This window comes from Pleurodeles waltl, chromosome 7 (genome assembly GCF_031143425.1).
Source record: "Pleurodeles waltl isolate 20211129_DDA chromosome 7, aPleWal1.hap1.20221129, whole genome shotgun sequence".
Lineage (NCBI taxonomy): Eukaryota > Metazoa > Chordata > Amphibia > Caudata > Salamandridae > Pleurodeles > Pleurodeles waltl.
In genome coordinates, this window is record NC_090446.1 from 1157135264 (window position 1) to 1157207352 (window position 72089).

The following is a 72089-nucleotide window of genomic DNA, read 5'->3' on the forward strand; positions in this document are numbered from 1 at the left end:
GTTGTCAAATCGATAGCCAGGCTACATTAGCTATAATTTGCACATTTACGATGCACTACTTGTACCCTTTCATTTTACATCACTTATAACATGTGAATTATTAGCATTCCAAAAAATACTAATGACATAAAATGACATAGTTTATGAGAACACTGTGCATGGTAGAATGGCTGGGTATAGTTAGTGTAGTGTGGCTAGGGAGGTGACAGCACTGTGCACAAGTTATAGTAATTTGTGAGTGGTGAGAAAATTATAAATGTAAGCTATAACTATACATTTAGATTTTCTAATATTTTATAGTTTAATATTGGTTTGTATAGAAAGAATAAATAAAGTTTTCCTAAGTAGAACTAACTATTAACTGTTTGTTTTTTACAAAGAATTGTAATGGCCTTTGTTTTTTAATAAAAAGTGTTTCAAATAGAGTGTACTACCGTTGAGTGGAGTGTTGTTAAGTGGAGTGTTTTAGAGTACAGTGAAGGACGGTGTCGTACAAGGTAGTGTCATACAGTGGAGTGCCATAGAGTGGAGGATTAGAATGGAGTGGAGTACAGTATAGTAGCATACAGTGAAATGGTGTAGAGTGAAGTGGTGTAGAGTGGCATAGAGTAGAATAGCAAACTATGGAGTGGGGTAGAGTAGAGTGGCATATAGTGGAGTGCAATAAAGCAGAGTGGTGTAGAGTGGATCCACAGTATGCTATTCTTCTGTACACTATTCAACTCTACGCCACTCCACTGTACACAACTCCAGTGAATGCCACATTATATGCTCTTCCACTCTACCTCACTGCAATCTATGCCACTCCACTCTTCACTATTCCACTGTATGATAATAGGCTGTATACCACTATACGCCATACACTCAATGCCACTTCACACTATACGCTGTCCTGCTCTCCTCCACTTAATGCCACTCAACTGTATGGTAGTCCACTCTACACTACTCCCCTCTGTGCCATATATATATATAGTGTATATCTATCTATCTATCTATCTAAGAAGAGCCCTACATACATATGTATGTGTGTGTATATATATATACATATATAAATATATATATATATATATATATATATATATATATATATATATCCTACTGGTAGTCACCAGTAGGTAGTTTTATCTAGGACCTAGTTTCTATAGGAAGAGCAATTTTTGTTTGGCCAGTAACTTTGGCACCACTTGACGAATCTTCATGAAATTTTCAAAACTTATACTTCATTGGATTCAGCTGCTATTTTGAAGGTTTTTGGGTGATCTGTCAAGCGGGGGCTGAGAAAAAGGGGGATCCCAAAACACATTTTCCCCATGGATTTTACCAAGCGTGCTTTTTGTAATTTAGTGTAAATCCGTTCAGCAGTTTTGGAGTTATTAGACATTAAAAAATATAGATATCTAGGGACGCGGCTGCTCCACAGATCCAACTGTCCTCATGCTGATATACGATGGGCTGCCAGCACTTCAACAAGGAAATGTTGGCAGCCATGTTGGGACTCGGCTTCAGCCGAGTCCCAGAAAACAAGTGGACAAAAAAAAAGAAAAGGGGCCAGGGTAGGGTCACCATCATCCTACACCCTTGGTCTAGGAGTCTCCTATGGACCCCGCCAGGGCTAAAAAGCATTTTACTTTTTTAAATCTCAGAAAAATCTGCAAATCCGGATCTGCAGATATTTCTGAGATTCTTTTTTTTTTTTAAAAGCCAGTCTCCTGCCCTTTTCTTTTATTTGACCCGTGGGTGGGCCAGGTCCTGGGGGCATTGAGAAAGGAGTGGGATGCACGGGCCCCCCTCCTTGGGCTTATATTAGCCCCGGGGACCACCAACTCCCGGGGCAAAATCTTTATTTTATGTGGGGGAGGCAAGTACGGCCTTCCTCAAAGCCCCACTGACAACCCCTTCCTGGGGCTAAGTAATGAGTTTGTGCGGGGGGCCCACACAGCCCCCTAGCATTGGGGACCACCACCTCCCCAGGGCTGAAATAAGATAATGAAGAAGGTCCATTGCGCCACCTCCCCAGGGCTTGCTGGGAGCAGAGGTTTTCACTGTTTCCCAGTCCGCAGACATGTGGGCAGCGAAACAGAGGACTATTGCTCTCACAGACAGGAAGCTGCATGTTTAGCAGCTCCCTGTCTGTGACAGCAGTGGTGGCTCCTCCAGGAGGCGGGGAGCCGGCTGAGACCACAGGGGCCTTGAGATGCCCCTGCAGTCCCATTGCACATGAGTGCACTGGAGGGCACCCAGGAGAGATGGCTGAGCCCCAGGGGATGGGGTCTCCAGGGCTAAAATCAGCCTGGGGAGTGTGTCCAAGTTGACCTCGTCACCAAAACAACAAAATATATGAGGCTGGGACACATGGGATGGTGTCTCCGGGGCCAGAATCGGCCTGGGAAGGGCGTCACATAGCCCCCTTCCTCCATTAAATAGAGGTAGACTGCAGGGGATTCGGGTTTCCAGGGCCAAAATAGGCCAGGGGAGGGGCCCATGCCACCCCCATCTCCCTTAGTACAGGACAAGAAAGAACCCACTTGTCACAGTCACATACCGATCGCACTCCAGTGGATCAAAGATGTATTCATCGCCTCAAAGAATTTCAGATCGTTTTTCAATATGGAGTCCCCTAGTAAACACACTTGCTTTGGTTATGCCAAGCACAGGAGTTGGGATCATTTGTTCTTTATAGAAGTAGAGCTTCAACTGGGGCACCTGCCACATACATATTTGTAAGTGCTTCCTGTTGAGGTTTGAATTTCTGTGAAATTAGCATAATGACTACAACGGAAGGTCACCTGCTCGTTTATTCAAAAAGAGTCCACAGTTTTGCACAAAATGTCTACTCAACTGTTAGCAAGTGGTACCTCGTTCGGTAAATGCCCAGTATGTATTCTACACTACAGCTGCCTAATGGACCATGAGGAAATGTCTCCAGCAACCTTGTGTGCATTTGGCAATTTGATTGTTCCTCGTGCGTGTTTCTTCAGAATTCTGTGATAACATGAATCCTCCTATAGAGAGGAAAAACAAGAATACAAAGATGCCCCAGTGGGAACCCAGGGCATTTCCCTCTGGTTTTAATTGCGTACTCTTGATGATGAGGAATGGGAACTTCTCAGCAAAACTAAGAAGCACTTACTTCATATAGATGAGAGGAAGGACTCTGGTCTGGTGGAGATTTACGTCTTTGTAGATGAGGTGAGGGTGTGAGTCATAATTACCTTAGGGCACAAGTTATAGCGGCCTCCCTCCTTATATTGTCTTTGCACCAGGGACGGGTGGTCTCCCAGACGCGGAAGGGCCATGCAGGCCCCCTGCATATATTAAAGTGCATTTGGCCCAGGGAGTTGGTGGTCCTGGGGTGCTATGAGGGCCCACCGCATACAATAAAGTGCATTTGCTCCAGGGAGGGGGTGGTTTCTGGGACACAGGCTACATGGGCCCCCCACATACAATAAAGAGCATTATCCCAGGGAGGTGGCAGGCCCCGGGGCGCAGAGCGGCCACAAAATCCCCCTGCACACATCAAAGAGCATTTACCCTGGGGAGGTGTCAGTCCCAAGGGCCTCCAAAAGCCTTAGGAGGGGACCCCATGCACTCACTCCTATTTTTTACCACAATGCTCCCGGTATCTGGTTCACCCGGGGAGCGAAAGCATTTTTAAATGCAGGAGACCACTTTTTTTTAAAATCACGATGAGGTCCATGAATCCAGACACAGATTTCTCTGTGGTTTAAAAACAAATACTTTTAAACCTGGGAGGGAGTGTACCAGAGGGTCCCCTGGACAAAGGCTAGTTGCTTAGGGTATACATACCCTGCCCCTTTTTCTTTTACCTTTTTTTTGGGACTCAACCGAACCCAAGTCCTAAAATGTCTGCCAACACTTCTTGTTTGAAGTGTTGGCAGCCAATGAGATCTCGGCGGGCGATCTCTATGGAACTGGGGACCTAGATATACAAATTTGTTTTCCCTTTAACATCTCAAAAACTACTGAACAGAATTACACCAGATTAAAAAAAGGCTGATTTGTGGACCAAAAGCTACCTTTTGCCAAATTTGGTGTAATACCTTCTAGCAGTTCAGGCTGCAGGCATGTCTAAAGAGTCTATGGGAAATAACATAGTAAACACACTTTTTTTAACCCCCTCCTTTCCTCAGCCCCACTTGACTGATCACACTGAAACTTTCCATGGACAACAAGACCCTTGGGTACACTTTTGTTTTGAAAAATTTCGTGAAGATTTGTCAAAAGGCGTCAAAGATATAGGCAGGTCAAAAAGCGCTTTTTCAGTGGAAACTAAGTCCCCGTGCTCTAAAGTAAATATAACTTGTGCCCTCGCCATGCACTGCAAATTAACCCACAAATTACAGCACTCATGATATCTTTGATAGCATCATTGATATTATCAATGTAATATTTGCAGTGACATTTTTGATGAAAAAACTCTGCATAACAGGGCGAAAGTTATAGTTACCTTAGGGTACGAGTTATAGTTACTTGAGGTAACTCTAACTATAACTGGTGAATTTCTATGGTTTTGTATGTTTAAAATGTGAGCCTAACTATAGCGCCCCTGTAACATTTATATACAATGACAATACCAAAAGTTAACACTTTGATTTGAGATGTCACCAGTCGTGTCATAAATGATGTCTAGAACATGTCATGAGTGATGTAATATGTGAGGTCATAATCAGTGCCTGGTGGGGGCGCAAGTTATAGTCAGCTCTGATAACTATAACCGGTGTATTTCTTTATTCTTTTAGGTCAAAACAATATTGTTGTCACAGACATATTCACCTATCTATAACATCACTTTAACATTAGTTTTCTTTGGTGTATGTTTAAGTTTTAATGTGATGCAATAGTTAGGTGAAAATGTCAGTTAAAAGGTAATATTATAAACTAAAAAAAAAAAACGAAAAAAAAAAACACCAGTTATTTTTAGCTGAAGTAACTATAACTCACGTCCCCACCATGCACAGTGTTGTTATCCACAATCTCTTTTAATTTGTCATCAGTGATGTTATCGATAATGTCATATGATGTCATGGAAAATGTCATGAGTGTTTTTATATGTGGGTTCATAAGCAGTGCTTGATGATGCGTGAGTTATTGTTATTTCACTTAACTATAACTGGTGAATGTCAGTGTTTTTGTATTGAAAAAGTTAAGTTTTAACTGAAATTTTCACCTAACTCTACGGTTTCTTTAACCTCTGTTTCTTTTTAATTGAATTTTAGAGGTTTTCTTTATGCAAACTGAGATATTATTGCTAGACCTAACTATAACTGCACTTTAATCTTTGTGTTTTTTAGTGAGCTTCTGAGTTTAAAAAAAAGTAAAGTAACAATATGAAGAGATGTCATTTTTAGTAAGGCAGACCTGCAGGGCGTGGTCTGGCTAGACAGTGGACAGCAGATAGACTGCTTTAGCACCAATGTCTCTCACCATAATTCTTAGATATCCTGAATTTGACTGGGCTACTACTAAGAGAACCTATTACCTTTACTCCCTTTCCAGTGTGCTGTTACCACCTCTGCCTTTTTTTCCTCTCTATCAGCCAAATTGAAGGTAGCAGCCCTGAGCAGTCTCCAGATGGGAACCCGTTGGGAGGTGTGGCCTGGTAGCGCCAATGTGGTGGCTTTGTGGAGGAGAGCTGCAGGACTCTGCAAGGCTTGGAAAACACTACCTGCTCCCCCCTCCGACTTTCTGACTTGAGCGCCGCTTGGGGTCTGGAGCTGAGAGATGCTGATGGAGATGAACTGGGGCCCGAGTCCCTGTGATGGCTGAAAAGACCATGTGCATGCGGGAGAGGGGCTATGTTGGGTGCTGACATCCTGTAGCGGCCCTACTGCTGAGAAGGTGCACATAGAGCATTGGTTCCTGCGCCTCCGCCAGTGGCCCCTCCGTCAGCTCTAATAGCCAAAATTGTGGATTACAAGAAAAGGGACGTCATCCTACAGCAAGCTCACAAACTGGAGGACCTGAAATTTGAAAAATATATGAGGCATATTTTTCCTAACCATATGCAGAAAGTAAAAAAATACATAAATCATTAGTGTGGTGAAACAAAAACTGAGAGCTATGGGGGGGGTGCAGTACATGCTGTGTTCCTAGCCAAACCCCAAGTGATACATGATGGTTGCTTGCACTACTTCATGGAGTCAGATGTGGTGTGTGAATGGCTTGAATTGGGTGGTGGAGACTCCACTGAATCATGCTCTGGAGGAGACATGACTGGAGCAGCAGCTACATGCGGGGCACACAGCAATCTGTCAGAGGAGTGCCCATGACACAGAGGTTCCTGGTACAAGATGACAGCACACTGGGGGTTGCGCCGCCAGGGATGGCAGGGGGTGGGACCACCCCTAGGGAGGGAACTCAGGTCAGGATGGGCAAAACACTACACTGACAGCAGAGCTGCAAGATGATTTTAATGCACCCACTTTGTCGGATGCCAGGAGTTATACCAATGACTAAATATATCTGCATACCGTGTGACACGTTGTATGCTCAACTAGGAAGATCTAGGTCTGCAGTTGACACTTAGGGCCTGATTTAGATCTTGGCAGTAACAGTCCTGCTGTCGATTTTCTGTTGATTTCCCATCTGCCTACTAAGCGGCCTTCCCGCTCTATTTAGATGTTGGTGGGTACATAGACAAAGGACCACTGATTAACCGCCGCCACAGCCGTGAATTACCACTGCGCTATCAGAGCCTTAGGCAAAAGCAGCTGGCAGATGGACTCCAGACAGTTTTACCATTGAGCCAATCATGATGTGCCTTCCCACTGATGCAACTGTGGTGGCTAAACCTTCACATCTGAGTTGGGGGATTGGGAGGGATAAAAGGATGAACCTCATCTTTTTCTAAGTTTTCCCATTGCCTGCCACCATGTACCCGGTCAGACAAGCCCTTCTGTTGCTGCTGCTCCTGGACCAAGTTGAAAATCAGTCCTGTCATCACCAGAATAGACAGTAAGTCACTATATTACCTGTCTTCTGCGGAATTGTCAGTGAACTCGAGCATGTTTAACAAATACATGCAAGCAACAGTTCAATGATGTGCAATGCAAATGTCTGTAATGTCGTAGTTATAATACTGTTTAAAAACACACCTCGATGTAGCAGAAAAAACACCAATCTGGTAATAACTGCCTTCATGTCAATGAACACCTAAACAAAATGTCACATCAGTCCTAAATCGTAATGTGTTCATGCAGGTGTATGCACATTTGTCCCTACACTATAATATCACATACATTAACAGTATGCTCAATAGGAACTACATAAATCCATGATAATGGAGCAATTGCACTACAAAATACTACAAGCGGGTGTACACAGAATGTACAACCAATGTTACCTCTAAACTGCAAACATGTCAGAGATGTATGAAGGTCACATGTCCCCTTGGTTTGTGCAACTTGTGATAAACATTAGATGTCATTTAACTTTAAAGTGTCAGGTTCCCTGGGTAATGCACATATGCATATTATAGACATGTCATGTTAAAATAATCACGCATGCATTCTCCAGTCATAAAAACAGAAATAGATATAATGTTGGTGTAAGTGTCCAGTAACAGGATGAATGCTTGCACTAAAATTAACATGTCCATCACAATCACAAATGCACCACACTAATATCTGCATTCCAAAACTATCTAAAAAATAAAGCATGTGCTTGTCACTGTCACAAATGAGAGAAAGTGCATGGCACACACATTAGCAGAAGTAGTATCATCAACAAACAATTAGTAACAATCAAAAATAAGGCCAGGACAGAGGTATTTAAAATTTAAGAAATGTTAATATTACATGAGATACTTCTCTCAGTATATTATATTTTTCTAATCAACAACCAATGTCCAGATTGTTCAAAATTGGACACCTGGGCTTCAGGCCCTGAACTTGCCTCCTAATTTCACTGGCAGGTACAGCCTCCTCAGGAAGGGGAATCTATTTGACAGAGAGAAGGTCCCGCAATGATCTTACTTGGGGGGGGGGCTTGGGTATGGGAGGGGCGGGTTTGAGTTTGGGAGGGATGGGTTTGGTTTGGGGAAGGGCGGGTTTAGATTTGGATGAGGTGGGCTTGGGAGGCATGGGTTGGGATGCGGAAGGGGTGGTTTGGGGTGTGGAAGTGGTAGAAAGTCATTTAGCAGGGGTAGATTTACATTTGGGAGAGGTGGTTTGGGATGTGGAAGGGGTGGGTTGAGGTGTCGAAGGGGTCAAGTCCAGGGTAAAAAGAAGGTCTTCCATGGGAAAACGGGCAGGGTGGCTGGCAGGGAGCTTTGTTTGGGAGATATAGAGAGAGTTAGTGTTTGATGTGCATGTGTCTGCTGATGTTGCCGGTGCCTGTGGGTCTGGTGTATGCGGCATACATGTTGGTGTGTGTCTTTTACTAGCTGTCTCTTGTATGGGTGAGTGTAGGCATTTGCAATGTATGTGTGTGTGAGTGTGTGTGTGTGTGTGAATGGTTGTGCTGTGGAAGTACTATGTGTGGTTGTGGTACCTGTGAATGTGCTGGTGGATGTGTGTGTTGTGGTGGGTGTGTATGTGCTGTGGTAGGTGCCATGTCTGCAGGTGTGTTGGTGGGTGTGGATGTTTTTGTCATGGTGGGTGTTGTGTCTGCGGTTATGGTCGTGGTGTGTGTAGATGTTTATGTTGTGGTGGATGTGGTGTCTGTGGGTATGTTTGTGGTGGTGGTGGGGGTGATGTCTGTTTGTGTGTGTGTGTCCGTGTTTCTTAATCTGTGTGTGTATGTGCTGCTTGTGTGTCTTTGAGTGGGTGCATACAAATGTGTGAGTGTGCTTTTGATGGGGCTGGGAGGAGGGAATTGGGATGTATAAGGGGTGGGAGTTGGGACAGGAGGTTGGGATGGGTAGGAGGTTGCAGTCAATAAGGAGTCCAGAACCTGGAATGACCGTGGTAAACCAGATATGACAATGTGAATGTCATCCAGGATAAGCTAGCATCTGTGCCATCTGCCCACCGACTAAGCCCCGAGATGGCATTCAGTAGTGCAGTTTGACCTATGGAGATAATCTGTAATAGATCACTAGCCTTCTCATTGAGCGCAGCCTGGGAGACAGGTCAGTCGGGGAGGCGCCTGCAGTAAAGGTGACACCACCCCTTTTAGGGGGGCCGCTATGGCCAACTGGGGGGAACAAGAAGGAGGGTGGAGATGGAAAAGTGGGTGGTGGGAAATGATGTAGGTGGAATCGTCAAAATAGGGTTTGCCACCATTAGGGACTGGTCTTCTGTGGAGACCTCCGAAGATGATGTTGGGTCACTGGTGGCCTCTGTGCCAGTCCCCTTACCCTCCGTGGCACTGGGTCCCTTGGTGTTGGTGGTATTTGCACCAGTAACACAGTACCCAGCTTCTTCCCCGCAGATGTGGCTGCTGTCATTTTTGCCTTGCCCAAATGATGCTAAAAACACAGATATGACAGTTTAAGTGGATCTACGTAAATAGACTGGATCATGAACTTTGCTCTCAAAACATTTTCCAAGTCTACATCTTAAACCATCTTCAAGTCCCTCAAACTTGGCTTCTTTATTATCAGTATCTCATGGATATAGAGAAGAATTCCACAAACCATTTTTTCACAGTCTGGAAATTCCACTTGCTAGCTCCCATATCATGTATGCCTTTTTGTCCCTCATCCACTCTTTTTCTCTGCATGACAAGTGGCGTCAACAGCTTGAGTAAATACATAGACCTGTATATATTCCTAACCCACTTCAGTACAGAGCAAAAACATATCCACATTACCAAAAGAGTCATGTTTTGGGTCTGATATTGATTTATAAAGATGGGATACTCCAACATCTATGTGATGTAAGCTTCCATCCCCAAATGTCCTTTTAAGTATCACTTTCCTCACCATCATTGATTTCTCATCTGGACATAACTAACAACACTTAAATGTCTTTTGGGGCACATGTAACTCTGTCATTAATGTGGACACATTCCTGTCTGTTTCAATTAATACAGTTTGGCATAAGAATTCATATTGGCTGACACAGACTGGTTTACATGCACATTTGTGAAGGACTAAGGCTTCATGACAATCTGCTACTGTCTACATGACCTGACTTGAATCTTGCTGTTGAAACATATTTCTAACGTATTTCAGATAAGAATTGATGCCATTGTACACGTTTCAAGCCCTGGAGCAAATGCTCATGATTATATTGTCATTGTACCAACTTACCAATGTAAAGCCTGAAATGTCAACTGTATAGAAAGTCCCTTAGTCCACCAGCCAGTCAGTATGGACATTAGAGGGAAGAGGAAATGGGTAGAAAAATCTACCATGGCGAGGCGCCCTGGCATCACTACAGACATTTAAGATATCCGTCAACAATTTATAAAAGGGGGCAATAAGGTCTATTCTGAAGGTACACTCCTCTCATTTATCGAGAAGTTCTCACAGGAACTTGAGAAGAGACTGACCGGTTATCTGTTATTGACAAGGCATCGGGGAACCTTGCTAAACCATTGAACCATGAACCTGTGTTAAAGTCTCCTCCTCACCGATTGCCTTCTTCCCCGTCTATGGACCTATTTCAACCACCTCACTAAGGGCCTCATTATGACCCTGGCGGGCGGCGGAGGCCGCCCGCCAGGATCCCGCCCTCCAAATTACCGCGCCGCGGTCAAAAGACCGCGGCAGGTATTACGAGTTTTCCCCTGGGCTGGCGGGCGGTTCCAGTAAAACCGCCCGCCAGCCCAGGGGAAAACGACCTTCCCACGAGGATGCCGGCTCGTGATCGAGCCGGCGGAGTGGGAAGGTGCGACGGGTGCAGTGGCACCCGTCGCGTATTTCAGTGTCTGCAAGGCAGACACTGAAATACTTTTCGGGGCCCTCTTATGGGGGCCCCTGCCGTGCCCATGCCATTGGCATGGGCACGGCAGGGGCCCCCAGGGGCCCCGCGACCCCCCCTACCGCCGTCCTGTTCATGGCGGCTTTCCAGCCATGAACTGGATGGCGGTAGGGGGGGTCAGAATCCTCATGGCTGCGGAGCGCGCTCCGCAGCCATGGAGGATTCCAAAGAGCAGCGGAAAGTCAGCGGGAGACCGCTGACTTTCCGCTTCTGACCGCGGCTGAACCGCCGCGGTCAGAATGCTCATTGGAGCACCGCCAGCCTGTTGGCGGTGCTCCCGTGGTCGGTGGCCCTGGCGGCCACCGGCCGCCAGGGTCAGAATGACCCTCTAAATGTCTTCTCTGCCATGTCTAGTCCTGGCTTCAGCGACGGCTAGTAACAAAATAGAATCTCATACTCAGGTCACAGTAGCCAATGCCGCTGTAACTCCAGCTGCTTCAGACCTCCAGGTGGCCAGTTTGATTCAATCCAAATCCAGCCATGAGGGAAGGAATTTGGGTGCTACGAACCACCAGTGTAGTGCTAATTTTAGGAGTAACAGGGACAGTGGTAGGAGTGAAGTAGGACAAAGCATATTTAATCTTCGTCCTGGAGCAAGTCCTTTGGTGGCAGTGCTAGTTAAAATTCCCAGCTTACATTTATGGAGCTGAAAAACATGGTACTTCATTGGTGGCATGTTAATGCAGACTTTCCCTACCATTTAGCATCTGTCATACTTATGGTGAGGAGGGCTGAATGGGTGAGCATGTTGCCGAAGCAATGTGAGGGAGATTGCATCATTATTAAATTCAATTTACCTCTGCTGGTCAAGCAGATTTTTACTAACTGCCACAAGGGGGCTCATTCCTGCAACCTCTGGCAGCATTTTGTCCTTGTCCAGCTTTTGCTCAGCCACTAGAGAATCGACAAGGACCCTGGCAGTCCACTGTACGCAGAGGCAATGCAATCATTTCAGTACACCAAGGAACCAGTCGAAATAGGGGCTCCCATTCTCTGCCAGAGGTGATTTGATGCTGAGGGGTGAACAGCCGAGTATTTGGTCTTGTTCGCCCTACTCCCTTTCCCTGTGAAGCCGCCATGAAAAGGTTGGCAGAGAGCGAGGTCATAATCCGCAGGGCAGCAGTGCCCTGGCGTATCATGATCTCTGCCACTGCCAGGCCATTGGGATCATGGATCCCGGCGGTGCTGCCGGAACCCTGGCGGTCTGACGGCCAGGGTTTTATGTGGCGTTCCGACCACCACAGCAACAGCTGTCCTGACTGCCACCGCGGGGCTGGTGGTCTGAAGACCTCCAGCCTCATAATGAGGCTCATAGTCTTTAGCCAGACATTGTGCTGTCCTCATGTTGTACACTGATGTTATGCTCAGATACAGTCATAAACTACGCTAATTGTCAACAGATATGCCTGAGTTGACATCAACTCAGAGTTGTACACGTTGACACACACACAACATTCAGGTACCTTACATGAAAATCAATTACATTGGAATCACTCCATAACTGAGAGGAAGTGTAGCACTATTTTTTCATAAAAATGCCATCAATGATAAACCAACTTTTTTAACATTTTTATTGGAGAACGGCGGTATACAGTGCACCGTGCTAATCAAGCCTAAATGAACACAGATGCACCAGATAGATGAACATTTAAATGAAAATAATTCACAATCGTTATTCACATGTTACCAGATGTAATCCCTCATTTGAAGTGGTGGTGATGCAGTTAACAGTCACCAATACAGCATTTCCAGCCGCAAAAATGGCGGCTGCCTGACCTTGCATATTGGACATTGAGCATCTGACACTGTCGGCAGTAGTCAACCGTGCAGACTATCATAGTGCCATATGTACTATTTTTTTATTTTTTATAACATATTTTATTGTTTTCATAAACATAAGAAACAGGGGGGAACACATAAGGCATATATGGTTTTACATGTGCATTTTTCACCGATTTATATGCTGTTACATAATTTGTGTCTTTACATATCAACCATTTTGTCCTTAAACTGTCTCGCTCTGTAAGTCATATATAGTGGACATTGTGCATTATCGTGGTGATGCTTTCAAATTAGTATGTCAACTTGTGTTCCTTACATCGAACGTTATTTTTAACTACAAACTATTGACCACTAATCAGACATCTTGGTGTTGAGGATGGATGTTCTATCGCTGCATTCTTGACTGTTATCAATCATCATACACTACTGATATATGTAAAAGTGTTCGGGGGATTGGGAGTGATTCGACGATTTTATTATGTAGTTGGTGATTATTATCTTATGGATGTTCTGCGTTGCTTTTCTCAGATCATTGAGATATGTCCTTGTAAGAATGACCAGCGGGAGTCAACGCTTGCAGAGGTTAAATGAAAAGCAGGTTTATTCGGAAATAGGTTGTATAACAAGTCCTACACCAAGCACGTCCTTATCTCTTCATGCCATCTCTCTCTCTCTCTCTCAACGGCCTCCTCATCAACGCCTCCCACATTCCACTTACCAACATTCCACATTCTCCCTATTCTTACGCTCGTGCTGGCTCTCACATTCTTATGCTCGTGGCAGAGCAACCCACATAGAGATTACCACACCATCTTCCTTATATCAACTCGAAAAAGAATAAATAAATACATAAATAAATAAATAGCATATTAACGGAACTACACATTAATAACACTTAAATATCAATAACACTTGAGTAATAAGAAGATTATGTTACATGCAAACCAACACAAACCGCCTGAAGTTAGCATCACAAAATCCATGAAGAAAGAGCAAAGTTCAATGTTCACGTTACATAGTCTTTGAACCATAACGGTGTTGATGCATTTCTCTTCGGTCGAGTCTCAGTAGGATCTCGTATGCTAGGAACACTTAAAGCATTTCGACCCTCTCGAGCAGTAACATCTGAGAACATGCTTTGACCTACAACAGGCCCCAAACATTTGGCCACTCTATTCAAGTTCCAAATCCTGTGATCATCTGTTTTCACAGCATTTTTGAACAATTTTATGACTTTAAAAGGACTTTAAACTTAGATGATTTCCCTTCCTTTCTAGGAGACTTTATTTTAACATAATCACCTTCACACAATACTGTTCTCTTTACAGCTTTACGCTGGTCATACCACGACTTTCTTTTCGCTTTCACCTCTCTCTCTCTCTCTTTCCAACCTTCAATGTTACCCACTTGATCATTGACCTCCTTTCTTTTCTCCGTTACCCACCTAGGTTCCATCTCACTGTAGGGTGCCCTACCCTTAAACAATTGAAAAGGAGTGACCCCTGTGGTGGAGTGTGGCGTTAAACGATATTCTCTAACTTTTTTCTTCACATCACCCTCCACTCAACACCATTAACTAGCGCTAATTGCATGCATTGCTTCAACACCTTAATAAAGCGCTCAACAACTCCATTGGACTCTGGGTGATAAAGAGCTGTTCTCTTATGTACTACATTTCTTTCTTTCAAGAAGGACTCCGTTGCTTCAGAAACAAATTGCACTCCATTGTCAGTTAACAAAGTACAGGGGAAACCCTCTCTTTCAAATAGGTCATCTAAAAATTAATGATGTCCTTTGATTCAACAGAATTCATGAATCTGACTTCTGCCCAACGTGAAAACATGTCAATGCAGACTAATATATAACGGTCAGTAGAATTCAGTCTTATTGGACCTAAAATGTCCAGAGCTATATCAACCCAGGGACCGGAGGACTCTTCACGCATGACCATGGGTTGAATCCTACACTTCAATACTTTATCAGAACACACGCACTCATGACAATTCCTCATTGCCCTTTCTACCATCATGTCCATGGCAGGCCACCAGTAGGCATTCCTTAATCTCTCCTTTGTTTTGGATATGCCCATGTGACTTGAGTGAGCACAATTTACAAGTTCCATTCTCAAGCTAGTTGGGGGAACCAACTTGCTGCCTCTCATTAAAAGCCCTTTCACCACAGATAATTCATTTTTAACCTGCCAGTAACCTGACAATTCTTCATCTAGTTTTTCTTTGACACCCCAACCATTAATGACCTTATCCTGCACTAGCTGCAACGTGGCATCTTTAGACAATTCATCCATCCATGTTGGTTCTGAAATCGCTCCCTCCGTAACTATACAAACTTTTATCTCCTCATCAGCCACTATGGCGGTCATTCTGACCCTGGCGGTCAAAGACCGCCAGGGCGGAGGACCGCGGGAGCACCGCCGACAGGCCGGCGGTGCTCCAATGGGGATTCCGACCGCGGCGGTAAAGCCGCGGTCGGACCGGCAACACTGGCGGGCTCCCGCCAGTGTACCGCCGCCCCATTGAATCCTCCAAGGCGGCGCAGCTTGCTGCGCCGCCGAGGGGATTCCGACCCCCCCTACCGCCATCCAGATCCCGGCGGTCCGACCGCCGGGATCCGGATGGCAGTAGGGGGGGTCGCGGGGCCCCTGGGGGCCCCTGCAGTGCCCATGCCACTGGCATGGGCATTGCAGGGGCCCCCGTAAGAGGGCCCCTAAATGTATTTCACTGTCTGCTGCGCAGACAGTGAAATACGCGACGGGTGCAACTGCACCCGTCGCACAGCTTCCACTCCGCCGGCTCGATTCCGAGCCGGCTTCATCGTGGAAGCCTCTTTCCCGCTGGGCTGGCGGGCGGCCTGAAGGCCGCCCGCCAGCCCAGCGGGAAAGTCAGAATTACCGCCGCGGTCTTTCGACTGCGGAACGGTAACCTGACGGCGGGACTTTGGCGGGCGGCCTCCGCCGCCCGCCAAGGTCAGAATGAGGGCCTATGTCTGCAAAACACCCTCCTTCAAAAATCTCATCTTCTTTTCCTGTGTTTATACAAAGTCTCGAAAGACAATCCGCCTGAATATTTAATGTGCCAGGCATGTAGGAGATCACAAAAATAAATTCTTGCAGTGCCACTACCCACTTTCTGATCCTATGAGAAATCATCTCTATTCCTTTTTTAGTAAATACCTCTATGAGAGGCTTGTGGTCCGTCACTATCTGAAATTTATGTCCCCACAAAAATTTCCTCAGTTTCCTCACTGCCCAAAAGACACTAAGTGCCTCTTTTTCAACAACAGAATAGTTGAATTCTGCTTCCTTCAAACATCTGGACACAAAAAGAATCGTCCTAACTTGACCTTGGTTTTTTTTGCAATAAAACCGCACCAAGCCCTTTTGAGCTAGCGTCAGTCATTAGAATGATATCATCACGTGCATCAAAACTTCCTAAATCCGCTGCCTTATCTAGGCTGACTTTGATGTCTTGATACTCTCTTTCACATGCCTGATCCCACTTAAATTCCGCTCTTTTCCTTAATAACTGTCTCATGTTATAAGTCCTTTCTGCAAAGCATGGGACAAATTTATTATAAAACTCCGCCATCCCTAAAAACTTCATAAGTTCTTCTTTATTTTGTGGACTTGGTAAATTTTTGATAGTATTGACTAAACTTGTCTTGGGACGAATTCCCCTTGCCGAAATTTCATGACCCAAGTATTCAATGTTGGGCATGTTTATCTTGCACTTCTCAGCCTTGAGTGTCAGACCATTGTTGTGTAGCTTCTCTAAGACCATTCTCATTCTCGTATTGTGTTCCACTAGATTGGTCCCTGTGACAAGTAGGTCATCCTGATATACTTTCACCCCTTCCATGCCTCCCAAAATTCTTTCCATGACCCTCTGAAAGACTGATGCCGCTGAAATTAACCCAAACGGCATTCTTAGGAACTTAAAGGTACCAAATGGTGTGATAAAAGTGGTCAGTTCCTGAGAAGACCTATGCAAATTAATCTGATGGTAAGCAGAGGTCAAATCTAGGGTAGAGAAGTGCCTTGCCCCACAAAGTGAACACAATAACTCAGTAATATTTGGGAGTGGATAGTGATCTATTATGACATTCTTGTTTAGATCTCTAAGGTCAACACAGAGCCTAACGTCACCATTGGCTTTCCTTGCCATCACCACTGGTGCCACCCATTCTGAAGCCTCCACCTCCTGAATAATTCCACTCGCAATGAGTTTGTCAATCTCAGCTTTCATTTTTTCCCTTACCAACAAGGGAACATTCCTTACTTTTGCTGCCTTCGGCTTTGCTCCTGGTTTAATCCTGATTCTATGTATATAGTTCTTAAGACAACCTAAACTCTTGCTAAATACATCTGGAAACTCTTCCACCCAACCACATAGATCTTCTGACACAGATTGAACCGTGTGATTTTCCTTAAGTCTTACCGGGGGATCTTCATTTGGATCAAGCAAAATTCGAAGATCACGTTGATGAAACCAACTAATTAAAGAGTCTCCTTTTTCAGAAATATATATCTTTGCTGGAATTAGGCATTCTTTGAATTCTATACTTCCCCAAAAGTAACCCAACAGTTTTATTGGCTCACCACCATATCCCTTGGGTATCACGTCTGGTTTGAATAACTCAACCGACCCTTTTAAATTCTGATCATAAAATGTTTTTGGTACTAATGTGATTTTTGCCCCAGAGTCAAAGAGAATTTTAAGAGATTTACCGTTAACCAAGATTGACTCTACGGGACCACCAGAAGACCCAACACCCATCTGCAAAACCTGGACAACATTCACCGCTTCCGTAACATTTGTGTCACTATCACACCACACTTCTCTTATTTTTTTTAAACGTTATTCTTCATCCTGCAACATTTTGCCAAATGTCCAACTCTACCGCAACTTCTGCAGAGCATTTTTAGGGCAGGACAATCTTTGTTATTGGCCATATGGCCGATATTCCCACACCTAAAACACTTCCCAGTAAAAGTTTTCTTCGTCAATGTCATTGCTGATTCTCCAGCACCTTTATTGTCAGTATTGTTGCATCGTATCACTTTCACAGACGCTCCTTCTTCTCTTGTTGTGTCCGATACAATGGAGTCTTTACGAAGGACCTCAACACATTTCTTGGAGTGTTCACAAGTTCTGGCCAATACTAGGACTTCATCTAGGGTTGGATTATCTTTCTGCCACATGCTCTCCTTTGCTTTTTCCAAGGAGCACACTAGCATGAATTGATCCCTTAAACGTTCTTCATAAGTACCTCCAAACGCACAAGTGGAAGCAAGTCTTCTGAGTTCTGTTATATACTGTTCCATGGTCTCCCCTTGACGTTGCATCCTCTTCCCAAACTGGTACCTTTCTAGAACAGTACTCACTTTTGGTAGAAAATGTAAATCCAGTTTTTTCAACGAAATCTCAAACTCATTGAGACCATTTGAATCTCCATCAGAGAGCTCCGGAAGATTTTCAAAGACTTCTTGGCCCTCAGTCCCTAAACAGTGCATTAACAGTGATGTCTTTCTTTCCGCACTCAGAGAAGTACCACACACCCTAGCATAATTGTTAAAAACTTTTTTCCACTTCTGCCATGGAATAGGTGGATCCCCTGGAGAGGTTAAAAAAAACGGTGCAGCCGGTACGTTCTGCATGACTGTTGGATTAGAAGTCAAGTGAGTAGATACAGTTACCCTAGCCTCAAGACAAAGAAATTATTCATGGAAGTCTTGTCTTTTCGTTCTGAACTGAATCTCAATACAGCATTCCCAAAGATAAAATTCTAAATCCCAGTGAAAAACGCGTTGAATCAAAAATGTTAAAACATTTTCCTGCAAATAACAGTTGCTGAAACTGAATCCATAAAATTTCGTGCCTCGGATAAGACGCGACGGCCCAGCGCGTCCTAGTTACTGTTGCTATGTGCGAGGTTCGTGCTCACGGCGCGAAGGCCCAACGCGTGATGGTTACTCTTGCTATGCGCGAGACGTGTGCTTCCTGAAAGACGCGTTGCTAAGCGTCGCCAAGGCCGCGCATGAACACTCTCGCGCTGTAACAATTTACGGGCGGAGTGCGAAAATAATACACAGGTACAAGCGCAAAGTACCTTGGATGACTGAAGTCTCAAGGATCGTGTTGTCAGGACTGCCGAGACCTGTTCTTCACCGTATGGAATTTGCCTGCGTCTGCTCTCTCTTCATTTTCTCGGTGGGTCCTCGTCGTCAAATGTAAGAATGACCAGCGGGAGTCAACGCTTGCAGAGGTTAAATGAAAAGCAGGTTTATTCTGAAATAGGTTGTATAACAAGTCCTACACCAACCACGTCCTTATCTCTTCATGAATTAGTGGAAAAGTTCATATCATTGGATAAAGGTGAACATAAAAGAGGACTGTGGTATCCTCTATGTGGGTTGCTCTGCCACGAGCATAAGAATGTGAGAGCCAGCACGAGCGTAAGAATAGGGAGAAAATGTAAGAATGACCTGCAGGAGTCAACGCTTGCAGAGGTTAAATGAAAAGCAGGTTTATTCTGAAATAGGTTGTATAACAAGTCCTACACCAACCACGTCCTTATCTCTTCATGCCATCTCTCTCTCTCTCTCTCAACGGCCTCCTCATCAACGCCTCCCACATTCCACTTACCAACATTCCACATTCTCCCTATTCTTACGCTCGTGTTGGCTCTCACATTCTTATGCTCGTGGCAGAGCAACCCACATAGAGGATACCACACTCCTCTTTTATGTTCACCTTTATCCAATGATATGAACTTTTCCACTAATTCATCCCATTCCTGGGCTATTGGGTATTTCCTACATCTGGCATTTTCTTCTCTTCTAAGGGCAATTCCTTCTGCTTTACCCCATTCTATTACCTCCGCCCTCCATTGGCTCACCGTGGGTGCTGTCGTGGCCTTCCATCGCCTAGTCAGTAGGCGTTTAGCCGATAAGAGTGCTAGGTTTATCCATCTAGGGAGAACTTTCTTTTTTTGGGGATGTGGGAGCATTCCCAGTATACATGTCTCCATTTTGCAGTATATGGTCTTTCCTGCTAATGTATTTAGGGAGTTGGTTATATTTTCCCAGTATTCAGAGATGGCAGGGCACCTCCAAAGCATGTGCGTGAGTCCCGCCTCCTCTTCCCTGCATCTAGGACATGTTGCGGGCAGTTCTGGGTTTAAGATATGTAATCTGTGTGGGGTAAGATATGCTCTGTGAAGTATAGATATTTGACATGGGTAGTATAGTATGGTAGTCCATTCCTTCTCTGATATCTCTCTTCCTACGTCTGTTTCCCATTTGATTTTTAATTCTGTCAGGGGTTTAGATAGGTGAGTTTTCAGTCCCTTATATAGCCATTTGACCATATGCGTCCCTTGGCCTATAGTATATATGGAGTGTACCAGTGTGTGTGTAGGTAGTTCTATATTATTCGGGCCCAGTATTTAGTGACGTAGTGCGTAATACTAGCATGTAGGGGGAAAAGTGAGGTTGATAAATTGTGTTCATGGATGTAGTCGGTGTGTGTTAGGAAACGTTGGTCTTTAAACAAAGAACCTATGAATTCTACGCCTTCCTGTGCCCATTTTGTAGTTGTGCAGGGGTTAAATTACTTATGGTTACTGGTAATCCCAACAGTGGGATATTGGGAGAATAGAGAATCGTGCCAGAGGTGTATCGAAGTGCCAGCTGCCAATATTGGAGTGCTATTTTCAACAAGAGAGGGGTGCGTCCTTGAACCAGGGTTCCGGGGCATAACAAGGAGTGCAGATTACCCGTGTCTAGCATCTGTTGATTATAGTTTATTTCTTGTAAGTTTCGGCCGCTAAGCCAGCACGCCAACCATTGGAGCTGCCCGCTATGCAGTAAGCCTTAAAGTCTGGTGCATTCATCCCTCCCTGTTCTACCGGCATCTGTAACTTGGCCATGCTTATTCTGCGTCGTCCCTTCCCCCATATAAGTTCCAGCAACATAGAGTTCAGTAGCTTAAAAATATGACTCTGGAACTTTCACTGGTAGGTTAGTGAAGTAGTATAGTAGGTGGGGTAGCGTCACCATTTTGGCTAGTGCCAATCTGCCCGCAATTGAAAATTGGTAACGTAATCCAGAACTGGATCTGTGTTTTAAGTGAGGAGAGGGCTCTTTTCAGGTTACCTTCCAGGAGGTCTTCTGGTGTGCGATATACTTGAATCCCAAGATATCGGAAAGTGTCCGTTGCAACTTGTAGTTGGTGATCTCCAAATGGTAGCGTGCTGTCTCCATGTGGCTCATAGAATGAGAAAGCTATGGATTTGTTATAATTTATGGCCAGTCCAGACAGGGGCATGAATTCTTCAAAGATATATGCTGCTTTGTTAGGGTTTTGGTTAAGATCCTTGATATCTAATATAATATCGTCGGCGTATGGTGAAACTACGTGTTGTGTATGATCTATTTCAATGCTCCATGTTCCGCCCTCTTGTCTCAATAGTTGTGCCAGAGGTTCTATGGCTAGGACAAATAGTAAGGGGGATAAAGGGCAGCCTTGCCTGGTGCCTCTACATACCGAGTAATTGTCAGATATATTTTATCCTGTACGTGCTCTGGCTGTTGGTGTCGCATATAGTAGGCTGACCCAATTAATATAGTCCAGCTGGACCTGAAACTTCTTTAGGACCTTTATCATATATTCCCAACTGAGTGAGTCGAAGGCCTGGCGGAGATCTAACGAGAGACATCCCACGTGTGGGAACTTCCCCCTTGCCACATCCATCACCTGGTATAATCTACGCACATTTAAAGAGGTGTTCCTAGTTGGTACAAAACCACATTGGTCCGTGTGTATAAGATTAGCTATGTATGGTAGGAGCCTTTGTGCTACAATTTTTGCTAGGATTTTATATTCCATGTTTAATAAGGATAGCGGTCGATGTGATGAGATATCCGTTGCGTCCTTACCCGGCTTCAGAAGGGACATCACCAGTGCCTGCCCAGTAGTGTCTGGTAGTTGTCCCATCTCTAAGGAAGCTTGATATAATCGCTGTAAGTGTGGGGTGAGCTGTGTGTTGAATAGTGAATAAAATTCCGCTGGTAGGCCATCTGTTCCTGGCATTTTATTGTGTGCTATATTTTGAATAGTTTCCCTGATTTCCCCTTTCGTAATTTGAGCTCCTAATATCCGGCCGGCCTCTGCATCAAGTGCTGGAAGTTTAATCTTAGTCAGGAAGGATTCAATCTTTCCCTCTGCCATTGGGGTCGGGGCGGAGTATAAAGCCATGTAATAATCTTTAAAAGCCGTATTAATGTCCAATTGGGTAGTTATATCACCATGTTGTATTGTCTTGATATGTAATATGGGAGTGGGGGCTAGTTCTTCGCGTATTAGTCGTGCTAGGAGTAGTCCTGCCCTATCAACTTCTCTGTGCATCCTTTCCTTATATCTAGTATGATCAAATTTTCAGAGTTTTTCTACCAGGCGGGCGTGTTCAGATCTAAGATCCTGTAGTGCTGTAGTGTTGGTAGGGTTTCTGAATGACTCTTTTTCAAGGATCCCCATCTTTTCCTCTGCCTGTGTCAGTTCCCTCACCAGTGTTTTTCGTACTCCTGACACTGCTTCTATTATAACCCCTTGTATAATCACCTTGAATGCTTCCCATTCTATTAGTGGGGAGGAAGCTGTATCTATATTATTATGGAAAAAGGTCTTGATTGTCTGCACTAGTTCCTTTCGTAGGGCAGTGTCTTCCAACATTATGGGGTGCAAACGCCATGTTGGGATAGGTGTGGATGTTCGTCCCCATTTCATTGTCACTTCTAAAGGGTTATGATCTGATAGTGTCTTCGCAAGGTAAGTGGTTTTGGTCATTTGCATCTGTAATGACGCAGACAATCCGATCTAATCTCATGTGCACTTTGTGGGGGTGGGAATAGAAGGAACATTCCTTCATGTTAGTGTTTCTTGCCCGCCATACATCTGCTAGGGACCATCCCTGTAACCATCTCTTTAGTGCACCTGCTTGTCTCCGTGCATTTGTTCCTGACATTGGAGGGGTATTCCAGTCCATGGTAACATCTAACACCGCATTAAGGTCCCCTCCCCAATTACGCAGGGAATATGTGCCCATAGTGTTAACACTCTTGATAGGCGTTCTAGGAAGGCATCTTGACCAGTATTTTGTGCGTATATGCTGCCCAGTACCACTGGTTTCCCATCCAAGTTACCCTTGATCAAAACAAATCTGCCCTCTTCATCAATCCTAGTATCAACCACTTCTAAGGGCACACCAGCTCTTATCCACACGGCTGTTCCTCGTGCAAATGCCGAGCTTGAAGTGTGGAAGATCTGGCCTCGCCATTTTTTACGAAGTTTTACCGCTTCATGTGCAGTAAGATGAGTTTCCTGTAAATAAACAATATGTGCTTTGCGCCGATTTAATTTTGCTAGGATTCTGTGTCTTTTTTGGATAGCTCCCATCCCCCTCACATTCAAAGTGATAATATTATATTCACATTGTGTATGCATAGGTGAGTCTGATTATGTGCATCCACAGTCATTTGTGGCCCCATGCTAGTCTATAGTTTCTGCAGAATAGTGTACCTGGCGTAAATGTAGATGTCTGTCTTAATAGAAAATAAACATACTTATACTCTAGTAGAAATACAAGGTAAAGCCTAAACTTGCTTTGCCAAACAATTACGTAATACATAACCTAGGTGCTACAACGAAGCAGCCAATTCATGCTGGAAGGGGCCTGCGCAATGGGGCGTGGATCAAGAATATGTCCCGCTGCCAGCAGGTTTGTTAGTGGTAATGTGAGAGAAAAATCAACGTATGTCAAGGAGCTCTACCAACCGGGCCCACAACAATTATAGGGGGGCGGGGGTCTGACCAGAGAACATAACAGGTATTTTGCCAATGCTATTATGGGGTTACATCTGTTAAAAGTCTCTAGCTAGTTGTGGAGTAATGTCGGAAAATAGAGCCATGCTCCCCTCTGAGTCTGATGCCGCTATGCTATCTACTGAAGAAGCAGTTCTGCAGGGAGAAGAGTTCATCTCTCGTAGGGAGCCCGCAGTTTGTAATGCATTGTTTTGTCCCTCCAGGGCCTGACGCAGTGTTGGGCCTGTTCTTTTCCGTAACATTTGGGTTTTATTTAGTTTGTCTCTAAGATGTTGAGGAAGTTGCCCTGCGTGGGGGCCGCTGTTCTGTTCCTCCGCTCGTGAGTATGGAAAGTTTTCGTCGAGCCAGGTACACACCAGGTCGGGTGAGTCAAAGAAGTGTGTTTTCTGATTATGTGTGATGCAGAGTTTTGCTGGGAATTGCAGTGCATATTTTATCTCCATTTTGCGTAGTCTTTGTTTTATTATTTGGAAGGATGCTCTGCGCTTCTGGACTGCCAGGGTATAGTCTGGATATAGTCTGGATATAGTGAGATCTTGGCATTGTCTATCATAATGGGATCTAACTCCCTCGCAACCTGTAAGGCGACATCTCTATCTCTATAGTTCAGTATTCCTGCTATTACAGGTCTTGCTGGGGCTCCTGGTATGGGTTTTCTGCCAGGGATATGGTGTGCTCTCTCCACCACAAAGTGAACCGACAGTCTGTCCTTGGCTATGGATTGTAGCCATGACTCAATGTATTGTGTGGGGTCGCTTCCTTCTTTGCCTTCGGGGAGCCCAATTATGCGTATATTATTGCACCATGAGCGCCCCTCTGCGTCTTCGATCCTTTCCTGTAGGGTTTCCATCTGCTGTTGGAGCTTCACAATGGCATTTTTATTGTAATAATGTGTCGGGAGGATGTCTGCCACTGTTGATTCTGTTTGCTTTAACCTGTCTGAGAGTTTTGCTTGATCATCTTTCATTATATTCATGTCTGTTGTGATCATATCCAATCTGTTCTCTATGGCTTGTCGAGAGTCTCTGATTTCTTTTAGTACAGTGTCCAGCTTATCCATATTTTCTTTCGCCTGGGACGTCGGGATCTGGTTCTGGGGAGTCAGGTTACACCGTTTTCCATTGGTTTGCCCTTTGTACGGCCCATTACCGGACTTCTCTGTCATGTTCTTTTTGTCTTACACCTCGGGTCAGATTATCATACGTTCAGTCCTGGCGGGCCCTCGGGTCTTATTGTTCTTATAGCATTTTATCAGGTTGTCAGAATCCTATTTCCGCTTAGCAGTATATAGCGGGGGGAAGGTCCTGGAAGGGGCTTTGTGAGTTATTTCTTTCGTGTGCACTGCAGTAACACTTGTCACTGTGCAATCCAGTTTTCCATCCCCTCCCCGGTGCCACCCCCAACTGTCCCAGCGGTAGTCTATACTCTCCAGTGGGGCAGTTCCTCTGTGGTTGGTCCTTCGTTTAGCGGAACGCTATTGCCATGCTCTCAAATGAAACCGTAACAAGGTCCAGGTTTCAGCCCAGTCCAAAGCGCCTCCTCAGCAATAGAGTGTTTTCCCTTGGTACTGCGGCTGCAAGTGCCGTGGGTCTTTCGGCATGGTGTGCACGGTTGCCGGGGCTTTCAAGGGTGGGGGGGATGGCCGCCGGCAGCCCGATTGGCAAATAGGTCTGTTATTTGGCCGACTTTTCGCCCTCGGCCGCATCCTCACCCACCCCCACTCACCGCTTCTCAGCCATGCCAATCCTCATGCCTCGTCCCCAGGCCTATTCCGCTCTTCGCATCCGTTGATGACGCGGGTCCTCCCACGCGCCACCGACTGGCTTCCAGCGCGACCACGGGCAGGGAATCGCCCCGGGCAGCCGGGTCAGCACACAGGACGTACCCCGATCGCACCTCTAGTCACCTCCGCTCAGCACCCCTCGGCCGTAGCTGGTCTTGTCACCACTCGTCTTTGCGCTTCTTACACAGGCCCATTCATCTTTCTTCTTATTAGATCGTATTCAGACCTTGTTGGGGGCCCTGGATTGCACCGTCTGACTCTCGACACCTCCCCCGGATTAGCGTTTGGGTTCCAGCCATTCCCCCGTCCCCGCTATGCGTCGGGTTTCAATTTTACGTCGGGCCCGGTCGGGAGCCCCTCATCTATGCGACCGCCATCTTAGGCGGTTAGCCACGCCCCCCTCTATGATAATCCAACTTGTCTCTCGATAATTAATATACGTGCATGACTCCAAGCTGTCCACCTATGAATTGCTAGTACCCCATCAGATGACAGGCTGACACAACCTAGGAAGGATTAAGCAGAAATATTAATATGTTTGCGACTAACATTAAAAAAGATTTTTAAGCTTTTACCATTTTCAGAGAATGAAACATCAACAGCTGTAGAAAGAAATTCTCATGTGCCTTGATCATCATTAAATGTAAGATATTATCAATATACCATTGTAGTTTCAAAAGATAAATTTTTATTTATTTATTTATTTTCTCTTTCATAATTATTTATTGATATATAGTTGTATGCCAACAGCATGATATTGCAGTAAAGCCTGTTTACATACAACATGCAGAAAAATCATTGCAATCATAAACATAAACGTGTGTATCGCCAAGTAAAATGAGGGGAAAAACTATTTATCTACAATTCCGGTTCACAACCTTTCCTCATCCAGACCTGCTGTTGTCTTTTACTGAGACCCTGGGGTCAACAAGGAGATAAAAGCTAACAAAATATTCAAGCAGATATACAAATGGACAAGAAGCTGTTTTATATATACTATCATAATAGTACAAAGCAAAGGGAACATTTGTACAGAAGTGGTTATAGTTCTTAGGGCCATTCCTGCTAACCGCACACACAAGAATGGGGCATCCTCAATGGGAAATGGGTGGTGGTGTGACGGGGAGAGCTGGGAGTGGGATGGGAGAGGGATATGGTGAGTGGGCAAGACCGAGGGCCTGATTTAGATCTTGATGGGAGTTCTGTTGTCCCTTGGCGGTTTCAAGTACTCTGCCTAGGTGACAAAATTCTGACCACTGTATTCAGATGTATTGCGGCTGAACCTTCGTCCACATCGACAGAGTGTAGCCCATCGCATAAGCAGTTTCCTGCTGCCAACGTGACGGGCTCCTATGCTGGCTACTGGCACTCCTTCACTGTTAGGGTGGCGGGATTGTGCCAAGCATATTTAGATGTCACTATTCTGCTGGCGTTGTTCAAGCTGTGGATTCCTGATGGCAGGAGACCGTGGCAGGACCCACTCAACATTGTACTATGTCTGTGGCTATTGGATGGATGCTAGCAGCACACATCTGATGTCTTTTGGCTAATTGATTACACCTGCATGCCACACTATAAAACACACTCCATTTCAGACTATGATCCTTTGCCATGCCATTGCACAGCACCAATTTGCTTCTGAAGTTGCCACACAGAAGTCAGATTATTTTCTTTTTTCTCCCTCTATTAACTTTTCTGTTGTTTACTTATCTTTCATCAACTTGTAGGACTTTTATTACATTCAATTTTATTTACACATTAATGCTGGGAGGAGAAATCCCCGTTTTACAGAGGGAGAATTGTCAGTCATGCTAGATTAAATGTTATAAGTAAAGTTACAATTGTTTGAAGCCCAAGAACAAAATGCCTCAAAAAAGGCAAATGTGGGTCAGAATTGTTGACAGAGTGAATGCTGTAGCAAACAACCTGCACACATAAGAGTAAAGTAGGAAGAGGTGGAAGGACCTGCAGGGGCAAGTGCATTCCCTGCCCTCCAAGCGTCACCTGAAGGTCCAGAAGACTGGTGGTAGTTATCCTAGCCCCCTCAACAACTTTTCCCCTGGAAGGGGAAGGTCTTGCAGATCCTACATCCTGAAGGCTTGACAGGAATTCCTGGTGGAGTGGAGACTGGTAGGTTACACTTTTGAATGTCTTACTAAATATAAATGTAATTTTTAAATAGTCAGGCGACACTTTGGCACCTCCCACCGGTATCAGGCCATCACCTATGTGGTAGCTGCAATGTTTGTTCACTGACCAAGTGGGTCGACACCTTAGATTTGGAACCTATAGGCAAATGGCGCCTGTTTAAACACACTAACTGCAATCCTCGTAATTGCATTTGCATGATCACATGCCCCTACCTTTTAAGATATGTGGGAATGACCACTATACCAGTGAAGGTTAGGATTAATGAACTTTGCAGTAACATCAGATGTGGATGTTCCACCACTAAAATTAGTGTCCACTACTTTGATAAAAACCACACTCATAACGGTATGTGGTGGGTATTCTTGGACACACCCAATCATGTATGTAGTGGATCTAAGACCTTACTAGAAAGAGAACAATGTTGGGTGTTCATACTTGGGATCCATATCCACGGACTGAATGATTATAACCCTTGGATGAGTTTTCCCCCCACACACCTGACCGGTGCCATGCCTACTTTGGGGATGAACCTTTGGCATTTCTCTCAGGATATAACATGTGACTACATCTGTGGAGCTCTTATATTAAACTCAGTTCTGTTATTGGCTCACGATGATGTATCTGATGAGACTTTAGCTTTTTTTGTGGTTATGATACTTATCTACTCTTTTTATGATATCTATGATTTGCTGCTCTTTGTACACTAGTTATTTGTTATGCTGGTGATGACCTCGACAAAATATCATGCAGTATTTCTATTTTTTTAGGGGAGCCCCCGACATGGATGTCCCTGCCCTATAACCCCTAGCATGTGTCCTTTTTGGTCTGATTATTTATTTTTATTTTTTATTCATTTTTTTCTGACTCTCCTCTATGACTGGCCCATTTATGGCCGTCGGATTGTGTCTATTGGTTTTTCTGTACAATTTCTCTGGATGATCAGCATTAGCACTTCGTCTGTAGCTCAAGACAATCATCAGTCCTTTTTTGATCTTGATTTTGTGCCTGACAGCAGGGGGTGTGTCACCTTAATGCGTGACGAGTCATTACATTATTTTCTCATGGTTCCCGTCAAGACATTCCCTTCGTCCGTTGTTTGTTTCTCTTGACCCTAGGGCGGGCCTTTACTTTTAGAGAGACCACCCTTCACTTGCAAAGTTCTCCACTGATTCGATCTCCTCATAGTGACCTGACCATTTGAACCCCTGGCCAAGTTCAACTTTTGACTTTCCGGAACGGTCTCCATACACGGACCTTCGCCAAAGAAGTGAGTATTGATGCTCCTTCTGAGCCCATTTTTTTGCATTGTTCTGACACAACTCGCTATTAAGAATTTCTCTGTAGTTGTTTGCACTCGTTGAGGCAGTTTAGTTATGGCTTTATTTTTGTGGTTCTCCGTGGTGATAAGGTCGTTTACCTCACGATCAACTATTTGACATAAGTTGTCAGTCCTGTTACACACATATATGATGGGGAGACCCTTATGGCTCCATTCTATTCCCTTTTTCTGCAGTCATATCGGTATGTATGGAATGCATAACCATTTGACATGAGCTGTTTAATGTGTTATGAAATCATACAATAGTAAGAATCTTATGGTTTTATTTATTCTGCTTTTTGTGGTGGTAACACTTTACTGCTAGTGACTGCCTCATGTATTATACTAGCCCCATCTCCTGGCATCTAGATTTTCATCCATTTTGGTTTACTTTGCTTGTAATACTGGGATTGGCCATAGACCAGGCATTGTACGTCCTTATCTGACCCACATACTATACATACATTGCTTATCTAGCCTACAAGGCCCCTCCAATATCCTTTTAGGGCCATTAACAGAGATGTTAATTTACTATTAAACACATACTCCTACCCTGTATTGTATCAAGAACACAATTTTTGTGTTTGGGTAGAAGCAATGATATTCCTTGGTACGCCTGTTCCCATGGAGCCCCATCCCTAATAGAGGAGGGTAAGCAGTCATTACTTTGAGTTTTATTTTGTGATATTGCCTTGTGTGCCCTAAGTGGCTAGGGTATGCCCAGATGTGGGTCCCTTGCTTGCTGCACCACTGGATTCAAGCTAGCCTGCCTGCCAGATACCTTGAAACTGGTCCCAGGATGCTTGAATCCTGTCCAGGGAGGACCTGGCTTAGCAGTTCGGGCTGGACTGCTCCTATAGGGAGCAGGGTCAAAACTGATTTGCAAATGGCTGGGTCTGAACTGGGGTGACGGGGCAAGCAAAATAACGATGGATTAAACCCAGATCTGTGACTGGGGGTGAGTGTTTGAAAAGTTTCAACACTCCATTCATCATTTTATTTTGTGATATTGTCTTGTGTGCCCTAAGTGGCTAATATATGCCCAGACGTGGGTCCCTTGCTTGCTGCACCACTGGATTCAAGCTAGCCTGGCAGATGAAGGGTGATACCCTGAAACCTGTGCCAGGATGCTTGAATCCTGTCCAGGGAGGACCTGGCTTAGCAGTTCAGACTGGACTGCTCCCATAGGGAGCAGGGTCAAAACTGATTTGCATATGGCTGGGTCTGAACTGGGGTGACGTGGCAAGCAAAATAACGATGGATTAAACCCAGATCTGTGACCGGGGGTGAATGTTTGAAAAGCTTCAACACTCCGTCCATCATTTTATTTTGTGATTTTGCATTACTTTGAGTCTTCCACCCAGCATGGCAGCATGTCATCAGTGAGTGCCACAACACTTTTTGTACATCTAATTGTGTATATATATTTGATCTTACATTTGTTGGTCTGTACATTGTGCTTTCTCTCCACAGGTTTTCACCCATCTAGATTGTTAGATGCGTAGCTTTTTGAGTAAGTTAACTCAGAGCTCTCTCACACAACGCATGACACAATAAGGTACATAGTGTAGCTTAGGAGAAGTTGATTACATTGGTCCTGATGAAGCGCCATTAGATCCGTGAGAAATTTTTAGGTGCAAAACATGTTGACCTTGATTAGTGGTTGAAGGAATAATTTTCCTTTACCCCCTTGCGTTTTTGGTAGAGTGTTGGAACATTATTTCCATTCCACTCCCTGTTGTTTTTAATCTTGACCGAGACCCTTTACAATTAATAAAATACAGGTTTTTGAGGTTCTCAAGCCAATTTTTACTCCTTTCACTCCTGCTCTTGTTTGCCTGTAGGTTTAAATCTATCCCTGTAAATTCTTACCACGGCACACACTACCAATTAAGATCTTTGGCAAAGAGCCCCCTTGTGGGGCCCGTCAGACATAGCAGCGCCAGTCTGACGAGGAACAAGCCTTATGATGGGGCATGACATCCAAATGGATGTGTGAGGGCTGTTGCTCCTATCTTTAGAGATGCCCTGTGGACTATGCTTTCTTGTGGAACAGTGTATTTTTTGATTCGCGTTATTAATAGGGAGGCTGTACACTGGACAGTATAATCTCCCTGTCCCTCTTATGATTATATCTAGGGATATTAGTCATTAGGCCAATGCAGGTGGGAGTGGGGGTGAATGGTAACAGTGCATAAGTTGTTTAGCCTTCATTATCCTACAATGATTTGAACTGATCTGAAATAGCTCTCACTGCAAGAAATGTTTCAGACCCCTAGCGTGGATTTGTAATATAGGGACCTGAAAAGTGAAGGGGGCACTCAACAGATCACTACAAATTCGTAGTTTCAAGTAAAATTTTAGAAAATATGCTGTGCTAACTTATTAGAAATGCCTGTGATACACATCTCAAAATTGTGTTACATTAATATAAAAAAACAAAGCTAACAAAAAGGTATCTTTCTTTTTTCTTATCCATACAGGTCAATGCCATAAGAAAAAGACCATAAAGAAGGCCATTGCAAAGAAGGTGCAGACCCGGGGGGTCTACAAGCAGTACAGCACTCATTGCAGAGAGCGGTGGGAGGACCTTCTGTGCTGGACAAAAAAGACATCAGAAGTCCAGCTTGGCCAGTCCTCCCAACGTTGGAAGTGGGTGCTCCACACCCTGGCCCCCCAATGGACTGCTTACTTGCTGTGGCATATCCAAAGCTTAGTGGGCAATTGAGAGCCCAACAGCAGCATCAAGGGGGTAAGTTCCTATTGTTAGATTAAGATTTTGGTTACAGTGACAAATTATGGAATCAACATAAAGTAGCATTGACAAATACGCAAGAAGAGTTCTGTAAGTTTTAAGTTTTGCACAAGGTGTATGATGATGTGTCTTGGGCACTGATTTGTGGGAAATGTTCCTACTAGATTTCTGATCACTACCAAAGGACAGTTTTAGCACATGCCTGCCTAAAAACAAATATGTAACTGGATTGTGTCTGTTATGAGGGACAGTTGTACTTAACATGCCACAATTAATGATTATGTCAGGTGTGATGCTCCATCACAATTGTGAGGAGGTTTTATTGACACTATTATAGGTGACATAGCATACAATGCACTTATGATACAGTGGATGTTTCAAACTTACATTTGTGAGTTGGTGTAATAAACAAACAATAGGTAGCATGTGATCCAAGCATAATAGGTAGCAAGGAGCATAAGAATAATGGCAACATGTTTTTAGCAAAAACGTATAAAAAATATGTTTTCACTTCAAAATTCAAGCCAGTTCATGTTCACAGTTGCAGATTGGCATGAAGCATTACTCCTTCAAAAGTGTGCATGTAAGCTAGTCTGTTTTTACAAACATGAATCTGGCAGGCAAACCATATTAAATGAAACAGACAGGAATGTGTACACATTGGTGACAGACTAATACACATCTAAAAACACAATTTTTGCATCCTTTGTAATATTCAGTTGATAAATTAATATTGAAGAAAAATAATTTTTGAAAGTGACTTTTCCAGATGAATAATGTACATGGTACAAAGATTTCTAGCTACATGTTTATTTTTGTGACATGAGTTCACTATTCAAAACAACCAATCTGTAAATTCAGAGGTGTTAAACGGTTACAGGAGAAATGTGAAATGTTCAAGAGAAATTATCATAAATTAAATGGGAAAGTAGGGGATGTAATGCAGAATGGGGTACTGATGTCTTTTGAAAAAATCCAGGAAGAATACAATCTGCATCAAAACTAGTTTTTGAAATATGTACAGCTTCGTCACATGTAGCAAGCATAGGGGCTGGAGGAGGAGGATGTCCCAGAACATGCCCCACTAGAGGGAAAGCTATTGAGGGAGGCACTAACCACTAAGGCAGTCTAATGCACATATAAAACCATAAATACCAATATGCCACACAACCTGGCCATACTGAGGGCCCCTTGGGAGGCTGAGCTGGGGGAGATCAACAATACAGATTGAATTGTCACCCCAATGCACCCTAGAGAGGTGGCAATTGACTCTAGGTTTAGTTTAATGCAATTCAAGGTGTCCACATATATTGTGAACGAGTAAGGCTACACAGGATGGGGAGGACAGAGAAGGCAAGGGTGTCTGAGGTGTGGAGATATCAAGGGAGAGTTTATTCATACCGTCTGGGGATGCCAAATCATCTAGGCATATTGGACAGAAATCCTACAGAATGTTGTATCTTAAACTAAGAAATGCTAATGTATCCGAGATACATCTTATGGGGGAAACTGACTGATGTTGATTAACCAAGGGTACAATTCATGTTTTGTAATCTGGGGTTGGTGGTGGCTAAACAGGATGTGGCTAGGTGCGAGAAACCTTCACACTGCGTGAATGGAGGGATGGGATGGACAGATATATGGTTGCGGAAAAGGTAACATAAGAGAGTACAGGTTGCCCTCTGAAGTTTCAGAAGGTGTGGGCAGTCGTGGCCCACTTCGCTCGAAAGGAGAGGGGCACGTGCAGTGCACTGGGGGGGGAGGTGGCCTAAAATGTAATTCAATTAAATTAAAAAAAATCCAAAACACTTACTTTTTCGGTGCAGTCCCGTGCCTCACTCCTCTTCCCTGCTGGCTGCACGCAAGCACAGGCTCCCAGCCTGCCCTGTGGCCAATCCTGACGCTGCTCAAAGCAGTGTCAGGATTGGCTGGGAATGCCCTGGCTGGACGCTCCCAGGCAGACTAGGAGCTTGTGCAGGCTCTCTCCAGCCCGGCAACTCTGTAGATGTGTGTTTGGCTGGCAGGAATCGGCCGGCCAAACATTCTCCCCCTCACAGCTCCTCATCCCAGATGCCTCACCCCTTTCACAACGAGGGGATAATAAACATAATTTTTTATCCCCTTATTGTGGAAGTTTTGCAGCTTCTGCTGCTGACAGGGGGGGGGGGAAGGGGCCACGCTCCTTTTCCCCTTCGGAGGACCCGCCCCTGAGTGTGGGGCTCCAGGAGGACTTATTATCAGGATGATTCCGGTTAGTGAAACCACAATATTGCTCCCTTTCCTCTCTTTCCCCCTCTTCTCGCCCCTCCTGGTTATCTTCCCCGCCTTCCAATCCTGCCCCCCTTATGTTCTGTGCTTCTAGGCCAGCATTCCAATTACTATCATTTCATACATGTATGCCTGAGATACCTGGGACACCTGTGCTGTTATAGCTACGTTTTGACCTATGCATGTATGGCGCCAAACATGTGCTCTTATAATGATGTGACATTCTGTGTATCCAATCTAAATAGTTTTGCCACTGTTTCCTTTCTTTGTTGTACTCTATATAAAAAACCAATAAAGCTTTTTTTTAAACAAATGAAATGGGAGTAATGATGATAAATTACAAAACTGCAAGGAAACGGGTCCTTAAGATGTTCCCTACATGCGTGGGGTAATGGTAAAATATGCCTACGTTTGAAAGCCTTGAAGCAGGTAACATATGAAAATTAGGAAATGTTTTGTTAAAAAGGCTCATGATCATTTAATTTTTCTTTGTACGGATACAATAAAAATGATCTATCTGTCTTTTCAGCATCTTCAGGAGCAGGTGAAGGGGACATTAGCCACGAAGGCAGGGAAGCAGCTGGCCACTTTGTGTCAGGGGGTGAGACCTCTGACACCAATGGACACAGTGGCATGGAGGGTGAGGGGACTGGAACGGAGGACACCAGCTCTTCATCTTCTTTGGAGGCCTTCACAAGTGACAGTTCCTAGTGGTGGATGACTGTACAGGACCTTTACCATCTGCATCCTTGTCCGCCACCTAGATTCCGATCCCTACCCTCCCTCTTGCTCTCCCCCAGTTGGCCAAACCAGCCCCCTTAAAGGGCTGGTGTCTCCTTTGCCGCAGGCACCACCCCCATCCTCCCTGGCTGCGCTCACTGAAGAGGATATTGACCTGTTACCCAGCATCTCTGTAGGCCAGACAGCGGTTGAGAATGGCATCCAGGGCCTAAGTTGCCAAATGCAACAAATTGTGTAATTTCTGGATACCAGTTATAGCTCAATGTTTAGCATGCAGAGATCGCTTGTGATAATAGCTCCTGCACTGTCTGCAGCCCCCCATGCCAAATCCCAACTCCCACCCCAGTCCCAAGCACACTCACCTCTTTGCATGCACCTACTCTAACAGACACAAGGAGCACACCCACACTCACACATAAGCACAAATACACAAGGAAACACAAATATACACCCATTCAATATACACACACTACTGACACTATACCCAAAGGTACCACATCCACCACACCCACCACCGCATCCACAAGCACCACCACCTTGCAAACAACCACCAACATTCCCACAAACACCACAATGACCAGCACTCCCACAATCTCCACCACACCTACATGCACCACAACTTCCACCTCAACAGCACACTCATCCAGACAAACAAACTCACACAAATTCTCACCTATACACAAGACAACACCCACCAAACCAAAGCGCACACACTCACCTGAACACTAAGCCCCTTCAAAGAAACACACACCGAAACATACACCAGACACACATGCATCTGCATAACATACAGACACATGCACCACAACCACACCAACCACATCAACATCACACTCATCCAAGCAGGCCACTCACACAAAAGCTTCTAAGAAACACACACCCAAACATAGACCACACACACCAGACCCACATGCACCTGGAAAAACGGACACACACACACATCATCCATTCCAGTTCCCTCTACCTCCCAAACCCAATCCTCTCCCACCGCTTCTACCCTTTTTCCTCCACCCAATTTCCCTTCTTACCTGTCCCTGAAACCCAATCCCACCCCTCCCAAGAAGGATCTTTCAAGTGCCTGCTCTGTGCCCACTAGATGCCCGTTCTTGAGGAGGTTGTCCCTTGGCAGGGTACTTGGGAGGCAGTTTTTGGGCAAAAACCTAAACTAATGCAGTGCATCCTGTGTTATTGGACATTTATGTTTTATTTATACTGAGGGTTTTTGAGAGACGGATCTCATTTAAACATAAAAAAACTATATTTTCACGAAGTTTGTCCTGACATTTTAGTTTTACATAAAATTTATCAATAACAATGTTATTGATGAGAATGTGAGTAACATGAACTTAATTTCATATTTCTGACATATGTGTATAGTACATACATTAGTGATGAACATTTGTAATGGACATGGTAATTTTTGTGCAAGCATTCATCATGATAATGGACACTTAAACCAAAATTAAACATATTTACATTTTTTAACTTGTTAATACAAGTGTGTTTTAAAAAAGATAAGTGCATTACAAGTAAAAAGACTTTAGAGTTAAAGGAAATTTAATGATATACAGAAAATGCACTAGACAAGGAGAAATGAGACATTAACACATATATCAAATGTTTTAAGTTTAGAAGTGACATTGAATGTACATTTCTTTTAAACCCACTTGTTGCAATAATTAGTGTCAATAATACATTTTGTTACAATTATGTTGTTCATATGATGTGTAATGCATACGTCTGATTTGATAGTTTAGGGAAGATGATTAAACACACTTGTATGGACACATTTTGAATTTGGGATTAATGTGACTTTTTGTTCAGGTGTCTATTAGCATGGAGGCAGCATGAGCCAAATTGATGAATGTAAATGAAATATACAGGTGTGTAACTTCACATTTCTTAAACTACCACATTACACACATATGCATTAGACATTATTATACTGTTCCTCGTAATTTATTATAAAAAAATGCACAGGTACAGAGCTAATGTACACAGACAATTCCAATGGTAACAGTTAAAAAAAACTCACCTTCGATTCTGGCAACAACTGGGTTAATTTGCATTGTGGTGAAATAGCAGCAGCAAAGGAAGGTCAATCGGGTTCATGGCGGCAAAGGAAGTGAAAAATAGGAAAAAGGTAAGTTTTAACCTTACATGCCTTTTAATCTGTCAATTCAGGTGTGGAGGTTTAGCTGCTACAGTTACGTCAGCAGTAAAACTGGCTGTGGTCCTGCCACCAGCCGCTTTTGCCTATGGCACCATTAACACAGGTGTGAAATTCTATCAGTGATGGCAGTACACCGATGGACTCTTGTCTATGGGCCCACGAGCATCTACATAATCTACACTACCCCGTTATGCCATTAGCATGGAGTAGTTTATGAAGGGCGACTAAATGTGCACAAATACTTCTAATCTGCCTTGTAAACTATAGAAAATTTATTTCTAAATTGCAATCTTAAGCATTTGCATCTAGCACTCATCATGGGTTGGTTTCAGGGGCAACCTCGAATGTCATTTGCAAATTTTTGCAGTAGCAAGGGCAGAGGACAGCAGTCGCCCGGTATGGTAAGTCAGAGTTAGCATGTCACCCATGTTATGTAAAAGGACTAGCCGCCCAGACAGGGGGACTGACTGGTATGTATAGTGGGCTATTCAGGGTAATCACTATGGTCCAGGACCCTCCAAGACTGGGCAATGATAAACTCATGAAGTATGTTACATCTGGGTGGGTGCCCTCACCAACAGTCGGAATGGTGTAGTAGGCCGGTGGTTCAGAGCTTTTGTGTTGTCCGGTAACAGTCTTGTATCATTTTAAAGAGTATAAATTTCATTATATACTTTCAAACAGCACTTTCTAGATCTCAAATCACCGCTTTCCAATAATTTTCAATGTAGTCTACTTGTAGCAATCACTGCCACTTGACACGCAATTGTGTGAATAGGCCTCACTCTTGGCTTCATAGCCCCTACGCAAACTTCTTTATCCCCTTGTCAATGCCTCACAGGATAGACATCTTGACAGCAAGCCATAGCATCCCTAACAGATATGTTAAGCTAGGGACTGTGACCATCTTGCCTGTACTGTCCCCCATAGTGAAAGATTCAACTGGAACCATTTTGCATATTCTGCCTAGGGCCAGGAGTAATTTTGATTATTCTGGCATAATTGGAGTAATTTAGATAATTCCATATTTCTCTTTGGCGCTGAATTACTTATAATAACATGCTTAACCTGCTTGCTTGCTTAAGAGTATTTTGGGGGAAAACAATTGTATCGCCAGTCCATATTTAGTGACTGTAAGCGGATGTCAGGAGTAATTTCAGGGGATAATTCTATCCCAACAGCACATTTAGCACTATTTATCAGTGCAAAACACCTTCTTGCACCCATTTTGGACAGGAAGTGGGCATTTTGTGGTTAGGAAATAGCACTAAAGGCTTGGGGTAAGGTGTGTCAAAATCCTACCCCAAGGGCACATTTAGCACTTTTGGCGCAAAATGCATTTTTGTACCCATTTTGGACACAAGGGGGTATTTGACATTAACAAATAGCACTAAATGCAGAATTAATCTTCTGGAGTAATTATGACTAATCTTTCAGAATTTTTAGGTTATTCTGCATGATTAAGCTACACTCAATTTATGCAAGTTACGCCAGCTCAGTTCTGCCTCATTTTCTTTCACAAGTGGCTCTATATTGTCTGCTGCCGTCCTTTCCACTCCCCTATTGTTACAAACCAACCCCCCAGATATTTAAGGCATGCTTTCCACCACTGCAACTTAACATTTTCGCCTCTCTTGTCATTATTCTAGACAGTAGCTATACCTCACTTTTGTCCCCGTTGATCTTGTAGCCAGAGATGTCAGAGAAACCTGGTATCACAGACATCAGGGAAGGTAGCAAAGTGGCCAAGTCTCTCAAAGTAAACAGAATTTCATATGCGTAAAGAAGAATTTTGGATGGGCCTGCTGGTGTTGTGATCCCATGATCTACGCATTCTGTCTTAAGACTGCTGTCAACAGTTCTAATACTAATGAAAACAGAAGGGGTGAGCGAGGGCAGCCCTGATGCATACCATGCATACCTGGTAGGGGTCTGATACATACCATGCATACCGGGAAGGGGTCTGATGCATTCCATGCATACCGGGAAGGGGCCATGATGCATACCATGCATACCAGGAGGTGTCTGATACAAAACCTTCACAGTGAACCTGAGCTGTAGGGGCATCATATAACCATATGATCTTTCAGATGAAGTCATTGCATAATCTTAATCTATAAAGGGTACAAAACTTGCACTTCCACTATATCCTATTGAATGTCTTTTCAGCGTGGTAGATATGCTAGCTGTTCTCCTGGTGCATCCTTTGGAAGCCACAAGGTATGCACTAAATGCACACATGATTATGAGAGGTTTTGTCTGGCACAAATCCTACTTGCGAGCCATTAACTGTAATGTTTTGGGGCATAAGATCAAATATCCCTACCAGTACTTGTTTATCTACATTCAGGAGGGAGGTCAGGTTGTAGCTGCTACAAAGAATTGAGCCATTCTCTGCCTTGGAGAGGACTGTGATCTGCACACTGTTGGAGAAAGACTTCAGCCTCTTTCTAGGCCTCAATTGGCGGTCCATCGCTCTGTCCCCTAACCATTTATACATTCTCCTGGGAAGACATCCTCAGCTGGTGCTTTGTTGTATGAAAGATTGCTTATGACCTGGAAGATCTCATATTTCCAAATTTCCCCTTCCAGGGATGCTCGTCCTGCATCATTAAAGCAGGGTAGCCAAAGGCCATCAAAAAACTGGTTCTCCTTGGGCTTGTTTTAGCCAAGTTCAGAGAAATATAGCTCGTTATAGTAATTTGCAAATGCTGTGGATATGTCCTAGGACTCTATGAGGATTTCATCACTTTGGTCTCTAACTGCAGGGATGGCCATTGCCGTCTCCCTTTGCAACAACTGTGCATCAAGCAACTGGCCTTCCTTTTCCTCCTGTTCGTAGTGACCAGTCCTAAGCTTAGTATTGAGTTCCATTTTGGCCTTAATAAGCTGATGTCTAGAATTCTCTGAGGGTTTGGCATTGTGGTCCCTTACCATAGTTTGGATGTCTTGTTTAAAGATACTTCTTTGTTGACTTTACATCAATTGGCTAGTGTTGCACCCCTCATTAACTGTCTTCTGATTGTTGCTTTTGCTGCAGCCTTTTAAAGTATGGGCTTAATGAAATGAACACCTATTGTCTGCGAGGTAAGTGGTGAGGTGAGACTTCAGTGGCAGTTTTAACAGGAGCATTTTGTAGTAATATATATTAAGGCACCACAGCTTTCTATGGGGCTTCTGAAGATTCCAATTCTGTTGTATACTGATTGGGGCATGGTCAGAGATTGAAAATTTCCAAAGACTGCTGTCAGTGACTGTTGGTATCACTGTATGGGAGATCAGAAAATAATCTGTCCTTGATTGTGAATCATAGACCTGTGAATGATGTTTCATATAGAAGGTGCCAAATGTCATTTAGGCCATGGTCGTCTCTAACATCCTCAAGGATCGCTCTGTCTTTGTTATGAACTAAGTCAGCAGGGCATGTCCTGTCTAAAATTGCATCAGGGCAAGGTTCCTGTCTCCACCTAGAATCAATTGGGAGGGCCCATTTCTCTTAGGGCTCCAGGTAGAAATTGCTCCTTGCTCCCGTTTGTTGAAAAATATGAAGCCCACACTCAGTATTCTACTATCTACCTTGAGTTTTACTATTACATACTGTCCCTCATCAACTGCCAATGAGCGTAGTACAGTGCAAGGCAGGAATAGCAACCCGGCATTTCCTAGGACTCAAACTATGGGCAAGGAACCCACATCAGTGTGGAGTGTCTTAATTTCTGATGTGAGTTCAGAGATTTTCTCCTCCATGAATCCAAGCCACGTGCCCACCATGTAGATTTCCCCCAAAATAAGTTTTATGGTGGCGTCCTGCACAGGCTCTGGTATGTCCTTCTGTGAAAAGAGTTGACGCATGGCTTTGCCACTAACCATTCTAATTTATGGGAGAAGGCTGAAAGGACAGTGTCAGGGAAGCAAGACTGTAGAGTCCTATAAGGAGGAGATGTGAAACTAGTATCCCTCTCTGCTCCAGTTTAACTGCTCATGATGCAGCAAACCACAATCTGGTCTCCACAATGCTCTATCTCACCAAGGTCCTCTAAATACCCTCTCAGTTATGAAAACTAGGTTCACCTAGCGCAGATTGTTAAGCCCAGGCTGGCACCAAGGCTGAACAAACTATTCCAAGAAACCTCTGTGGAGATAGAGGCCACTCTATGTTAATATACTGGAGAGATCTGGGGAGGGATCTGTACAGCAACAATCAAGAGGGCGAGTCCCTGTCTGGCAAATGGACGTGGTCAATAATGATGCAACTGTGTCCAGGTCCCCATCTCCAAATTACCACCATCATTGGGTAGCACCACCTGGTAGCGATGTTAGTCCACCACAGTATCCCTTCAGAGGATCTGTCTCCTAGAGTGCTTCTTGCGGTGGGAATATGTAGAAATAAGGTCCGTAGAGTGGAGCTCTTCAAAATATGTTTATTGTGATCCAAAATAATATCCCATCCACATAGGTTCTCAGAGCAGCACAGCTTTCTTCCACCTCCTCCGCAACCTTCCTCCAACTCTCACCTCAGGAATATAGAATCCCTTTACATTCTACTTCTTGAAAGATGCAGAGTAAACTTCTCTGCAGATACCACACACCTTTCCCTCAACAAACTTAGTTATAATCTAGCTATAAATATAAACCTAAAATAAAAAAAAACTATGTACAAAAATTGTTACAATGAAAGTGCAAACAGTAATTTCTTGAAATGGGCATTCACAAGCAAAAGATAGCCAAGGAGAACAGAAGAATGTTAAATATCTCTCTTCTTGGAGATCACAACACGATTAAGATTCCAAATTCTTCCGTCACTAACCTTGACTGCATTCTTGAACAACTTGGTGACCACAACTGGACCCCAATATTTACTCTCAGTCTTACTCAATGTTGGTTTCCTAATCAACACCACATCCCCTATTTTTACATTGACAGTACATGTCCTTCTTGTTCTATCAAAATATTCCTTCCTCATTACCACTTGATTCTCTTCATACTTTCTGTCATGCTCCTCCTGTGACCAGGAAACAGCTTTGTTTTTGTCCCCGGATACCCATCCAGGCACCAATGTAGTATTGGCCTTTCCACCCCTGAACTACTCAAAAGGAACTGCACTAGTGGTCGAATGCAGAGTTAAGTGGTAAGCTACGAGAAACTTTTTAGACCTTCTTTCCAATTTCTGCCTGCCACCACCTCCAGTTGCACACACTCTTTTTTAAACCTTTCTACCACTCCATTCCCTTCTGGATGGTACAATGAGCATAATTAATGCTTGATTCCCAATTTCCTCAGATATTCTTCCATCTCCTTGGAAACAAATTGGGGACCATTGTCTGTTAGGATGGAGTTGGGATAACCTTCCTGAGCAAAGATTTCCTCAAGAGGACCAATTATCCTCTTAGTTTCCACACTACTGACCACACCTATCTTGACCCACCTGGAAAATTGATCCACTAACACTAGAATATAGTTGTTTCCTGCTCTTGCATAAATCGGTCCCACAATATCTATTACTACCATATCCCACGGCCTGCTTGACATACTCCTGACACACATCGAAGGTACTCTTGTTTTATAAATGTTATCACTGTTACAACAGTCTGGACATTCTATAATTACTCCCTCTATACTTAAGTCCATTCCTTGCTACCAATAGTTTAAGCGAATTATGGCCTTAGTTTTGCTTCTTCCTTGATGTCCTGTGTGTCCCAAATGTATTATTTTCTCTGTCAAAACACTTGGAACCACTAACCTTCCTCCCCGAAACAATAACTCTCCTGACACAGATAACTAATTTCTAACTTTCCAGAAACCTTTCAATGTTTCAGAATCCTTCAAACTCTCAGAGTCCCACGCGTTCTTGAGAAAATGACATACATGTTGCAAAACGGGATCATTAGCTACTGCTTCTATCCACTCATCCTGTTCAATTATACCCCCTGTGACATTGCACACACTAAACTCATCTTCCTGACCTCTATTGAAGTCTTCTTCCGTTTTAGAAGCAAGTCTAGACAAACAATCCACTGTGTTGTTATAAGCTCCTGGCACATAAAACATTCTAAAATTAAAGTCTTGTAGGTTAACAATCCACCTACTGATTCTAGCCGAGATTTGATCAAGTCCCTTTCTCATGAAAACCTCCACTAACGGCTTGTGATCAGTATATACATGGAACTCCCTTCCCCACACAAAATTCTTAAATTTATTAATAGCCCAAGAGACACCTAAGGCCTCTTTCTCGATGGTGGAATAATTTACTTCCGCTCTTCTCAGTGTTCGTGAATTGTATACCACTGGTTTCCACTCCTGATCATTTCCTTTTTGCAAGAGGACCGCTCCTAAACCCTTAGTACTGGCGCCTGTCATGATTACACATAACTCATTAGGATTAAACGATTTTAAACATCCTACTTTAGATAGTTCACTTTTGACACTACCAAACTCTCTCTCACACATTTCATCCCACACAAACTCAACTCCTTTCCTGAGCAACCTACGCATGTTCTCTGTTTTTGAGGCTAGGTTGGGTCGAAATTTGGCGTGGAACTCTACCATACCTAAAAATGCTAGTAATTCTTCTTTCTTCTCTGGGAAATGCAACTTCAAAATGTTCTCAATCAAATCTTGTTTTGGATACAACCCTGTAGAAGTAATCTTGTGTCCCAGATACTCAATTTCCTCTTTACCAAAAGAACATTTTTCTAACTTCAATGTGAGTCCTTGATCTCTTAAGATGCTCAAAATGTTCCTTACTCTCTCCTCATGCTCCTCTTTTGTTCGAGCATACACCAAAATATCGTACTGAAAATACTTTACCCCTAATTCGGAGCCGAATAAATTGTGCATTCAACGCTGAAATACTGAGGCAGCTGACACTAGCCCAAAAGGCATCCTTACAAATCTAAAGGTACCAAAAGGTGTGATGAAAGAGGTGAGATCCCTGGAATCAGCATGCAACACAATCTGATGGTAAGCTGAAGCCAGATCCAAAGTGCTAAAATACTTTGACCCATGTAATAAAGTTACCATCTCTGTCAGAGGAAACTGGTCACTAATGAGTGCTTTGTTGAGATTCCTCAAGTCCACACATAATCTGATCTCACCAGATGACTTACGTGCGACAACTATGGGAGAAACCCATTCTGATGCCTCTACCGGTTCTATTATACCTTCACTACACAACCTGCGTAATTCTTTTTCCACATCATCTCTCATTGATATGGGAATTGGTCGCACCTTGCATACTACTGGTACAGTCCCCTCCTTGATTCTAATGCGATGTACATATTTGGTTAGGCATCCCAAAGTGTCACTGAACACATCACTGAACTCACGCACGAAATCAGGAACACGTTCAGCCTTTTTGCCTGTAGATATCTCACACACACCACTTGACATTTGCACAAAATCATTCTTAAGCAAGACTGGTGTTGGGTTATTGGGATCTAAAATGACCTTCAGTTCTTTCTGATGCGGCCAGCTTAACACACTATCGCCCTTTACCGGGACATAGATTTTCCCTACAATAGTGTTAGATCTGAAAGTAATTTCTGATTCAAAGTATCCCCTTAAATCTATGATTTGTCCACCATAACCCCCTGGGACTACATCTGGATCCTTAAGTTTCACTCTGTGACTCAAGTACTTATCAAACACTTCATCGGACAATAAAGTCAACCATGCTCCTGAATCAAAGAGAACTTCACACTCAATGCCACACATGGTTACAAAGTCCTTTGGATGTTTCTTCTTCTTTCCTTGCGTGTCCACCATCAATATGCAGTCCTCCACCACCTTGACTGAAGGAGAGTCTTTTTGCGACCTACAACACTTCGCAAAATGTCCACGCTTGTTTCACAATTTGCAGATTGCATTGACCGCAGGACAGTTTTTGTAAGAAGCATAATGTCCCAGGTTTCCGCACCGGAAACACTTTGTATCCTTGAACTTCGACTTTTGAACTTGACTGAGTTTTGTCTCATCTTTTCCTCCATCACAGTCTCTGTGGTCCTCCTGTTGCTCACTTTTCTGAGAAATTTTATTTATTGCAGGATGCTTGCTTATCTCCAACTCTTCCACACAAGCCAAAGTATGCTCTATGCTTTTAGCAATTGCCACTACCTCCTGTAAAGAGGGTTCATCCTTGCTCCAAAGTTCCTGCCTGACTTTGTTTCTAAAGCATTTTAAAATGAATTGATCCCTTATGCGTTCCTCTAGTGTCATTCCAAACTTGCATGTAGCTGCCAGCTTCCTTAATGCTGTTCTGTACTCCTCAATAGATTCTCCTGGTTTCTGTTCCCTCGTACCAAAGTGATAATGTTCCAGTATTGTGCTGATTTTCGGCAGATAGCGTAAATCCAGCTTTTTCAAGCACAATTCAAATTCGTTTAGATCAGTCCCATCATCATCCGGTTCCGAAAGGATTTCAAAGATTTAGGGGGTTATTCCAACTTTGGAGGAAGTGGTAATCCGTCCCAAAAGTGACGGTAAAGTGACGGATATACCACCAGCCGTATTACGAGTCCATTATATCCTATGGAACTCGTAATACGGCTGGTGGTAAATCCGTCACATTTGGGACGGATTACCACCTCCTCCAAAGTTGGAATAACCCCCTTACTGTCCTTCACTCCCTAAGCAATGCATGAGAAGTGAAGTCTTCCTTTCATTGGACAAATTCAAACCACACGCCCTAGTATAATGAAGAAAGGATTTTGCCCATTTGGACCAGATTATTGGTGCTTCACCTGGAAAAGTTAAGAAAAAAGGAGGCGGAGGTATATTTTGCATAGTGAGTATATATATATATTTTTTAAATCGTAAGGAGTACTTCTTCCTCTTCTTCTCCTTTTTTTTTTTTAACCTATGGCAGTCCTTTTGTTAAAATGGACGCAAAGCGGGCGTTTTCTAAAGGAATTCCTGTTTGTTTTTGGTTTTATTCATTTTTTTTTTTCTATTTGTAAACGAGTACCGAAGACTTCACACTAGAAAGAACACAGCAGCTGGGAAAATTAAGTATAAATGTTTTTTTACCTTCCTTTCACTCTTGTTGACTGGGTGCTGAGAAAGGTGAGCGTGCAAGGGCACACTAACACAACACGTGTGAGTTGAAACGCGTGTGTAAAATCGCTTGGTTACGAGTGCCAGTAACTTAGCAGTGCACGAGCAGAGAGGTGCTTATACAGGCGTGAGGCAAAAGCGCGAGGAGAGCAATCGCGCTGGAGTAGATTTAGAAAAATGCCAAGCGCGAGTGCAGTTCAGTGTTAGGTACGAGCAGTGAGGTTCTTAGACAACCGCGAGGAGAAAGCGCGAGGAGAGCACTCGCGCTAGCGTTAATTTAGAAAAATTACGAGCAGTAAGCAGTTCAGCGTTCCTCAGAAATGTAGAAATTAACTCTGTACATACAAGTCTGTTCCCAAAAATACAGCGAATAAACACAGAATAGACGCTCTATTAAGTCTGGAGGATATCCTTCCCCGTAATGGGGTCAGCGGGGAGGCGGCCGCCCTGGTTGCAACCTACCCTTTGGGACTTTGACGGATGGGCTTTTCTGTCTGCCAAAGTCATAATTGCCCCCATATGTCCACAGGGAATATACAAATAGATTACATTTTCCTTAAAGTCACTCACCACCAGGCACAAATGTTTTAAGTAAGTTCACACCTGAGATGACTGCCTTCATTCTCATCACAGTCAAGTTTGTGATGTAGGTCACCAGCATCACACTGGGGTTTCCATTGATAATCATCATTAGGGATGAACAGACTATTTCTCCACAGGACAAAGCCGTGAAGCATATAACATAACACAACAATCCTGCAAACCTTCCTAGGAGGATAGAGATGGCCCCTCTGGTCTTGCCCAGAAGCTTGAACGGGGCCTTCAAGAGTCCAATGTCTGCTCCACAAACCTCTTGAAAATGCATCGGCCTCATTTAGATGACTTTGCTCTGTACTGCAGAGTTTCTCACAGCTTTTAAAAGCCTTGTGTGACTAGGATAAGCTGAGTCGCCTGAAAAGATAATCACAAAAGTAAGTGAAAGTGAAATTATGTTTAGAAGGGTCCAACGTTCTGACAAAAATAATCACATCAACAGATCTTTTGAAAGTTATCAACAAGCTCAGGCCACTAATGGTGCAAGATCTGCCATCTGTTGTGGTGTGATGCTTTTGCATAGCATAGTGAGCCGTAAGTGGAACATGGAAATATGGAATACACGGGTGATGTATAGATCTGTTATGAAAACCACCTTTCCATTGATGGAGTGAAAATGCTCCTATTGCAAAACACTTGCTCACGGTCATGAGGTGGTAGCAATGAAACATGAGTTCCAACTATGGTACCACCACATGTGACATGTCTCTCAAGCCACATTGCTCAACCTTGATATTGTTCACTGTAGCATTATCTGTTGGAAAGTAAAAGTAGTCATTCATATGTCAACATAACATCCAGGACCTGTTTAAGGACAGCTGAAAATGTTGGCTGTGTCATCCCACTGGAGTCTTTGATTGTGTGCCAGAAAACGACCAATAGCAGAGAAAATTAGCATTGCCATAATCTTCACAATTGGTGAGAAGGCTGTCTGAGCTCTTACGTCTGGCAAAAGTTTGCATTGAAATTGTGATAAAGCCTCAAAGGTGGTACCTTCCTACTTGTACTTTTTGATTATGTGAATTTTCTAGATCTGCTTGATTCTAGATCAAATATGATTTGGGTGCCAACAATTATTAATATTTTTTTTATGTTAGAGAGGAGATGCATCACCCCATTTCCAAGCCTTTAGAGCCCTGGGCCCCCAACCCCCAGGGCTGTTTGATTTAATTAAGGGGATGATGGTGTGGCCCCCTCCCAAAGCCAGTAGTGGCCCCGTGGACCCCATCTCCCAGGGCCTAAACATATATTTAAAGTGAAGGGTGTGTGTGCCTCCCTCCCAGAGCCTCTGCAAGCCACGGAGACCCTATCCATAGATGTCTTTCCTTTTAATTAAGGGGAGGGAGCATATAGCTTCCCCCTTCACCTCCACAAGCAACCATCGACTGTGGCCTTATTTTTAATAAAGGGGAGGATGCATGCATCCCCAATCCGAAAGCTTAAAGTGGCCCCTGTGACCCCATCCCTGGTGTTTTATATGATTCTGGGTAGGTACCTTGGTCCCCACATGGGGCACCCACCAAACAGTACATTATACCCCGCTGGAATGGAAGCTCTTTTGCACAGAAAAATGACTGTGACCTGGGGTGGGCTTCCTGGGACGCAGTGATTGAGCTGACCCTGGGAAATGGGTAGCTGAGGCCTACCAGTCCGTGCACCCCATCCTCTTTCTAATGATGTCAGCCCCGGTAGGGACATGGCCCACAGAGCATGGTGAGGGTCTGGGAGGGGAGCCGCGAAACCACTTCCCTTTTCATTTGTATTTGCCCCTGTGGGTTGGGGTTCCACGGAAAAGACTGTAAAATTTGTTGAACTACCGTGAAATTACCCTGGTATTTCTCAGTACATGATGATGATAAGGCAGTATATGATTAGGTAATGGCTACATTCACAATAGTAAAAGGCAATCATGTTGTTTTAACCACACTTTGGTTGTTTTCTGGGTTAGGTACTTAAATAGATAAGTAGTAGGTTTCATATTTTTCCCTACCTATTACCATTTTACTTAAATAGTAATAGATAAGAAAAGGTATTCATAAGTTTGCACATATTCTTAAAAACGGTCACGGTGTACTGCAGTACTATCAAGGAAGATACACTGCAATACACTATATTTTACAAATATAGGGCCAAATTCAAGAAAAGTGACGCTGCATCATGCTCTGAGCAGGCGTTAAAAGTGCCCAAAAAAATGACGCAAAGAAATCTCATTGATTTCTTTGCACCATTTTTCGGGCCTCTTAACAGGAGAACGCCCCCTTTGCATACATTATGCCTGGCGCAGGCATTATGTAGCACGAAGGGTTATGGAGTGGCACAATGCATGCATTGTGCCACTTTGTAAATATGGTGCAGGGAAAGGGCCACTTAAGCGCTGCCTTAGTGTTGAAAAAATAACACTACGGTGGCGCTAAAGTAGCACTAGGCCCTCTGAAATCAGGGCCTTGAGTGTAAGACAGAAACATCTCAGCATGACAATTTGTACATACCATAGAACACTGTGTTCACCAGGTACTAGCCTATGTACATGTGCTTCTTTTGCTTCAGAAGATGGGCTATCATCTGTAAAGTTTTTGCCACAATATGAAGGCTGCAGGTAGTATATTCATTAGCACCTTCAGACCTTGGTTAATTTAAGTGATAGTGCATTTTATGACAAGTGTTACATGGAGTGTACATATAGAAAAACATGTGGAGCACTCCAAAGCTATGTGTAATTGATACCATACTATAAGCTGAATGAAGTCATTTAGAGGCAATCTTGAAAAGGAAACAGATGCAGTTATATATATGTAAGAAGACAGATAAATACAATCTTTAAGAAGAATATGGACAGACACATTACAGGCTGCAGTACATTGAAACCAAATATTTACTTTCAAACCAAGCAACAAAAATTCATAACACCTTCGACAACATTAAACATATCAACTTAACAGGCTGCCCTTCCATTCAGACGTGATGGCGTTCTGTGTGGGACGCCTACAAGTTAATTGTGAGCTATTTCAAGTGCTATGTGTCGGACGAATTTAGCGAGACGAGTGACGTTTAATATGTGTAGATGCTCGATTGGACAGTTTAGAACTAATCATCAGACAATCAAATCATTACATTCAGGTGTTTGAGACTAGGACATGGAGGAATACCCTCTCAAGAGCCTTGATAAAGTCCTGAATAGGACGAAACACGTGTCGGCTGAAGTTCCGGGCTGCTTTTTCTAAATCAGAGTGAACCTTACTATTTTGAACGGAATTATTCCTGATTAAATCCTATGTTTGGACTGAACTTTATTATTACAAGCAGGACCATTTCTGGATGGACTCATCATGGGCATTATAGTAGTGTTTGTTTTCGATTTATGTATGTTTAATGTGTACTGTTAAGTTGATATGTTTAATGTTGCCGAAGGTGTTTTGAATTTTTGTTAGTAGTAGGCGTGGTGGGGCACTGGCAGCAGAGCAAGCGCCATGGACCCCGTTTCCTCCCAGACGACCACCGCAACCACAAGGTACGGTGATCGACCGACAGGGGAAGGGGAGCAGTGGGGGGGTGTTGAGTGTTGTGTGCATGAATGGGGGGGGTTTGTGTGAATGTAGGGTGGTGGGAGGTGTTGTGTGTGTTTGTGTGCGTGTGTATGCAAGTGAATGTGTATGTGTATAAATGCGTGTATGCAGGAGGTGGGGGTGTTGGAATGGGGATCGGGGTTGGGGGGATGTTGGAATGGGGACCGGGGTGAGGGGTGTCACATCTTGGGGGGCTTCAGATGGAGCATTCCTGTCGCCAGTATCGTTACTACCAGGGATTCCGGAGTGGGGCTGCCGCCACGGAATCCGTGGCAGTAAGGATGCACAAAATACCGCGGGCGGTGTTAGGAGGACTGCCAGGTTGAAGGTGTTCTACCTTTGGCCAGGCAGTCCTACCACCCTGGCAGTACAGGTGGTCAACTGGCTACAATACAGCCCTTGTCAAAATTTGGCAAAATTTGGCAGTCCTGCACTGCCATGCTGTCAGCGGTCTGGCCACCACCGCCGGCATGGCTGTGCAGGATCACCAGGGTCGTAATGACCCCCAAGTATCTTTTTTTTCAATAATCTTTATTGAGTTTTGTGAACAATAATGTAATGACAATGGAGCTCAGCCTTCAATTGACACACAGTTTTCCAGTTTCCATCATAATAGTAAAAGTAGTACAGCCGTAAAACGTGTTAGTGCTTAGAACATAATTGATAGCTTGTGTATCAAAGACAAGCTTTTACCCCAGTAGACGTGCGTTATATATTTGCTCCATGTTTATGATCCCTCACCAAACAACTGTATAATCCCCAAACCTCCCTCCTGTGTCTGCTGTGTGTAAATGTCCTGTTCATTACAGTAACTGTTCATGTGTGCACCTGGGCAAATCCGGGGATCCTCCTAAAGAGCAACCGGGTTCAAGTCAAGGATGTTCTGTCCTTCCCTCAGTGTATACAGTGTCCTGCAACCCCTGTGTCGCTCCCAGTGACTGCCTCCTGTAAGTCTGTTATCATGGCCGCCCATGCCCTCAGATCATCGTCTAATTTTTCAACCATACGAGCATGGCGCATGCGTACCCCCTCTGCCCAAGCTCATTCCAGGACATCCTGCAGCCATGCCCTAATATCCGGTGGTCTGGATCAGAGCCATCCTATAGCGATGCATCTCTTTGCTAGCACCATACCGAGAAGGAGAAATCAGTGACTTAGATGCTTCCTGGCCAGAGAGGGAAGCAGTCCAAGGACCACCGGCTGGATTTCTGGCAGTACCTCCCATCCCGTTGACCTATTCAGACTATTAAGGATGCTCTGCCAGAAGGGAGTGAAAGTTTGACATGCCCATACCATATGTAAAAAGTCTGGAGGGCTAGAGTTGCATCTAGGGCAGTTCTCCAAGCGAGTTGCATAAATTGTGTGAAGTGTTTTTGGTGTCAGATATGACTGGTGAATAAAAGTATGTTTAATGAGCTTAAAGCACGCTTTGGAGCTGACCGTCTTTATTCTCTTGTGGATCCTCTCCCAATCCCTGGACATTAGAGGGCGCTCCTCTCCGAGGGCTCGATACAGGTGAGTAATCAGGCGACTGCCCTGGGCTATCTCCAATATAGGGGTTAGTTTGGTGGACTTGGTCAGTTCTTTGGGAAAGGAAGTCCAAGTTTCACGTGCTGTACTGGCAATGTTCATATATTGCAAGTATTGTCCTTCTCCCAGGGATAAGATGTCTATGGCTTCTCTTCTGGTGATAAAACGCTGTTCTTTATATAAGTCACCCATGCTCTCACATTCTCCACTCCTCCACCTCTGCTCCGACATGGATTCTGCAATACCGAGGAATGGTTGCACCACTCATAGAAGTATATGTGGGGAATACAGAGCCCGATGAACCACCCGGCGGATTGCCTCCTCCCACACCTGCGTGACAATAATATAGGGCATCTCCCGAGGCACTCGCCCACCAGACATCATGAGTACCTGCAGGTTTTCATCTCCGTAAGTGCCACTAAGTAATTTCTTCTCCCAATAATCAGCTTAATCGAACCGATGAACTGCATGTTGCAGGTGGGCTGATATATCATAAAGCTCTAGACATGGGACTTCCAGCCCCCCGTTCCATGGCCTTTGCAGGGTGTTAAGCTTGACCCGCCGGCGCCCAGAGTCCCACAACATATCTACTATCAGGCAATCCAAAGTTCAAAAATAGGAGTGGGGGATTGCATACAATGTGTTCTGTAGGATATATAAGCAGCTGGTTACTCTTATCATCTTTACGAGAGAGATTTCACCCATAAGGGAGAGCAGAAGCTCTCTCCAAAACCACATCGATGTCTGTAACCCCTCCACCACCCTTCCAAGGTTATGCTCATGATATGCCGAAGCCGTGTGTATTAATTGTATACCTATCTAGATGCTGCCAGTGTCCACAGGACCCCCACTTGGAGCCAATCAGCCTCCAGTTTATCCGCCAGCTGCGCCAGGGGGGAGAGTTTAGATTTGTCTGGATTAACACGTAGCCCTGAGACCTCCCCAAGTACCTGAAGAATATTAAGGAGGATGGGCACCAAAGGGGCTGGTTGATGCAGATATATCAACGCATCATCAGCCTACAGGGAGAAACCATGATTGGTCTCCCCGGCACAATCTTGCATGGTTGCATAGACCGAGGCAGTAGTTCCGTCAAAGATTCCATGGCAATGGCGAAAAGAAGCAGTGACACAGGGTAGCCCTGTCTTGCGTACTTCTTCAGCCTCACAGCCTCTGAAACCGCCCCACCAGACCGCACACGAGCACATGCGTTTGTATACAAAAACAAATCCACTCAATAAATCCTGGACCCAGCCCCACCATTCTAAGCACATACCAGAGGTATGTCTAATTTAGAGAGTCAAATGCTTCCGCTATGTCCAATAGCACCAGCGCATATTCATCAGTCTGAAGTTTTGGTGCGTGATATACATGTGCTATGGAACTTGGTACCCTTAGGCATACGCAAAGAGAGGATAGTTGTATCAGAGACCAATAAAACAACCTGCCGGGGTCCGCGGGGAGAATGTCCTCCAACCTCTTCAAATTGTTCTCTCTGGTAACTAAGCCCCTCTCTAGCTGCTGTCGGACCCCAAGACATACCCCTCTTACAACCACTTCCATCACTTTCCAATCAAGCATTTTTTAGCTGGCTGATCCCCAGTTCTTTGTAAAGTGATTTGTCAGTGTATCTCACACTTTTTGGGTATAAGGGGAATCAGCCAGGGCCTCTGCTCTAATGCGCCACAGCGGTATCCGCGGGCAGTCAGGTTTGTTCCCCAGAATCAGCAGCAACAAGGCTTGGTCGTAAAGATAACGTGATAGATAGGACACACCTGCGACACAGGACCAGTTTGGGATACAGGAAGCAATAATCCAGCCGACTAAGGGCCAGATGTAGCAAAGGTTTTTACCCAGTCTGTGTCTATGGGAAAAAGTGTTTGTACATATGGCCCAAAATGTGGCAATCGCCAGTGTGTAGCAGGAGTACATTTTTTGATCACAATATCTTTCTCACCAGATATCATAGTGGCCTTCTAATGTGGCTTGGACTGTTGCAGTCATTTTTGGCTTAGTGTACAGTCGAGGGGGAGTCACGATCGATCGTACCATCGATTACACAGTTACAATCCCCTGCTAACAGTACAGAAGCACTCAGAAAAGGGGGTGCTACTGCCATCACCCTGGGAAAAAATCTGGGCAATCTACATTGGGGGAGTAGACATTAATTAAACATATTTCACAGCTATCCAGACCACCATGAAGGATTACATGTCGGCCCTCAGGATCAACAATATGGTTGCAGTGCTGGAATGGTACTCCCGGGGCCACCCGAATAGGAGCCCCTGAGCATATCCCGAATAGGAAGTGGCATACACACTACCTCTCCACTGCTTACAGAGGCAAGGGATGCAGTCTCCTAATACATGTGTTTCTTGAAGGAAGGCAATAGCCACCGCTTAGCGTTTTAGTATGGATGTATCCAGGTAGCAATCCCTCTGACATTCCATGTAATACATTTCATGAGGGTTCCAGCCATTATGTGAATGAAATCAACATTTCCTCCAGTTGCCCCTCCTTACAATCCCATTCACCCCCCACACACATGAATCCTCCTTATCTCAACAGCAGACCTACACTAAACAACAGCAATGGTGTTGTATCAATCAACAATTAAACAACAAGAACAACCTCCATTCCCAACTCCCTCCTCCCTGTGGGCAGTAATGCAAACCCTTTCCATCGTATACTATTTGAGTCGGAAATCAGCAAGTCCTGCCCCATACCAACCATAGTAAACTCCAGTAGAACAATAGAAGAATTTAAACTTGTACTATGTAAGAGGGTAGTTCAGGGTGAAGGTAGTGAGGCCGTAGATTTCAGACCCCACCTGCTTCTACAAAGCCTCTATGTAGGGGTGTCTCCGCCAGGTCCGTTTGGTTATAAAACAAAGTTAGAAGATAACAGGAGATGTGTAGGCACACATCGTTCTAGTTGTAGCATGTCAATCGCAAGGCAAAAGCGGAGGCTTCAGCATTAATCCCGGTGATGCCCATCTGGCTGCAGTTTGAGGCGTTATCACTCATGTCTTGGTCTACAGTTACTCTCGGAGCACGGAAACTCAGTATCCGTCACCCTGTGGTGTTCCACTTCTCAATGCATCTCCTCCCAGGAAAGTCAGTCAGCTGCTGTTGCAGGTTCATCTTGCAGGTCCTGGGACCCCTCTCTTGAGTCAGGTACTATATCTGTCGCTTTCAATGTGCCATCAGGGCATACTATTATTTTTTCACTTTCTCTCTCTGTCCCTTGGCTCCTCCCTTGATCCCAACCATGTCTGGGGAGGGGCCCAGAGCCCTGCATATCCTGCTGAGGCGATGTCCTTTGGGTTCTGTTCTGTGTAGATCTACAGCCCCTTGAGTCAATCCACTCAAAAGTTTCTGCGGCTGTGAAGAAAAAAGAGCTTTCCTCTCATCTCATCCTGGACCCTCAACTTAGCCGGGAACATGAGGCTATATTTCAAGTCAAGGTCCCAGAGGCATTTCATGACCGTTAAGAAGGTTTTCCTCTGGTCCTGTACTTTCTGGGTATTGTTGGGGTACCAGAGTAGATTATGGTTTCCGAAATGTTCTGGCATCCAGTGGGAGCTTATGGATGGAGGCGGGTATGCAGAGGTGGAGCGGGGTTGTCTGATACTCTTCACACCTCCTTGCGTACTCCTGCCCCTGTAACCCTCATGCACACAGTGGCACCCCAGTGGACTGGCCACAGCTGGGTATCATAGGCGTAGGACTGTGGGGGATGTGGTGGATTTATCCCCCCAGATTTTGGAATTGGGGGGACGTGGGGGACAAGTGTTGGGGGAGACAGGGGACAAATGATCCTGAAGTTTAAAAAGAGACAGTGATGCTGTCCCTGATTAAACTGTTTTTCAGTGCATTAAAAGCAATAGAACTTAAAATGAATGAAGTTTAAACCAGACTGCTGACACTTTTCTGAATCCAAGCTCGCAAAGCCCGTTGCCCAGGCTGCTGCAGCTTCCATGACACAGAGGATTATCTGATCTGTGTGTGGACGCTAGTATTTCACAGGTCCTTCCAAGACATTTCAAATGTAGAGGAGGCTTTGCTTTTTTTAATTGCTTCTTGTGCCCCATGCAGTGTCATGCTCTCTTCAGCCCACTTGCAAGGTGTCACTTAAAGACTTGTTGGGGGCAGGTAAAGAGGGATAAATGGCTTAATTAGCATATCTCTCCACATTGACAAATATACTACAGAAGTACCTTGTCACACACTAATCTTCTACAAAGGAGTGGGTATCAAGTTTCCTTTAAAATACAAATGAGTAAGGCAGTACATTGCATTATTATATTGGCATTTCTATGGCGCTTTCCTGTGCCTTGTGAGTTCCAAGGAGCTGTAACATAAATATTTGACAGAATATAAAAGTTAATGTCTTTTTTTTTAATTTTCTTAGCACCTTGAAACCATTCGTAGCATAAGACACTATTTAATCAGAATTGTTAATTTAAAAAGTTATATTCTGTCGTCAGGTTCTATAACTCATTTTATTTAATGGTCCAACTCTCCATGATCATCTACTCTTCTCCTTCCAGGCAATTATTGCATTTAGCAAAGAGTATCATGAGTGCTATAGGCCCTATTGCACTGTGAAGTGAATGTCACATTTTCCTTGTACGGAAGTTGCTTTGAAGGGGATTGGGTGAACTTATCGGGCTTTTAACTTGAATCAGATGAGAGCAATTTATCCCTCATCCCTTTTCACCTCAAATTCATGTATAAGAGCAGCGAAACCACATGGTAGGAGCACAACTCTGATACAATATATATGCAACATTTGGGCATTTAACCTTTACTAATGAGGTAAAACGTTTGCCCATACAGTATTAGGACTGTAAAAATTGTAATAGAATGAAGTTATACCGTCACATAAAGTGTCACATTATGCAGCTTTTTACTGCAGCATAATTTAATCAATACTGTCACATAATTTGGTCCTCCCTGATCTGTGGGCAATCCATTGTTCTGAGAGTAAACCTCAGTTGGTTAATTTGGAGGTGGGTGAGCCAAGAAATTAAAAGGGAGAGCAGAGCCAGAGCCGAGCCAAGGGTCTGGCTCGCATCATAGAGCCCGTGCATGAGCCAAGCCCTGAAAATATATCCTATGTAAATTAAACAACAAACATCACATAAAATATGATAAAGTCTCTTCACAATTGTGTATTTCATTAAGTTGTGAACACTTTAACAATAATAGGGAGCATTATAGCACTCCACCAGGAAGTACTTGTTAAAAGTGATAGCTTTCTGCCAATGGTAGTCTGAACTCACATATTTGAATGTGTTCTCATTGGCGATGTTGAAGGAAAACGTTTTTGTGAAATTATTTTTCTAAGATCACACAATTTAAGAAGGGAAGCCATGATTGATTCAATTTATTAAATTTGTATCTATTTGTTCATCCTTACATTAAGGCTTTATTTTGACCTCTCAGTGCATTTTCTGCAGTTTTGAAGTATAGCGCAAACTCAACCCAAAGGTACTGGAGCGCTTTATGTGAGCACCAGTTACATTATAGAAAATCACATGCATTTTTTACTGGCATGAGGAGATTAAATGATTGGCCCAGAATCACAGGATGTTGAACCAATGCGAGACTTGAACCTAGTTCCCCAGGTCCAGGCATGTCTGACCGTAATGCCACATCCTGGGTAAACGGGGGTGGCAGATAGATGCCAATGCTAGGCTCATTATGGGCTTGAGGGCCTAACAGGATCTCGAGCAGAGCCAGGCTTTCGGCTCGAGTCTGGCTTGAACTTTCAGTGGTGCACCCACCTTTAATTTCCATACAGCCATCCATTGTTTTTGATGCAAATCCTTAATTAATAAAAAAAGAGAGGTAGATAAGACTGTGTGCCAAAAATGTGCACCTCCTCAAGGCAGGCATAAAGAATGAGTAAAGTTTTATTTTCTCTAAACTTTTGAAACATATACATCTACAGCACTTTACAGCATACACCCAATGGTCAAAATATTAAACTGTTAAGCATAGTTTTGTACAGAAGGGTACCCTTCCAATATAAACACCTATACTTGACATCAAACAGACACTCCCATGCACCAAAGTGCATGGCTGTGTGCATTGGCGCAAGGAAGACAAATGTGCGCCAGCACAGGAAAAGGCAAAACTGGTGTTTTATCTTAGTAGATATGGTGCAGTTCTACTCTGTCCTATTGATGCAGGAAAGCAACTTTGGTTACTGTGCTATGTTGTATCAAAAGTTGCAAATTTGCCACTCAATGTTTGATTGCTCACAGTGCTTCTATAAATATTATTTTATCACAACATGTTTGGATTGTACCTAGTGCACACCTTTCCTGGACTGGTAATAATCTTACAGTGCCTTTCAAAAAAGAACAACTCTTTGAAACCATGAAGCTTCAAATCATTCAATTAATTAAAGCCTGTACTGGCTCCAAAGAAGACCTTAGATTTGCTTATGAACCAAGCATCACTCACACTCATCTCATTTAGCATATTTTACTCGACTGAATTTCTGTGAGCATCTCACAAGCCAGTGCCACATTTCTCATTGTTTTAAAGCATTTCACAACATAGGGTACAATGAGGCTCACACAGCAAGTGTTTTGTGTTTGTATGACCGGTCTCCCATACACACTGCATCTCGTTTTTGCGAACATGTTGCACATGCACATACACATACAAACACACACACAGCATCTTGTTTTGAAGGCATCTCACATAATAAGTTTTATGTTTCTCTTTCTTTCACATCAGGCTTTTCACATTTGTAAAGTATCTACCTCAAACACACACACACTGTGCATCTCATTTTGTGAGCATCTCATACAGAAGGCATATTTCATGTCACGTTTATATGCATCTTCAGCTCTTTAGTTTGTGATCACCCTACACTCATGGCATCCATCTGTACTGATTTTTCGAGCAGATTGGACAGAAAAGTTTAAAGTTTTTTTCATTGTGTTTTATATTTTGTGCTGCATTGAGTGCATACAGGGTCTCGATCTCCACCTTGCGGCCACAGGAGAGCAAGCAATACAGTTCAGCTGTCTGTGGTAGTATCCTCACTACACCTCCTGTGCAATGATAAAGCAAATGGCAGTGGAGTTCTATGTTGAAAATATTATTGACCATGAGCACACAAGTTTTTAGTAGTGAGGCTTAGAATAATTAATTTTCTTGGTTCCACATTCCCCACAGCATTGTAGCTATGGTGTCGTAGGTTCTGGTGAAAATGCCCAGATTGCTCTTGTGGAGAAATGCCACTGTTGGGAGCATTGTGCAGATTTTAATGCAGTCCTTATTACATCATACTTTTACTGAAAAAGGAGAGGCTGGGATTAGGAATCTTATAGTTCTTTGGCTAAAACATACACACAGGACCATGTTTAATGGAGTGGTGCTATCTGCTAATGCTAGTGAATTGCCAACTGAAGGTCTGGTCAAGGATTCTTTTTGACCTTTGACAAGCCTCTTCTAGAAGTCTGGGGTAGTAGGTGGTTATTGTACGATGGATACTGTAAGAAATTGGGTTTTTGATTAGTGGGATGAAAATCCTCAAGCAATAAACACAATCTTGGTCAGGGTGAACCACAAAAGTCACTAAATTAACTTGTGCTTAATCCTCTGCTAGCTTGGTGCAAAAGCAGTCAGACTTAACTCAGAGGCACTGTGTTAAGTATTTATGCTGCACTTAAACTGCAGTAAAGCGAAAACACAACACAAGAAAAAACCCTCACTACTTTAGAAAGCAGAGTAAAATGTCATAAATAAAATGAGACCAAAATGACACAAATCCAATTAGTAGCACTAAAGTATATGCAATTTTAAAGGTCTAAGTAAAAATAGCAGCAAGGAGCAGAAAGCTCTAACTGTGGCTATCTGGTCGGTACACCGGGACAAAGTCATACATTCAAACTCAACACAATGGAGTGTGGGCCGGATACATGGACCAGGTTAATCCCACTAAAAAAGGTTACGTTCTCAGAGTCATGCGCACAGAGTTCAAAGAATCAGGATTTCACAGGATCTCAACTAATGCCAGCCAGGGATCCAGGACCTGGGGTGGGAGGGGGGCACCTCTTGAGGATCAGCAGGTCTCAGACAGGTCCACTTGTAGGTCCAGGAAGGGCCAGTTGCAGCAGGTCAGCTGGTCAGATGCAATGAGGCCCCTGGAGCTTGTTGTGTCCCTGCAGCCCATAAAAGGAGTGCAGCCACCTGACCATTAGATTCACTCTGGTAGTCCTCAGTTCAAAGAGATGGTCCTCTCTCTTTCACAAAACAAGGCAGGCCTCAAGAAGCAGGGCAGGCTTCTCAAGAACAAGGCATGCATTAAACAACAGGGCAGTCTTTCAGAGAACAAGGCAGGCCTCTAGCAGCAGCACAGTCCTCCGAGAAACAAGGCATACCTAAAGCAGCAAGGTAGTACCATGGAGTACAAGGCAGTCCATATGTAGTCTTCCACAGTTCCAGGAGTGTATTGAAGAGTTGATGTGAGGGTCCAATATTTATAGCTGGTGCCAGCCTTTGAAGTGGCAGAACCTTCTAGACTTCCCCCACATCTAGTTCTAGAATTGTCTTCCTTCCCTTGCCAGACTCCAAGGGATCTGGGGTGACAGTAGACTGGTGTCAAGTTCTTTGTGAGTCTGCTGAGGCAACCCATTCTAAATGTAATTGGACCAGAGAAAAGCTCTAACCCTCCCATCCTGCCAACACTGAATCCCCCCTTGTCTTAGTGTGTGGGAGGAATACTCAAATGCCAACTGCCAGCTACATTCCCGTTATGTAACCCAGGGCACAGTCTGCAGACACCAAATGGTTAGAACAAGAAAATGTCAACTTTCTAAAAGTGGTATTTTCAGAATTGCAGCTTATAAATCCAACTTTAACATAAAGAGAGGTTTAAATTACAATTCTTCAGACACCAAACTCAACTTTCCCACCTGTTCCCAATTTAAGTTATCCCTTATTAAATATAATAAGATAATCCAATGTTAACCTATGGGGGAGGCAGGCCTTGCAGTAGTGAAAAATGAATTTAAAAGATTTTCACTACCAGGATGTGTGAAACCTAAAACCACATGACCAACATTGTAAATATGCTCCACCCGCCTTCTGGGCTGTTTAGGGCCCACCCTAGGGGTGACATATAAATTAAGAATGAAGGTTTAGGCCTGGCAAAAGGTTTATTTTGCCAGTTTGAAATGTCAGTTCAAAACTACACTAAAGGCTGTAGTGGCTGCTGTCAGGATGTTTAAAAGGGCTACTTAAGTGGGTGGCACAATAACTGATGCAGGCCCACTAGTGGCATTTAATTGACATGCCCTGGGGACATATAGTACCACTTTACTAGGGACTTAAAAGTAAATAAAATGTGCCAATTGGATGTAAGCCAATTTTACCATGTACAAATAAGAGAGCACAATCACTTTACCATTGGTTAGCAGTGGTAAAGTGCACAGAGTCCTAAAAGCCAATAAGAACAAGTTTGGAAAACAGGAGGGGCAAAAGCAACAAGTTTGGAAGTGACCCTGCATAGAGGGCCAAGTACAACAGATACTTATTCCAATTACTAAGCTTTTATACAACTCACTGTTAAAGAGTAGCAACGCTGGGCTGTCAAGGTTCAGTCGAGGGATGGTGACTTCCTTACAGCATGACACATTAATCAGACACATAAAAATTCAATGAGTGATTATAGCTTTGTCTTTAAAAGACTGAGGACCTATTGTAAAGAATGACAGTATGGACTGAAACTTAAAAAATGGGCACAAAGACACACAAGACACCATTGCTCAATACCAAGAAATTGACCATTTACTACCCTCACCTCAGTTAACTGTATTATCAAGTATGTTTAAGTACTCTTCAAGGCCAGAACTTGAAGGCATACTTTGAAAACATGCTTCCAACAGAGAGAGCTTTTTTAACATAGGTTGAAAAACCCCAACAGGTCATCTTATTTATTCCAGTATCTTCTTTGAGGCTGAGATAAACTTCATTGGGCTTCACCGACTGAAAACTTGATTAAGGTCAATTATGTCCCTGACAAGACTGAATCATGCCATATGCAACATCTTTAAAGAGATGATGTAATTATTTGACATACAGACAACAGCAAAAGAATTTGCCATAGAAAATATTTGGTCTTTCAAATATAAGTTCAGGATTTTATTATAACTACCTGCAGCAGAAAGAATGGTTTCTGATTAATCCAGTTGCATTTTGAGGTTTATGAATGTCAGTAAGAAAACTTGGTTTATTCTTCCTTTTTTTCTCTCCCACCTTTGTTGCTCAGTCCATAAAGAAGCAAGGATCATGTGTTTTCACATATTTTCTAATTGCTTTCCAGAATGTAATTAACAATAGAGCATGCTTACAAACTGTGATTACATGTCCTCCTTTCATGCTATTGCACTTCAGAGCTACGCAACTGTATACATTTATCGAAGCCTGCGGCTCTTAGACAATGGGCACCTTCTATAGGGTCAATGAAAATTCCCCAAAGCTGTCCCTGCCCCCCCCCCCCAGAAATGTAGTGTTTCCTATACCCCTGCTGGGTACGATGAGAGGGGAAAGTTGCTAAGGAGTGGCTGTGCAGCTCACTGCTTAAGGAGGTAGCACCACCAGGCACAACCTTGCTTGAGAACAGTGCCGAGCACTCGGACTCCAAGCACCAAATCCGCCACAACACGGGATATAATAATTGTGGGCAATGCCCAGTGGGGGCCATAGCAACAATAGCAGTGCTGTCCCTGGCAATGGCAACTCATGGGAGAAGGGCAACTCTGGTTCTGGCAGCAACAATGAGCAAGGTAAGGAGCCTCTGGTGAGAGCCTCGAATGTGCTCTCTTGTGCCCACCTCTTTAACTCTGTCCCTGCAGGTGGAGGCATGTGGGTCGGGCTGCAGTTTCAAGAATTTATGCCGTACGATGTGGGTAAGTCTGGGGAAGCCAGGCTTAGCTTCAGGGTGGTGGTGGTGAGAGTGGTAGCCTCAAACTCATTCTATTTCTCTCTCATTGAATCTCGCATCTGGCATCTCCTGATTGATCCTCACTGAGAGCCATCAGGGGTTATTTTTACTTGCTCTTTTGGCACATATTAAATGCAGGTGTGAAAACAGACTGTTGCAGGGTTATTATAGGTGCAAAACTTTGGTTATTTTTGAAACTTCCAAGAGATAAAGCAAGACCTGTTAGCAGGGATTTCATTTTATTGTTTGTTTTGTACAGCGCAACATGCCTCAGAGCTCTATTGAGTTTATGTGATGCTGTGGTTATTGAACCGATGGTTTCACTGTTCTTTATAAAGTGCTGGTTAAAAGTACAGCACCGTTTCTGTCTGTGCTATCTTACAAGGATTTGAGCCCCTCCATGTATAAACAAGCATTTGCAATGCAATGGGTTTCGCGTTTGCTCGAGTTAGAGCTATTAGCATTGTAAACTCCTACCCGGACTTTTCTTGCCACATAAATTGAAAATGAAAAGTAAAACTGTTTCACATAACTAACTGGACTTTTCTTGCCATATAAACTGAAAAGTAAAGGTTCCACATAAGCGAGCCGACGGCCGCCATCAGCGCAAAGCAGACACACAAAGGGAAATCAAAGTTCGCTTGCAGTAAAACCTATCCGCAAAAGTGCAATTATCTTTGTAACCAGCAAAAGTGCAAATAATTTAGTAACAGAATCGATGTCATGCAAAGCGCTCAACTACTGCCCAGCGAGATCTCGCTGCGCAATAAAAAGAAAAATTAGCCCAGCAACCATACAGAAAACATTGAGCCTTATATGTTTTCAGTAGTTAGTCGGTGTGCTCGAGGAGGGCTAAACACTGAAAAAGGCATGACATTTGCATGCCTTTCACCAATGAAAGCAAGCGGATTTTAAAAGGCAAGCCCATGAACCAATGAAAGTGGCTGACAGGACATAGGCGTGGTTAAAAGCCCAAAGAGAGATTACAACAAGGGACGAAGCGATTTGCGCTCGCCCCTAAAAGCGGTCTGAAAAAAAACACAACTAAGTAAATAAAGAGAGCATACATGCATATAATGTGAATTAATTGTACTCCCTTCTCACAGACATGCAGAAGTGGATAACTCACGCGAAGCATGCTTACAAGTGTGCTCAGAGAGATGTTTCCATTTGTTTTTTATTCATGTCATCGTCACGATTTACCAATTATTTCTAAACAATAAAGCACATTTGCAAAGGATTCTCAGTCTGTCCATTTCCTCTCTTTAAATATTTTACTCAAAGCAAAATGTACAGCTCCCCGAAAGCCTCTCGGCAGCACTTCTAGGCTCCAGAATACATTCATAAACACATGCTTTCACATCTCGGACCTGGAGACTGTGGTGCTGAGGGGGCCCTTCTCGAGAGCAAGCACACAGGTACGATTGTCCTGAACAGTGACCTACACACATTTGCAGTGAAACCCGCTTCCCTCGCCTCAGGATCCCAATGTATACCAAAGCCAGTGGCAACAACTATTGTTGATGAGTGATGGGGGGAGTTTGGGAGCAGTGGCAGTAAATGAATACAAAGTTTTTAAAAAACTACTTACCTGCTGCCGTCTGGGTCTTCATCTGCACCAGCCTGACTCCCTATTTCCCAAAGGCTATTAGTCACTGCGTAGGCTCCCACACACCAATCACAACACTGTTCTCATACTGGTCCGACTGTTAACCAGCATGAGAACAGTGCAGTGCTTAGCCTAAGTGGGGTGGTTTAACACTCGCTCAGGGCCTGGGAGCCTGTGCCTCTTCTCCACCCGGCCATGCAGGACAGCCAGATGGAGAGATCAAAGTGCGCATGTCGGTTTGGCCGATCTTGGCCGGCCAGCCAAACTGACATGTGCACTTAGCACGTGCACTACTACTACCCCTGCTGTAAAAATAACCCCACCCTGCACTAGTCTCAGCTGGCGCTAGCGCCAGTAAGACAATATAAAATGATAATAAATGGTTTTATTATCATTTCATTTTTCAAGTTTCCCTCTGCTGGTCCTCAGCAGGGTGGGCAATGCTAGTCCGCTGTAAAGGAGGAGTCGCCGTTGACCAAAGCTTCCCAAAAGATTGATATCTGCCTTTAATTCATAGGATTGTAGAGATGAGGGTATCAGTGTAATGAATGCATTAATATGTGGCAGCTGTATCCAGGTGTATTATAGGGGGTCGCCTGAGGGTGAGGATGTCAGAGTTGTGGCAGCTCTGGTTATTTCCACCCCTATCGTGATGTGTGCATAGGGGTGGGTGGAACTCTGCAGAGTCTTGCTGAGTTTTGATCCAACTCTATAGAATTCCGTGGACTAAAACTCAGCGAGTTCCCCAGCCCCTAACTGAAAATCAGCTTGGGGACATGACATGCTAATGAGAGATGATGAGCAGGATGCGTTTTGTACAGCACTTAGATTTATGTAATGTATTTTCTTGGATTGCCAAAACAATCTGTACAATGTTTTCAGGTTTGAGGCTAGCTCCTCTGATCAACAAGCGCATACGAGATAGTGTTACAACCATTTACCAGAAATAGACGACTAAATCATTTTTACAATTATGATAAATCATACATCAACAGTTGTGGAGAGTCAACTCGTTTGCATCTAAAAGTACATTTGCACCATCAACCAGTGCCTTCTCAATTAAATACAAGAAACACATTTAGTTGAAGTCTTACTCTAAACTTTGTCAAATCTGTAAATTTGCTGTGAAGTCCTAAAAAGACAATACTGAGGGGGTATGCAGAAGGTGGTGCATTTGGGCATCTGCCAAAAGCAGTGGATGCCCATAGACTAACTTCACTTGTTTTTTTGTATATCACACTTTGCGAGACTGTTTGTGAGACTCAAAGAATAAATGCCAGGTGGCTTCGCATTCAGAACGGAGATCCATTGATATGATAGTAGATTCTCTGCCAGGGACCGGAGGTCAGGGCCTCTGCTGACCATGCAGGCTGGTGGCCACCTGCCAGAGCCTAAATGACCATAAGACGGTTAAGGTCACTCATTACAATGAAGCCAAGGAGATACAGAACTATCAGAATGTCTGCTTTTAAAGCCTCAGACTATTAAATAGGTTTGGAAACGACCTTCATGTGACAGTGACATTGTGATAACCCTTGATGCTCTATCTCGCATACCGATGGCATTACTGCTGTGAGAATTGCACTCAAAGTAATAACTGGGGCATGACTATCGACTTTCTAATCAAATCGTTTTACTTGAGAAGAGTATTTAATTGAGCCGGTGGTTGCAGGTGGGGCCCACGGGCACTAATATTTGGGGACTGGCACTTATTTGATCCAGACCAAGAGGAACAGAGGGACAAACTCAAGGATGTAAGAAGGTGGAAACGAAAGACGGAAAAATACACCACAAAAGGAGAAAGCAGGAACATGCAAGAGTGAGATAAAGTGGCAGAGAGTGTCGGTGGTGGGTCAGACTTCGTAGCATTGGTATTTGACACGCTGGCAACCAGGAGAGGAGGCCACCGGCTTCTGGTCAAAGCTGTGGGCCCAGACACTTATTGTTTCACAAAGTGAGCACTACACAAGCAATCATGTAAATTTACAAATGAAGTTTTTTTACATGAATGTGTTGCTATGGTGTCATACCACTAATGTAGCTCTTATTTTTGTGGAGGTTTTTAAAAGACAGTTTACAGCAACATGTGTATGGATATACTAAAAAAAAATTGTATCACATGAATGAAATGCCAAGCAATGTAGTGACGGGAGCGGACGGTAAAACAAAGGACGAGGGTGAAAGTGTAATTGGGGAAAGGAAGCGCATAAGGACGACCTGACAAGAGGTCTGGAAGTGAGAGGGAAATTGCAGGGCAAGAGAACGAGGGCAAAGGAAGTTCCGATGGTCCTTGTTCTCGTGTACTGAGCGCTTTAAATGGAAATGGTGAAATCCTGGTACTCCCTATACAGAGTGCCTGATTGCTCCTGAAACAGGTACTCTCCCATTAAATGTATTGCAGCAGTGCTGAAAAGCTCGGGTACTAAGCCTCGTCAGGGGTAGTATGCGCTATATAAATACTATTACAACACAATACAATACATTACTCTCCATTTTATGTTAAAGAAGTTCACGTACTCAGTCCCGAGCAGTATCTGCCCATTTAAAGCACTGTCTGCATTCCTGCTTCTGTTACCTGCATGACTATGTGGTTTTAGAATTGCATCAGAGGGATTTTCGAGCTAGTCTATTATGTGAGCTTAGCTCATTCCCATCCACGTTTCATCCGTTGGCCACATATTCTACTGCGAAGCTTGATGTTGCAGCAGTCCCTTGAAGTTTTTAATATATGCGCATATGAGTCGTGACCATCGCCGCCATGTTTTTTTGTTTCTTGCATGGTGCTAAATGCAATTCTGTAAGTCAAAGGTTGAGTGCACGAACATTTTAGTATAAAGGGGGCTTAAAATAAAGTCCTCACTATTAGTCTTTTGCCGTTCTTAAATAGTTGGGTGATAGACAAGCGCCATTTTCTGTGCATGCATCGAAAAGTTGGGAATGATTGGATTGCTGACCAGTGGGCGCCAGCTTACGTGAATAGTTGTGACACTTTCAGTATTTCAGGAGAGACTAGATGTCTGGTGTTCATCGGATGAAGAGGTGTGCTATCAATCTGCTGGTGCTACTGGGCGCATGAGTAGGAAATGTTCATAAATTGTGGTCTTCTTTCTCAAAGTTGTCAAGTTATATCATAAGCAGTGATATGATTATACGTGCCCATTGCACAGTCACTAATACTTGTAGCATTTCTCATAGAAGCCAAAACGTTATATCACAGACATTAGCTAGGTTAAACTATCCATCCTGCATTATCTCAGATGTAATTAACATTTCTTTGTATATCATACGTGCAGGATTGCAATTCTATGTATAACCGACCATCTAGCTCGTTGAGTCTTGTATACATGTGCGTGGAAAGGATATATCACAATTATATCAAGGTCTATTTCCATAGTCTCAAGCATATGTCAGAGTTCAATATAGGTTGATGTATCTTGTGCTACCATGCATATATTTACATGAAAACCTCATCTTTTTTGGCCTCTGGTACTCCCCTCATTTAGTTCATTTTCATTAACTGGTGCCACCAACAGTAGTCCTCACTTCCTTCACACAGTGCCCCAATTGGAGGTCTGTTTACTCCTCACGTCTTCCCTCTTCTTGCCTGTTTCTTTCGTTCCATTCTGTTTGCTTCCTGGCTTGCCCTCTCTAGCTGTCTCAGTTTGGATTTCTTTCCCCAAAATCCTATCCAATGAGTCTCACCATGCTTGTTGAAACACCACAAATCAGAAAGCCATTAAATTTCTCAGCACTGCGCCTCCCACTCTAATTCTGTCCCTTACCCCATATCCCTCTATCCATCCTGTCTTTTCACAACACATCATTAATACTTCATAATGACATCCAGTTCCTGTTTCCGGGGCACTCTGTCTCTTGACCCTTTGTTAGTCTCTGTTACCAGTACTGAGATGCTCCTAGGAGTATCTAAGTACTTTACATCCATACTCCTTCATTCAATGCCCCCCCCCTTTCTTCCCTCACCACTGCAAGTGTGGTCTTTTCACCCTCACTTGTGTCTGCTCGTTTCTTTGTGGGATGTACTTCACATCTCTTCTCAGTGTGCTGTCCCTTTGGATCTGTGATAACTCCTTAACACTATCTTGTGTTACTGTCCCAGCCAACACCCTTATAAAATCCCCTTTCCATCTATCTCAATCCCCACTAGACAGGCAGTGCCTTGCCATCTTTCAACTCAGTCTTTAGATGTCCCTCAAACACCGCAAACTTCTCATTCCCTATTACCCAGCGGCACATAGGGTTTCCAGTGGCTGGCCTGATTTTGATACACACATGGTCCCCTGCCTTGAGAACATAACCCATCATGTATACTTCCACTTACATCCTACCCAGCCTGCCAGCCTGCCTCTGCTCTACTCCAACTAGACTCCTGCCTTAGCGCCACACTACTGCTTAGAACATCAAATTCTGCTCTTTAATACTAGTATCTTTGATTAACAGTGGGAGCACTCCTTACCAGAGATGCCTGGTCCTTCTGCCTTACTCTCTCCATCAATAGGCTGCAGATTACTAGTGTACTCCTCTCCCCTTTCCTCTGCCATTCTACATTTGTCTTCTTTGATGGATGTCACATGGTGCTGTCTTCCTTTGGCTGTGGATCTGTGGATCCAGGGGTTTCCCTGCCAACAGTATAACTAACTCTATTGTCCCCTGGCCCCTTCTTTGGGCCCGCCTCTGTAGCTCTACTTATGCTTCATCTGGGTTGTAAACCCTTGAATCTCGCCCCTGAGAACATTGGTCCTGCCTCTTGTGGCCATCGAGTGCCTGCTGTGGGCCTACATCTTGTCCTGCGTTGGGGAGGGGCTAGAGGCTTCTGGTCTTGTCTGCCTTCAATTCAACCTGCTTGGCCTTGAGGGTAGAATTGGAGTGAGAGAGGGTGCCCTTCAGTACTCCACTTCCTTGTAAATTGCAAGCTGCCAGGGTTGCTGTGGGTCCCCTGGGAGACTCCTGCTGTGCTTATACCTGCCATGGTGCAGCAAGGAATGCAACTCCTACTCGAGGCCTGGACCCTCCGGCTCCATGGTGGCCCGAGCAAATTCTTTTATACGAGCACTGCCTAGTGCTACCAATGCATTCATCATCGTGGCGAGGGAATGAATAATCCCTTCCATGCATGCTCAGGGCGATACTGTAATGGCGGCCAAATAGAAACCAATGTCACACACTCCCTGTCACACCTGGTTTCCCCCAAATGTGCCTACCCTATTGGCGGGCCCACGTCAGAAAAGGTTCTCTTTCCCTAATGCTGTTTATTTCAGCTGGGGTCATTCACATGGCCATGGTCTATTCCCACTTTTGTGTATTTTACTGAAAGCCAGTTTCTTACAATTTTCCTGCGCGCAGAGGGTGAAAGAACATTTGGAGTTTATAGCATGTAAAGAGAGAGGATTTAGCATCATTACATTTATTCTAGTTTGCAGTAGATACTTGTGGGTCTATTTACTAAGAAGCATATTTACAAACCCTGAGCAATACCGGAGTGTCACTTTTTTTTACGCTCACGTGGCACAGTTTGCCAACCCATATTTACAAGGCCATGCAAAGCCACCTTTGGTGGTTTTTCATAGCCTTGTAAATATGTCCCCCTTTCACGCAAGGAGAAGAAATATCTTTATTTCTCCTCATTTTTGCTTGTTCTATGTGTGCTACATTCTGCGGCACACATAGAAGGAGGAACATGCCATTATTTACTGTTTATGTGCAGAAAGGTGTGCCTTCCTGCACATAAAAAATCATCCCTGCAACACAGGCACCATGCACCATGGGTGCGTGCATTGACGCTAGGCAGCCAATTGTGTGCCAGCACTGAGGAAAGTACAGGGATGCATCGTATTTCTGTAAATATGACGCATCCCTGCACTTTTCTAATTGTATAACTCAGCATTGAAAGATGGCTTGCGGTGACGGGCTGCGTCATTATTTTGTAAATATGCCCCTATGTTTTAGCGGCGTGTCTGCATCACAAAATGATGCAAAACAACGCTGAAAGTTTTTTCACTAATTTACTTTCTAGCGCTAAACTTGTTTAGCACTGGAAATTCACTTGAAGTAGTGCAAAGGAGCAGATATCGCTGCTTTGCATTTCTTACCATCAAGGGGGTGTACCATGGGTGGTACATGAACGTTCCCATGCAACCACCCAAGGTTTCTGTCCCTAAGCCCTATTTACTTCAGAAAGTAGACAAGAATTAGCGTCAGAAAATAGAGCCCATTCCATTTTTCTAGTCTAAGTATAGTATTTTGTACTGGAAGGGTATCCTTCCAGTAAAAAACGTATGCTAGACTCAGAGAACCCCCTGCACTATGGTGCAAAGGTGTGTCCATGGCGCATGGCCGCACATTTGTGCGCTGGCATTAGGGATATGGGAGGAGAGTGCCATATTTCTGTGAATATGGCGTTCTCCCGCTCTCTCCTGCTCAAGAAGAGCACCGCAGCATTTGCGACTCCTGCACTGCGCGGCGTGACGAACTAGTAAATCCGGCCCAACGAATGAACAATGCTGCTCTAACTTTCTCAGCGGAAGAAGTAAGTCTTGTCGAGCTTTCTGTGGTGTGACAGTAATAATGACGGAATATTTCTTTTTCTGAAATGTTTTTTTTTTTTTAAGTTACGATTTTTTCTTGTAGGTACATTCATTTTCTCTAGGGGCTAATTTGTAAGTAATGAGTGTGTTTTATATTATAGATAATGAGCCTTCTTTCTCTGGGGAAATATTAACAGAAGAAACTTTTAATTTCCATTAACAAAAGTAATAATCTCTTGTGTGGCTATTTAAAAGGGGAAATAGATGTTTATTCATAAGAGTGGAGTGAGGCAAATGTTTTTTGACACGTTAAGTGGTGTGTTAGGTTAAAGAAGGTATATTTAGCAACTTCCGTAGTCTGCCAGAGCTAATGTGCTCGCAAAAGAAGTTGATTGAAACATTTTGCATCGTGCTTTGCATTGGTGAGGAGGATGAAAGAGTTGTCCCTCGCCACGATCACACTACGGAGCTCTCCTGACACAAATGCTGCCCTTGCGACTTCCAGTGACATTGGTACATATCTACAGCAGGAATTACAAATGAAAACCCAACACCACTACACTACAGCAAAAACAACAGCTGTCACAACACCTGCAACTACAGCCGTTGCAACAGCGGTCACCACAGCCACAACCACAGCCACCACTAAGGCAGACAAGAAAGGGACAATAACAGCAGCTACAGTTGCAAGCAAAGCCAGGATAACGGCAACAACCACAGATGTACCTACAGCAGAACCCAAATCAGCAGCTGCCACGATACCAAAGTCAGAAACAATAACAAGAGCTGCTACGAAGGAAGATAGCAAGGACAACACCTGTCATAACAGGAACAACAACAGCGATAACCTTTGCCACAATAGAACAATCCACAGAATCAGCAGCAGTTGCCAAAACAACTACCATCATAGCTACCACCACAGCAGCAATAATAAGTGTCACATTAGGAACCACAGTAGCAAGCAGGGACCAGATCAGTAATGTTACAGAGATCACTGGAGTTACTAAGTCAGCAATTGAGAAACGATGGCCTCTTCTGAAAACTCATCAGGGAAAAAAGCGTGAAAAACAATTACAACGATGACACCAACAACAGCAGCCACAATAGCTTCAAGAAGAGGAAGGACTATATAGCAATAAAAGAACCCATCACTGCAGTCATAACAGCGGAAACCACAGCCACTACCACAGCTGCAACAGTAGTTGCAAGCACACCGGGAACTACAACAGCCATGAAGGCATCCATTGCAAGGACCGGAGGTGCAACCATTGTTGCTGTCACACCAGGGACATAAAAAGAACAAAAGGAAAGCCCAATAATCCCTTATGAGCTTGAGTATCTGACAAAGTCAAGGTAAATATCCAGCAAGGGGATCATTTACAAATAAATTATTAACTGAATGAGTGTTTTAATGTCCCAGAAGATGATATTATCATTCAATCGTACAATGCAGCTTAATGTGACAAAGTAT